The sequence below is a fragment of the Mustela erminea genome, chromosome 7 (assembly GCF_009829155.1).
Source record: "Mustela erminea isolate mMusErm1 chromosome 7, mMusErm1.Pri, whole genome shotgun sequence".
Lineage (NCBI taxonomy): Eukaryota > Metazoa > Chordata > Mammalia > Carnivora > Mustelidae > Mustela > Mustela erminea.
The window spans coordinates 31,895,067-31,967,155 of NC_045620.1; positions in this window are offsets into that span (position 1 = coordinate 31,895,067).

A 72,089-nucleotide genomic window follows, 5' to 3' on the forward strand; every position below is an offset into this window, starting at 1 on the left:
GGCCATGCTCCGAGCTCACCGAGCCTGCGACAGGTTCAAGGTAACACTGAGCTGTGAGCTTACTGTCGGCTCTGTCTCTGTAGCCGGCTTTCTCGTTCCAATACCCGCATGCTCTGCGACACTCAGACACCCCTGAACCTTCTGTCACCCTGCGGGACCTGAGGCCACGGCATGGGCTTCGCCCCGTTTTAGCCTCTGGAGCGATGTCCCTCAGTGGAACAGACTTTTAAAAGTCCCGACTTTGTGCTCCGTTGCTCTGCCGCTTGCCGGGAACTGGCCCCTCCCCCCAGGGTCTATCTTCCCATTGCTTTGGATTCACTTCTCCACCAGTCCTACCTTACAGAAAGTGGTTGTTTTTCTGTTTCTAGAATTGCTGTTCTTCTTCTCTTCAATCTGCCGATGGATTTGCAGGTGTTTGCAATCTTTAGATAAGCTATCTAGCTGATCTCCTGCTACCTGAAATAGTCTCCGCCTGCTACTTCTCCGCCATCTTGACTCCTCCCCCCTTTTCCTTATTTATTTTTTGAAAGATATTTTTGTGGGGCATGGAATCCTGGCTTGACAGGGTTTTTCTTTTAGAACTGTAAACGTGTTAAAGTGTTTCTTTCTTGCATGGTTTCGGATGAAAAATCTTATTCATCTGTAAGTAATGTGTCTTTTTTCCTGGATGCCTTCAAGATTTTCTATTTTTATTTGAGTTTTAAAAGATTGAATATGATTTTCCTAGCTGAGTGTGTGTGTGTGTGTCTGTCTGTTGGTATTAACTTGCTAAATCTTCTTTGAGCTTCGTGGATTTGTTTTCTGGTGTCTTATGTTAGTTTTGGACAATTCCCAGGTATTGCTTAGTCAAATATATATTAAAAAAAAAAACCTTAAAATTTACAGTGGGCTCAGAATGATATTGCTTCTAAGTTACTAGTGAAACAAAACTCAAATATTTTCTGGAAAAAAAAAGCCATTTTGCCAGGTGTACCAAGTAAATACTTCCCAATATGAAGTTCCAAGATTCATGAATTTTGCATCAAAAAGTCACCAAACACATGAAGGGAAAAGGCACCATGAGGGAGGTCAGAAGAGCAAATATAGAATCAGATGTGTAAATACTGGAAACATGGCAATAATCAGATACGGTATATAACACAAGTGCTTAATATGTTTGATAGGCTCTGAATGTCTATGTTCCCTTTCCATTCTCTGAAAATTCATATGTTGAGCCTAACCCATTAGGTGATGGTATTAGGAGGTGGGATCATTGGGAGGTGATTGTGAATGAGTACCTTTATAGAAGAGGCCCCAGAAAGCTGGCCCCACAAGCTTATGCTGTGTGAAGTTATAATGAAAAGACAGTGGTCCAAGCAGCAGGTCCTTACCAGACACTGAATCTACTAGTGCCATGATCTTGGACTTCCCAGTCTCCAAAATGTTGTTTTAAGCCATGAAGTTTAAGTGTTTTTGTTATAGCAGTCTGAAAAGATTAAAACAGTGTTTAAGTAAATAAGAGAGAGTGTTAAAAATATAAGTAAAAAATAAGGACAGGAACAAGACACTATCAAAATGACCAAGCAAATATTCCAACTAAACTCAACTGAAAAACATAATAATTAAAAATAGAAATGGAGTGGGTTGTTAAACAAGGCATACATTGTTGTAAACAAACAAACAAACAAGTCAATGATGTATAATGGAGAAATGAAATCACAAACAGAAAATATATATACATCACATATATATAAAATATAAACACATTTTATAGATGTAAAAGATTAGAAAAAAAGGAACAAAGGAAGAAAATACCTTACATATTTATAAATGGAGTTATGGAAGGAAAAAACACAAAGAATGAAGGAAAGGTAATATTTAAAGAAATAATGGGTAAGTGCTTTCCAGAATTGATGTAAAGCATGAATCTTCAATTTCAGGAAAACTCAGTCAGGATAAATAAAAGCAAGATATATTTAAACATGTTGTTGTAAAACTGTATGGCCAAAGGCAAAACTTTTATTTTAAAAGCAGCCAGAGAAAAAGAGAAATAGTGAAAATAAAATTGAAAACTGACTTCTTGACAGCAACAATAAAATAGAAGACAGTTGAACATTATCTTCAACTTTGTCAGAGAAAATAACTGTCGACTTAAAATTCATTGTCCTTTAAATTGGCCTCTCAAAGACAAAGGAAAAATAAACATAAAATATATTAACTTACTCTTGAGACTATATCAGAATAAAATGCTTCTGGATAGCGAAACAAACAAAACTAAAAGATAACCTACTGAATGGGAGAAGATATTTGCAAATGACATATCTAATAAAATGTTAGTATTGAAAATATATAAAGAACTTACACAACTCAACACCAAAAAACCAAATAATCCAATTAAAAATGGACAGAAGACATGAACAGGCATTTTTCCAGAGAAAACATACAGATAGCCAACAGATGAAAAGATGTTCAACATCATTCATCATCAGTGAAATACAAATCAAAATCACAATGAGATATCACCTTATTCCTGTCAAAATGCTAAAATAAAAAACACAAGAAACAAGAAGTATTGGTGAGGATATGTAAAAAAGGGAAACTTTATGCGCTGTTGGTGGGACTGCAAACTGGTGCAGCCACTGTGGAAAACAGTATGGAGGCTCCTCAAAAAATTTAAAATAGAAGTACCATGTGAAATTTCACTACTGGGTAATTTCACTACTGGGTATTTACTCAAAGAATATGAAAACACTAATTTGAAAAGATATATACACCCCTATGTTTCTTGAAGCATTGTTTATAATAATCAAATTATGGAAGTAACCCAAGTGTCCATTGATAGATAAAGAAGATCACACACACACACACACACACACACACCTGTACTGAAACATTACTCAGCCATAAAAAGAATGAGATCTTGCCATTTGCAACAACATGGATGGAGCTAGAGGGTATAATGCTAAGTAAATCAGTCAGAGAAAGACAAATACCCTATGATTTCACTCATATGTGGAATTTAAGAAACAAAACAAAGACAAAAACAAACCAAGAAACAGATTCTTAACTATAGAGAACATACAGCTGATTATCAGAGGGAGGGTGGCTGGGAGGAATAGATGAAATAGGTGAAGGAGATTAAGAGCATACTTACCATCATGAGTACTGAGTAATGTACTGAATCGTTGAATCACTATATTGTACATCTAAAATTAATATGATGCTGTATGAAATAGACTGGAATTTTAAAAATATTTGTTAATTTATAGATTCTCATTTAAAGAATTTCTAAGGTATGTTTTTCAGGAAAAAGAAAATAATCTTAAACAGAAGCTCTTGAAATGCAAGGAATTATAAGCCAAAAATATGGTATCTGTTTTTGTCTAAATAAGTATTTACTATAAAAAACAAAAGTAATATCTAATTTATAGGTTAGAAAAATAAGACAATGGTAAAATATTGAATAAGAAACATAATCAACAGAGGAATGTTCAGTTCTAGGGTATTGTTTTTTATATTGATTTAATTTTACATTGTGTTGCATAAAATTCCCTTACTCAGGATTTTTTGGGGAACAACTAAAAAAGAAAAAACAGTAAAAGACAAAAAATACAATGGGGAAAATTAATAGTAAAAAAGGTAACAAGACAGAGAGGTATAAAAACAAAAAGCACAAAATAAGATAGTAGTAACAAATCCCAAGTAGATCAGTAACCATTTCAAAAATAATAGACTGTATAAAAAAACAGAATCCAGGAATATATTGCTTACCTATGACATAATTAAATTGTAAGGTCCTTTGGATAGGAAAAAATCTACTAGGCAAATGGTAAGTAAATGCAAAATCTGCTTTTTTGCAGATTTTGCAGATTTGCTAGGCAAATGCAAAATCTGGGTAAGCATAGTTACAGAAGAAAAATAAATAAATAATATAAAGATTAGAAAGGTAGAACAAATCTATCATTAGCCATATATGAATATCTATTAAAAAATACAAAAGAAACAACTGGGAAATGGTTAGAATTGATAAGAGCTTAACAAAGAGGTTGGATATAAAATTAATATATAAAAGTAATTTGCATTTCTACATATTTGCAGAAAATAGAAAATGAAATTTAGAATGTGATTTCTTATCACAGTAATTCTATCTATCTTTTTATCTTTCTAATCTATCATCTACTTAACTTTATCATCTCTCTATAATATGAGGATTAATTCTAAATTTAATGTAACTTTTGAAGAAAAATTATAAAATTTTGTTGAGAGGCATTGAAAAGGATTGAAATAAGTAGAGCAATACCATATTCTTGGAAGGGGATACTAAATCTTTTTAAGATGTTCAGGTCTCCCCAGAATGATCTGCAGATCCTACATGCTTCCAGTGAAGGCACAGAATGGACCCTTACAAGCTGTTTCTAAATTTTATATGGGAGAGCAAATGATCAAGAATAGCTGAGAGACTCCTGAAGAAGTAAGGTATGTGGGGGTGTAGTGGTGGGGTGGGATGAAGATGGCCCTCTAATATATTAACACTTATGATAGAACTCCATAGAACGGACAGAAGGTAACAGGACAGAGAGGTATGGTACAAGGATATACTGGGAGAAAAAGTGAGGACAATGGTGAAAAATGTATATTGTGTCCTAAATATAAATGGCAATGGAGATCAGTGGGAAAAGGATGAATTATTCACTGAATAATGCTGGGGTTTTTGGTTAACCACAAAGAAAAAGAAAATGTAATTGTAGCCTTACCTCACACCGTTCACAACTTGCTTTATCTTAGAGCCCCAAATGCTTTTGAGGGACATTCTCCTGTCATAGTGACCACTGGAATGGTGGCAAACGTCATTCGTTTTATTCTATAGGACAGGAAGTTTCTCTAAACATTATAGTGGAAAAGGCCCAAATAAAGAAGCTTCTAGAAGTTACCAATGGGTAGCAAAGCTGATTCAGCTCTTCAGAAAATTAGCAGTTGGTTGTCACATAAAGAACATATACAAAGAAATACTGGATTCAATTCTCTGATGATTCTAAGTAACATTTTAGAGCCCTAACACTTATAAGTACATTTCCTTTCCTTTAAGGAAAAGTTCAGTGCTAATGTTGTTGCCGATTTGCCAAGTGAAATCTGGCAAGTGTTACTAGTACATATGTAAACTATAATTAAATTCTTAATGTAAAGCTATACAATTCACTGCTTTGAAAATAATACTCAGCTACAAAGCCACCCCACATTCTTTTACTAACAAGAGTTGACTGGAGTTGGAGGAATAGTATTTTCTGGCCTGGTTGATGAATTCAAGTGACAAGTTTTATGTTTTGTTAGAGGCTGACATTTTCTCAGAGGAGGTAAGAAATGGTAACCTAAGTTATGAGGCAGAATTCAGAAGCTCCTCTTTAATATAGAGCAAGCCATTTATGGTGTGGGGATGAGATAATCTCACAGAGATAGTGAAAACACTTAGAGAGAGGGAGGTCACATCTCTGACCTTGGTAGATACTGGATAAGCCCTGTCCTTCTGTGTTCCATCTAGCTGAGGTTAGGGGATTTCCATAAGTGATGTAGACGAGAGTTAAGTAATGGACAAGGGGATGCCTTGTTTTTTTTTTTTTTTTGAACTAACAAGTATTCATTCAAATAAAGTATATAATTCATATCATAAAAATTCTATATGGTTTTTCATATAAATCTAGTAGACATGATACACAAAATATATTCTCAGCCACATAAACATATGATGTCCTTCTGCATCACATCTAGGGACAGTCTGCAAAAGTATCATCTGGGGTGTTTGTTTATTCCATCTGATAATCAGAAAACCTTTTCTTACAGGTATGTTATAGAGGAATTCACCCATTCAAACTTCCAGAACTTGTTTGATCTCGTTTTTTATATTAGATCTTTCATTTGATGGTAACTCTAGTTTATTCTTGTGTACAGTGTGAGGTGAATATTTAATTGTTTTATCTTTTCTCAAGTGGCAAGCCAGTTATCTCAGAACCATTTATTAAATGTTCATCTTTTGTGGGGTGGGGGGGCGCCTGGGTAGCTCAGTGGGTTAAAGCCTCTGCCTTCGGCTCAGGTCATAATCTCAGGGCCCTGAGATCAAGGTCTGCATTGGGCTCTCTGTTCAGTGGGGAGCCTGCTCCCCCCCTTTCTCTGCCTGCCTCTCTGCCTACTTGTGATCTCTCTCTGTCAAATAAATAAATAAAATCTTAAGAAAAAAAGTTCATCTTTGCCCTTGTGATTTAAGATGCCACCTTTATGAAGTATTGAAGTTACACGGTTGTTTTTTATCTATTTCTGGACTGTCTATTCCATTCCATTGTTCTTTTTTATTGCCTATGATGCTCCTTTAAAACACACACACACACACACACACACACACACACACACACACACACACACTCATGCACACACACAGTGCCCCATTCAAGAATCTTGTGAGTAGGTCTCGAAATCTGAATTTGCGATAAGTTTGCCAGGTGATTTTCATGTGTACATGGTTGTTCCTTTCTGACTTCTCCAGGAATTTTAATAAACTTTCTTATCTTTCCAAGAAAGGAGGTTGTCAGCAAGTACAAAAGGACAGATTGTGGTCAACAACTATGGTATGGGGAGAATTGCTGTCCTCCCCCTCAGCAGTTTATTTTCAGGCTTCATTTAGACAAATGTGTATCATTTCCAACAAAATAGTCGGAGGTCTGGTACAAGATGGTAGACTATATGCAAATATTCCTCTCTTTCCCCAAACCTATTAAAACAGCAATGAGATATTAAAGGAATAAATTCATAAAGTTGCCGAAAGTAGATGGGGGGGGATATAGGAAAACATGAACAAAGTTTTGGGTTAATTTCTGGAATACAGAAGACCATCTCATATCAATTTTTCATCTATTGCTGCATAACAAATGATCCCAAGATTAGGTGGCTTCAAGCAATAATATATATCTATTCTCTCACATGTTTTTCATGGGCCAGGAATTTGAGAGCAGCTCAGCTAAGTGGCTCTGGCTCAGGGTCTCTCGTGAAGCTGTGGTCAAGATGTCAACTGGGAATTAACTGGGACCAGAAACCTGCCTCCAAGATAGCTCATTGATGTGACTGGCAAGCTATTGGCAGGCCTCAGTTCCTCTCCAGAAGCTCTGGCAAAGAACTGACTTACTTGACATTCCATTCTAGGAGTGATAACATTGATAAATAATGAAAATTGAGAGAGGAAGAGGGAAAGCAGTATAGTAGAAATAAAAATCTTATTAAAAATGGATATAAAAGATTAAAAGTCACTTATGGTTTGTCTCCCTCCCAATCCCATCTTGTTTCATTGATTCTTCTCCTACCCACTTAAGCCCCCATGTTGCATCAAGCAGAGAGAGTCAACTATCATATGGTTTCACTTATTTGTGGAGCATAACAAATAGCATGGAGGACATGGGGACTTAGAGTGGAGAAGGGAGTTGGGGGAAATTGGAAGGGGAGGTGAACCATGAGAGACTATGGACTCTGAAAAACAATCTGAGGGTTTTGAAGGGACGGGGGGTGGGAGGTTGGGGTACCAGGTGGTGGGTATTATAGAGGGCACGGATTGCATGGAGCACGGGGTGTGGTGCAAAAATAATGAATACTGTTATGCTGGAAATAAAAATAAATAAAAAATTAAAAAAAAAAGAATTAAATACATTAAAATAGAATTTTAAAAAAAATGGATATAAAAGATAATTGGAAGGTGAATGGATAAACAAAATGGTACATAACCATACAATGGGCTATTATTTACCAATGAAAAGGAATGGGCTGTTGACACATGCTACATTGAAGATGAACTTCAAAAACCTTATGTAGAATGAAAGAAACCAGACACAGTCATTCTATATGATTCCATTTACTTAAAATGACCAGAAAAGGCAAATTGATAGGGCCAACAAGTAGATTAGTGATTGTCTGAGGCTCGGGTGTATGGGGCAAGAGGTATTTTCTGTAAATGGGCACAGGGGGAGTTTACAGGGGAAATGAAATGTTCCCAAATTGACTTATGGTGAAGGTTGTACCTTCAATAAAGTTACTAAAAATCATTATATTGTACACTTGAAATGGGTGGATTTTATTTTATGATATATAAAATATACTTCAGTAGAGTTGAAAACAAATATATTTAGGGGCACCTGAGTGGCACAGTTGTTGGAATGTCTGACCCTTGGTTTCTGCTCAGTTCATGATCTCTGATCCTGAGATCGAGCCCTGCATCAGGCTCCATGCTCTGTGCAGACTCTGCTGGTCCCTCTTCCTCTGCTCCTCCACTCACCTGCTCGTTCTCTCAAATAAGTAAATAAATAATCTTTAAAAAGAAAATTAAAAAAACCCCAAATATATGTAATATAAAAAATAACTGCAATATAATACTTTTATTATACTTGTCATATTAATAGAAATATAGGTAAAGTAAATACAAAATAGCTACTGCTCTAAGGAAAGAGAACTTGAGTGATGGTGTGATTTGTGGTGCTCTTTTTTTCCCCAATTTTTTTTTATTTGAGTGTAATTGACACACAATGTTACATTAGTTCCAGGTGTACAGCATGGTTATTTGACAAGTTTATACATTATGCTGTGTTCACCACAAATGTAGCTACCATCTGTCACCATACAACACTATTAAAATATTATTGACTATATTCCTTATGCTTTGCTGTTTATTTTCTTGGCTTAGTCATTTCATAGCTGGAAGCCTATATCTCTCACTCCCCTTCACCCGTTTGGCTCATTCCCCCCAACCCTAATCCCTTCTGGCAACCATCAGTTTGTTCTCTGTATTTTATGGGTGTGATTTTGCTTTTTGTTTATTTCTTTATTTGTGTTTTTTAAAGATTTATTTATGGCACTCTTAAAACAGACTTTTAAAACATACTACTTATTTTTTCTTGATTACAAATGTAATATATCTTTAGTGTGATAGTTTTAGAACATTAAGATATGTACAATGAAGGAGATAAAAACTACCACACTCTCCCTACCCAGGATAACCATTATTAACATTTAGTGTACACATTTCCAGATTTTTTCTATTTTAAAGCAGAATTTAAATGTGTAGAAAATTCTGTCTTCATGAAGCTATGAGGAAGATTTCATTTTATTTGGTGTCTTGAGGAAATCATTATGAATTATATAATCATATGTATCACAGTGTTAATAAAAATGATGGTTGAACTTCGAAAGAATGGGAAGTGTGAACTCAATAGAGTGTCATAGCAAATTTAATTGGCAACCATGAGTTAGATAATTTGATTTCCCTTCCAGATTATAGTGCTAGAATGTGCTTTAGAGTCTTTGATCCAATGCAGTCATTTTATAGGTAGGGAAACTGAGGCCCAGAAAGCTTGTGAGTTTCTAAAGCTCACACAACAATGACATCAAAGTGAGAATGCACATCTCACTCCTTGCTTATGTTCTTAAATTTGAATTTTAGCAGGTCGTTTTTTTTTTTAAAGATTTTTTCTTTATTTATCTGACAGAGATCACAAGTAGGCAGAGAGGCAGGCAGAGAGAGAGAGAGGAGGAAGCAGGCTCCCCGCAGAGCAGAGAGTCCGATGTGGGGCTCGATCCCAGGACCCTGGGATCATGACCTGAGCCGAAGGCAGAGGCTTAACCCACTGAGCCACCCAGATGCCGCTGAATTTTGGCAGGTCTTGAGCTTTAGGAGAGACATGAAGGCCACTCAGTGGAATTTCCTGCTGTTCTTACACAGGCTGCTCCATTATGTACCTCAAGTATTTGAGTTATTGTTCCTTATCTAAGGTAAAGTTAGACTTTCACAGAAAGAGGGTCACTTTAACTTATGGTGTCTTTTCCTGTTGCTGTAGGTTTTCTTTCTGGGGAAACCAAACTATCTTCCTTGCCTTTCTGTGTTGGCCTCCATTTAGAATCAATATAAGTATGATCAGATCAGTGAGAGCTGTTAATAAGCCTTTAGAGGTCATGGAAATGACATAATAACTTTTCTTCATGGGTGAGATACCCTGAGATTGCTATTTGAGAAAATAATGATACTTGTCATATATTTCCTCTAAATAAATCTGGCTTTAATACCCCAAATCCCTGTTTTCTTCACTTCTGTTTATTTTCAGTCACTCAAACTGACGCTCGCTGTCAATATCTCCTCACTGTAAGTGTAAGCAGAAGTATTTAAAGAAAGCGGTATTGTTTTATTTTGGGGTTAGCAATTTTCCAGGGCCCACTGGCAGAAGTGCTTAGCTCTAAAGAATCACATGTGTTTGCTTTGTTCTAAATATAGGCTAAACAGAATGCAGTAGTGCCTGAAGGCTTCAGACCAAAGCATTTGGAATATTAAAAAAAAAAAAAAAAATCCAAGGAAGTAATATCTCCTGCCCAGAACTAAACAAATAAACAGGTTTCTACTAAATGCAGGAAACAAACTGATGGATATCAGATTTTCTTCTTGAATCTTTTGGTAGTTTATAAAAAAAGTTTTTTTTTCTTTAAGACGTAAAACCAAAGTCAGGCTCCAATGGTACAGAAAGTCATTGCTATACTGGTAAATGGTAACCAGTGTGTGGTCTTGCCGGACCATGGGAAGGGCTGCAGGATAATGGATGTGACCGCTTTGGAAAAGCACATCATTAGAAATTTTTTTTCTCTGAACTTTGCCCTTTAGAATACTTTATGTATAGATCTGGCATAATGCCAAAGAGCTTTGAAGACAAGTCTTTTGCCTTTGGCTTATGTTGCCAGTGAGATAGGGAGGTACGTGTGTAACATGTGGTATTAATATTATTAAGTTTTGTTTTACATTGGTTCTCAAACTGGAAACTGTAGATACTTGTGGCTTATGGACAAATTTTCAGAGATAAGCTAGTTCTTGATTGTATTTTTTTTTCAAATTTTAAGAATGATATAAGAAAAATTAACACGAAGATATTAGGGATTCTTTTAGGTGCTAATCTTCTATGCTAGTTTGCTAGCATTGCTTGCCATTCAAAGTCCCATAGACTGGGTGGCTTAAGCAACAGAAAGTTATTGTTTCCTAGTTGTGGAGGCTAGAAGTCCAAGGTGAAGGTACGGGCAAGGTTGACACCCTCTGAAGGCTGAGAGAGAATCTGTTTCATGCCTCTTTCCAAGCTTCTGCTGGTTTTCTGGCAATCTTTTGTTTTGTTTTGTTTTTTGTTTTTTTGTTTTTTGTTTGTTTGTTTTGCTTACAGTGCCAGAGATCTCTGAACCATCCTCATATGGTGTTCTCTTTATCCACATGTCTCTGTCTTTTTTCAAATTTTTCCTTTTTGTAAGGACAACAGTCATATCAAATTAGAGTTCAACTTAATGACCTCATCTTAACTTGATGATCTGCAAAGACCCTCTTTCCAAATATGGTCACACTCCTGGCTACTGAGGATTAGGAATATATCTTTTTCGGGGACACAAGTCACAAGTCACAATTTTGAGAGACCAGCAGTTTAAGTTCATAATTGGTATAAAGGAAAATAGTACTATCATAACTGTCCGATCCTCAAGAGAAAAATACAGAGATGAGTTAATCTGTGTGTAATATATTGGGACCAAAAGAAGGACAGACATTATCACATCAAATCATCCTACAGGAAAGTTTTCACAGGAGTTATAATAAAGGACAGTAATGGGATATGGTAGAAGAAACATAATGAATCCTAAAACTATCTGTATCATAAAAGTCATGGGTGAAACCTTGTAAAGTAGCAATTTATATGCATTTCTACATAAAATATGACTTAATTCAGACTCACTGTTGAATACATATAACTAACAACTTATTTTCCCATAACTTTATAAGAGGAAAAAGCTCATTTTTTTAAAAAGGAAAAGTTAGATAAGAAAAAATATTCAAATTTATATTTGAATTGTCAAGACATTTCATTTCAATACATATCCAAATACATTTGATTGTTAATAATCATAGTAACAATAATTATAGTTATCATTTATTAAAGACTATCTTTGTATCAGACATTACATAAAATGCTAACCCTTCCCACTGTCCACTTAAGGTGTTATAATCCCCTGTTGGTAACTGAAAAATTTGCTGGAATTTGTAGTTTACTCATTTCTATCTAAACTCAAAGTTTGTATTCTTTTCACTACATTTTTGCATTTTTCTGATTTCCTTTAAAGCTTGTGTAAGTAAGACGAACATTTCTCAGGAAGCATATCCGAGTCTTAGTCTTTGGATGCCAGTGGCTCTTTTTCTCTTTAAATCATGTCATGTCTCCTACACATATAAAATCAAAAGACGATGAATCATATAAGGTGATCTCTGGGTCCATGAATCTAGTTGGAAATGTACGCCTGATGTCTGGCTCCTGGACCAAAATGGCCTACAGATCCTTATAGGGCACTGTTCCTTGAGGGTTGGCTCCATTGAGAAGCCTGAGGTAGCATTGGCTCACCCTAATGAGATTAAGTCATATAAGAGTTCATGAATTTAACAAAACCCTAGCAATGTTGATATTGGCATCTCTCACTCTAGAAAAGAGAGAGTCTCTCTTAGAGTCTTTCTTAGAGTCTCTGGTCTCTAACCCTGAAATTATTAGCTGGGAGTTCATTTTCCGATCTTTAGTGGAAAGTTGCATTTCCTTTTAAGGTTTGCAGGATTCTCCACTGTGACAGCATTGTTCCTTGGGCACATGAGTGAACTTCTGTAACGAAGGGTGGCCTTGAGACTTATTTTACTTAAATTGTCTCCTGGGAGACTTAAGAAGATGAAATCCGACAGAAAACCTGGTCATTTTAAAAGAAACTAATTTCTTTGAGGATTAGATACTTATTATTGTTTATTGAACCAATCAGTTCCTTCTCCCCTCGTTTCAAACTTGTGCCATAAAAGATTTCAAACTTTAAGGGAGGTTAGATACAAATCTGGAATGAAACTGTAGTTAAGTGGTATAGCCAGCTTGTTTCCATTTGGGGATAGTCCCTGATTGAAAAATGGGCTTTGCAGTGTCATTTCAAAGATTTCATTTCATTTTTTGCTTTGACGAGTAAGTGCAAAGATCAAGAAATTGCATGTGCAATACAATATTTCAATTGAATCACCTGGCAAATATACCAAAGCTGTTTCGCATTGCTGTTGGTGGTGTCTAGGAACAAGCATCTTGAAGGAAATAATTTATTGTAACTAAATAATTGTCTTATCCTATCAATGTTCCCAGGATAGAAAATCTAGGAAGAAAGTTTGATCACGTCAAAAATATGCTTGCCTCAAATAGGGGTTTCATACGGTATACATAAAGAATGGAAGGCAGCTTTGCTCACCACTATACCACCAACGCATACCTAAAGAATGGAATGTTGAGTTGTAATTCTACATTTTCTCCCTCCCTTCCCCCCTTGCACACTCCTGTATCCTCTCTCCTCTTTGCTCTCTCTCTTCTAGCTTGCTTGCTGTTTATTTTAGGATTGGATACAGGTACTTATTTTATTATAATTTGGTATTATCTTGGCTATTTTATTTATTTTATTAACATATAATGTATTATTTGCTTCAGGGGTACAGGTCGGTGAGTCATCAGGCTTACACATTTCACAGCATCACCATAGCACATACCCTCCCCAATGTCCATAACCCAGTCACCCTATCCCTATCTCCCTGGCCCCCAGCAACCCTCAGTTTGTTTCCTGAGATTAAGAGTCTCTTATGGTTTGTCTCCCTTCTGATCCCATCTTGTTTCATTTTTTTCCCTCCCTACCCCCCACAACCCTCGGCCATGCCCCTCAAATTCCTCATATCAGAGAGATCATATGATAATTGTCTTTCTCTGATTGACTTATTTTGCCTAGCATAATACCCTCTAGTTCCATCCACATCGTTGCAATTGGCAAGATTTTGCTTTTCTGGTGGCTGCATAGTGTTCCATTGTATATATACACCACATCTTCTTTATCCATTCATCGGTTGATGGACATCTAGTTTCTTTCCATAGTTTGGCTATTGTGGACATTGTTGCCATAAATATTTGGGTGCATGTGCCCCTTTGCATCACTACATTTGTATCTTCGGGGTAAATACCCAGTAGTGCAATTAGTGGGTTGTAGGATAGCTCTATTTTCAACTTTCTGAGGAACCTTCATACTGTTTTCCAGAGTGATTGCACCAGCTTGCATTCCCACCAACAGTGTAGGAGGGATCCCCTTTCTCTGCATCCTCGCCAACATCTGTCATTTCCTGAGTTGTTAATTTTAGTCTTGACTGTTTTTTTAAATGGAATATCTTGTTGAGTTTGAAGTTTCAAAGCCAGGGAAGCAATTGTTCCTTGGTCATTGAAGGTTCATTTTGCTGGCTATTGATATTGGACCAAATACACATTTGTCATACATGGTAGTAAATGCATTTCAACTCCTTATAAACCGTAATGGGAGTGTTGGCAACCCAAACAATGAAAGAGATTTGACTGAAGATCTAATATTCCTGATGTGGCTTAATGAATTTAAGTCAAGACAATGCAAGGTGTCATTATTCTAGGTATACTAACACAAAATGTGGATTTTGTAGAGGTAGTTGAAAAAAAATTTTGTGATATTGAATATGTGTGAGTGTGAGCGTGAGTGTGTGTGTGTGTGTGTGTGTGCGCACACATGTACATGCACTGTGATAAAGAGGAAGGGACAAGTAGTTATTGCTGATCTCAAGACAGATACAGACTCCCATCACTTTCCCTGTGTCCTTCTTGACCCACCGAGGGATGGATTCAACTATTGAGTTTTTGCTGTATGCAGCAAGGTGCTGAAGGTTTGAGCATGCACAGGAGGGGCTCCCTTTGGCTCTCTCTTCTGCCGTGGTTGTGGAGGTAAGATTTGCACAGGATGCTCATTTGCATTGAGGATATCTACAGTACTCTGAGCACTGAACATTTTTCTTGGGCTTTCTAATTCTTGTCACTAGCTGGTTAGATCTTCCCTACCTAGTCCCAAGTTATCATCAGAGTTGGGTGGTTGAGGGAATGTCCTTGCATCTTTGACAAAGGTCTTCACATTCCACAGGCTAGGAAACTTGAGTAGGCATAGCAGTGCAGAGGTTGAATTCAGAAGCCAAGGAAAGGAGAGCTCTCAGCTGAGTCTGGAAAAAATATGAAGACTAAACACCCAATAGACAACTTAGATCACACTCCCATAACGTGAGGGGAGGGGGACAGAATACAAAAGCCTGAGTGGATATTTACTCCAAAGGGACTGGTTTTTAAACTGGAAGTTACCAAGCTTGAAAATAATAAATTTTCCACCTTGACTAGTTTCCTAGGACTGCTAAAATAAAATACCCCAAACTGGGTGGCTTAAGACAACAGAATTTTTCTCTCACCGTTCTGGAGGCTGGAAGTCTGCAGTCAAGGTGTGAGCAGGGCCAGGATCTCCCTCTGAAGATCCAGGCAGGCATCCTTCCTTGCATTTTCCAAGCTTCTGGTGGTTACCAGCAATCTTTGGTATTCCTTGCCTAGTAGATGCCTCACTCCAATCTTGGTTTCCATAGTGGCCCTCTCTCTGTTTTTATTTCAGGTTTTTTGTTTTGTTTTGTTTTTTTGTTTTTTTCTGTTTTCCCTTCTTAAAGTATTCCAGCCATTGAATTGGGTTTCATCCTAATCCAGTACGAACTCAAATAAATTTTTTAACTGAGTCTTTTTTTATTGGAAATATCTGTAAGTTTCAGTATGGAAGGCAGTAGTACCGATTCATGAATTCCAAAAGAGGAGGCAGGTGACTTCTCTATGGGAGACCATATCTTCCAAATTATATTTGGCACATAAAAAGTAAATCATTTTGAAAGCATTTTTAGTTGTGTTTAACACGTACTTATTAAACATAATGAAAACACACACAACGGAAGAGTATAGGCATTAGGAGAAACAATGATTGTGTCTGCACTTGTTGCTTCATGTAAGGAGTTACCCGAAGGGATGTACCTTCAAGGTAATTTGTTTCTAGAACTTCTTTTTTTTTTTTTTTTTTTTTTTTTTTTAATATTTAATTTATTTATTTTTTTTTTATTTCCAGCATAACAGTATTCATTATTTTTGCACCACACCCCGTGCTCCATGCAATCCGTGCCCTCTATAATACCCACCACCTGGTACCCCAACCTCCCACCCCCCGTCCCTTCAAAACCCTCAGATTGTTTTTCAGAGTCCATAGTCTCTCATGGTTCACCTCCCCTTCCAATTTCCCCCAACTCCCTTCTCCACTCTAAGTCCCCATGTCCTCCATGCTATTTGTTATGCTCCACAAATAAGTGAAACCATATGATAATTGACTCTCTCTGCTTGACTTATTTCACTCAGCATAATCTCTTCCAGTCCCGTCCATGTTGCTACAAAAGTTGGTTATTCATCCTTTCTGATGGAGGCATAATACTCTATCCCCAGGGGTACAGGTCTGTGAATCACCAGGTTTACACACTTCATAGCACTCACCAAAGCACATACCCTCCCCAATGTCCATAATCCCACCCCCTTCTCCCAAACCCCCTCCCCCCAGCAACCCTCAGTTTGTTTTGTGAGATTAAAAGTTACAGACGTAGTCAAGTTAATTTGAGTTCAAGATCAGGGTCCTTGGATTTTGTGTTGTTGTTACTCTTTTCTGTTTGGTGATCTGATTCTAACTTATTTATCTGACTAAGTTGTCGAATGTAAGGAGGTGGCAAAAAAGAAACAAACATTTTAAATGGACTAAAAATATCATATAAAGTTCCCTTTAAAAGAGTGCATATGTATAAATGAAAGAAGTTGTTTCTAGAACTTCTTTCATTTATACATATGCACTCTTTTAAAGGGAACTTTATATGATATTTTTAGTCCATTTAAAATGTTTGTTTCTTTTTTGCCACCTCCTTACATTCGACAACTTAGTCAGATAAATAAGTTAGAATCAGATCACCAAACAGAAAAGAGTAACAACAACACAAAATCCAAGGACCCTGATCTTGAACTCAAATTAACTTGACTACGTCTGTAAATATCACATTTCCAAATAAGGTCACTTTATGAGGTATCATGTAGACATGAATTTTGGACCACTTATAACTGGTAATAAGGGTTCACGAGTGAGTAGAACAACTAGAGAACAACTAGAGAATGATAGCCGGCCTGAAAAGAGAATGATGGACTTGGAAGTCAGCATCGCTTGGATCTAAACATTTTCCTTTGGCCAAGTTAATGAACTTCTTTAAACCTCATTTTTCTCACCTGTAAAATGGGCCTTAAAAAAGCTGTCAGGACATGGGGAGATGGAGAGGAGAAGGGAGTTGAGGGAAATTGGAGAGGGAGAGGAACCATGAGAGACTATGGACTCTGAAAAACAATCTGAGGGTTTTGAAGAGGCAGGAGGGTGGGAAGTTGGGCCAGCCTGGTGGTAGGTGTTGTGGAGGGCATGTATTGCATGGAGCACTGGGTGTGGTACATATACAATGAATTCTAGTACACTGAAAAGTAATTTAAAAAATAAAAAGTTAAAAAAAAAAAAAGCTATCAAGGCAATTTTGAATAGTAAATGAGAGCTCTGTTCAGCAGCCACCCGGGGTTTGGTGCATGGTAGTTTGGTGATGGCTTTAAGTAAATATTTTCCCTATTTCCTTCCTTAATTCACACTCCTTAGAATATTCCATTATTCATCCTTTCCTCTTGAATTACATTGGCAGGTTTATGCAGTATTCTTCACTTGAACTTTTTTTTCCTGTGATAAATTAAAAATTAAGAAAATATTTAGGAAATAAGGTTGGTAATGGACATTTTAGGGCTTATAGTAAATGTCCTTTTCTAGTCTGTGATAAGACAGATGCTACAAATTGTGTACCAGTACTTGTTCTACTTTGCTTTCTGGAATTCTTCTGGATGACTTTAGGATACACAGAAAGTCTATAGGTTGAAAGAAGAGAGGCAGAAGAAGAAATAAATGAGAATTTTGAAACAATTAATTAGAACTTTAAGCAAAGATATTTTATCAAATACCAACAATTTTATCCACTTGCAAAATATTCCTGGGCACCTTATTGTACATCTAATGGTCTCTTTTCTAGTGTCTCTTCTCTGTTGGATTCTAGTCTTTGTCCTTTCAACAAATACTTACTAAGTGCCTATCATGGGTAGCCTCAGTGATTCAAAAATGCTTAAAACAGATTCAGATCTGCTAGTGTGCTGCCAATGGGCTTAAAGGCCTCTGTGGGAAACCTATGCTCAAAGCTCATGAACTCAGTTTGAGGAAGTCCAGCACATTTCCACTGTCTGCTACAAATTATGTAGATATTGTCATCTCAGAAAAGCCAAGGTCTCTGCTAACAGACTAACTTGAGAATTTCCACAGGGGCTTACTGGGCATTTTCTTCGTATCAATTTTTTTTTTTTTTTAAAGTAAGCTCCATGCCCAACGTGCGGCTTGAACTCAAGAGCCTGAGATCAAGAGTTGCATGTTCTACAGACTAAGCCAGGTAGATACTCTTTGTATCTTTCATAGAAACTTGGAACTCTGTCTTGCCTTAGTTATGAATTGTGAGTTCTGTGTCTCCTACTGCACAGAAAAAAATACTTAGTTTCTGTGGAGTGGGAAAAGATATCCCAAATTCAGTAAAGATGTTAGTGTCTAACATTGTGTATTTTGCAGCCTTCAAATAGTATAACCGTGCTAACCTTTCTTTCTGATCACAATCCTGTGTGAATCATACAAATGCTCATAAATGTGGAGACTGGTCTGAAAAAACTAAAGGACCCACTGCTTAGCTAATACATGGGCACAGACTGATGTTTTAAGTCTTTTGCTTCTAGTTTCAATGATCTTTCTTTCCACCAAAGTATTTTTCCCAGATTTTCATGTGGATGGCTTTTTTTTTTTTTGAAGACTTATTTATGTATTTGAGGGAGGCAGAGAAGGGGCAAAGGGAGGGAAACTTTAAGCAGACTTCCTGCTGGGGGATGTGGGGTTTGATCCCACTACCTGTGAGATCATGACCCGAGCCAAACCAAGACTGGTTGCTCAACTGACTGAACCACTCAGGTGCCCTCCCCAGTGTTATTTTAAATACAACAAATGCCTGTTTGGCAAATTCAAATGACTCAGAGAGTATAAATTAAAAAGACCTCTTCTCTGCTATAGTTCTACCATTCTTACAAAAACCCAGATAGCCAGTACTAAGAGTTAGGTATATATCCCTTTTTACATTTGTAGTATAAAACCCTTCACATTTTTAGAAATGTATGCACACAGAGGGTTTTTTTTATGAGCACATACTTTATTTCATATTATCTTTACCCATCAATTTGCCTTTTATATTTTATTTCAAATCAGTATATGCAGAACTATTTGTTTCTGTTAACAGACGAATTACTCCAATTAAAAACTATATATTTTACTATTATTTATTTTATACCTTTCTTGTTTTGACCATGACTGTGTGTGTGTATATGTGTTCATGCATGTGTACTTTTTCCTGTCATCCTTCTTGAGATGTGAGGAAAATTGCAGTGTATTTTTAGTCTTCTTTGTTGAAGCCAAAAGATCAAATCTACTCTTAAATGAAAATTTTAGGGGGCACCTGGGTGGCTAGGTTGGTTAAGCGTCTGCTTTTTGGCTCAGGTCGCAGTCTCAGGGTCCTGGGATCGAGTCCCATGTCGGGCTGCCTGCTCAGTGGGGAGTCTGCTTCTCTCTCTCTCTCAAATAAATAAATAAAATCTTAAAAAAGAGAAAAGAAAAGTTCAAATGCAAAACCTATAGGGATGCTAACATGAATTACTCTGGCTCAGCAGTATGTCCACAAGCTAACTTTATCTATAGGCCATCTTCTTAATTCTAAGTGTCCCGGTATAGAAGGATCATAGAAAGGGCTTTGGTTTTTGGTTATTTCAAAGGGTAATTGTTCTTTCAATGTAAGGAAACTGAATATTTATTTATTTATTTTTAAAGACTTTATTCATTAATGGACAGAAAAAGAGAGAGAGAAAGCACAAGCAAGGGGAGTCACAGGCAGAGGGAGAGGGAGAAGCATGTGGAGCTCCATCCCAGAACTGCTGGATCATGAGGGCCATCATTAAAATATCATGTCACCTTATGATAATACATTTCTCCTCACTTTGTAATATGCAGTTTCTTCTTCTGAGGTGAGGCTACCCATTTTCATTTTTATTGCTCACATCTATACTAAACAATTAAATTTTTAAATAACACTTAGTATTCTGGAGAAGGAGGGTGTTTGGCATTGTCCTCCATTGTTACTCATCCAAGAGGCTGGGGACTATAATGTCAACATGGCTGCATTGTATAGAGTGGATGGGAATGGGGATTTTAGAGACAAGAAAGATGTGGAGGAATGACCCTGCCTAAAAGGAAGAAGTCCGAACAGCCAAAGCATTGCATTTTGGATCAGGTTCTCTAGAGCTTGAGACGGGGATTCTTCTATAAGGGATTTATTGGGGGGGGGAGCTCAGAGGAGAAATCTGTAAAGAAGTGAAGAAAGTAGGACAGGGCAAGAGAGGGAACCAAAGAAAACTATGAGTTCAATTAAAGCCTCCTGTCAGCCTTAGCCTGTGGAGAGCTCTAGAACATGAATGGCACCTCATAGTTTTCCTACTTTGGAGCAAGGGGATTGGGCAATTGTATCCTGACTTCAGTCCATCATTGACTATAGGCTGCCGTAGGGAGTCGGGGGTCCTAACATCCCAGGCATCCCTAGGGATATCTCTTTCTTGGCTAAGGGCAGTTTAGTGGAGAAAGGACCATTGTGAATCATTACCAGCCAGCTCACAGCACTGGGGTAACAGAGTTCTGAGTGCAACACCAATGGCCTGTATCACCCATTGTGTCTGGGGTCTGGTGCTGGTATAGGTCAGTGGCTTCCAATGGATAAATGTATTCCAGCATGTCTGTAACATAGTACATATCCCTGATGGGGACAGGATCACAGAAATAAAAAGGTTAATGTTCAGCAATACTTAGGGACCTTGGTGAAACACTTGTGAGATCAGACAGAAAAGAGCAGTGTGAGTTCCTAGCACATGAGCTCAAAATGGAGGATGAATCTTTTTCAATGGACTCTGGAAAACAAGATGTGCTAACTTCTCATCAGAACGATATTACTGAGTGTCCAGGTAGGGGGAGCAGATTAAAGGAGGACATCACTAGGATAATATGTTCTGAATCACCCCCCCTTGCTTGGGGGGGGGGGTAGCTTGATTCTGAGCTCCATTGGAAAGGAATACTGAACTTACTTGCTACCTCCCGTCTTTGAGTTCATCTGAGAACTGAAGTTTGTGGTATAGAAATCAGCCCAACTAGCGAAGAGTGAAGGATGATATGGCAATAGGGAAATTAAGCAGGAGGCCACACACTACGGTTATGATTAGAAGGCAAAGTATTTTAGTTCATTGGCTATACGTTGGATAGATGCTTTCCTCAACTTCCTTTCTGGGATGATTTTCTACTTTTATTGATATATCCAGAGATGCTTTCTTTTGTGCCCAACACTAGGTCTATCTCTGTAGATTCACTAGTCTCTTCATGTGGCCCCAAGAATTAGAGTTTTTAGGAATGTTACTGGTGACTTGTGCAACAGTTTTCACTTTTCTTCCTTTCCAGTATGTCCATTATTTTAATATCTTATATCTCTATAAGTCCTTAATCTCTCTAGGGATTTTTTAAAAGAATTTAGAACAATCACTAATTTTCCAACAACTCCCACATCTGAATAAAAATTCTTCAGAGTACAAATATTTAAATAGACATACTTTGTGGAGAATGACACATATATGATAAGATGAAAGACATTAATTGATATTTGTAAAAAAGGAAAAATAATCAACAGCTGTGTGGACAAGGGTTAAGATTATACTCTTATTGTGAGGAATATTTTACATTAACCTTTAGTTTCTTACTCTGAAAGTGGCTCCCAGGAGGATTTGACAGTGTGGTTACTGTGCGATCTTATGTCAGTGATCTGGACTCAGATCCCAATTCCAGAATTCATTAACTGTATGACTTCTGTGTCTCAGTTTTCTGCATAAGGTGGTAACAGTAGTACCTCCCTTGTAGTGGTGATATGAACTTTAGTGGCTGTAGCTTGTAGGCATGAATGGCCTTAATCAAGGTAGACTACCTCAATTATTAAATCTGGCAATGATGTTTCTTTTCTTTTTTTTTTTAAGATTTTATTTATGTATTTGACAGACAGAGATCACAAGTAGGCAGAGAGAGAGGAGGAGGCAGGCTCCCCGCTGAGCAGAGAGCCCAATGTGGGGATCGATCCCAGGACCCTGGAATCATGACCTGAGCCGAAGACAGAGGATTTAACCCACTGAGCCACCTAGGTGCCCCTGGCAATGATGTTTCTTTATGACAACTACATCTCAAAATGTGGTTCACTGGTAGAACCCCTTGGTAGGGCACTGAGAGTGAATTTCTTGTTAGCAATTGTGGAGAAATTTTTGAGATTCGTAAGTATAATATTGCTAAGGCAAATGTTTGGGGAAAGAATTGTTTAAAATTCATGATAACAGCGCTGTCTCAAACACTGTTTTTAGGGTAAACAACATTCTTGTTGACCAACTACTCCATTCCGGATTCTTGTTCTAGTATGAAGTATCTTTGTCAAATGAAGATTTGATGAATGTGGGAACCCAGAAGCTTTGCTTCTGTGGGAAGAAATGAACTTTATTTTTGTCTTAGTTCATTTGGGGCTGCTAAAACAAATAACCAAAGACTGGGTGGCTTATAAACAAGAGAAATTTATTGCTTACAGTTCTGGAGGTTGGGAAGTCCAAGAGCAAGGCACCATCATGGTCAAGTTTTGGTCTCACCAAAACGTGAGGGCTTGGTTCATAGCTGATGCCTTTCAACTTCGCCCTAACATGGCAGAAGGGGCTAGAGATCTCTTTGGAGCCTTTTTTATAAGGCAGTAATTCTATACACCAAGGCTCTACCCTCCTGGCTTAAGCATTTCCCAAAGGCCCCCCATCGTAATGCCATGATCTTTAGGAACTGGAACTTCCACATATGAATTTTGGAGTGGGGGGAGACACATTCAGAACACAGCAATTCCTTATACAGTTTTCTCCTATCATTACAGGGAAAATTTCAAAGTTGAATGAATGAGCTTTTCTATCTGCATGCCCTCTATAGTATCCCCACCGTATTACTATATGATTTTGTCTTGACTGCCTTCAATAAAGAGCTTCACATAGTTTGGGGGTGATTTAATATTATATTATGAAAGTTTTTATTTTGAATGTAAGGTCTGTCTTACCATGTATCCTAAAATTATTTATTATTCTTTCCTATAAAACCAGTTGAAACCAGTTTAATCTTTCATTCCCATGACTATTCTTTAAGTATTTGAAGATAGTGTTGTCCTGTGGTCTCTTTTCATTTAACTAAAATTTCAAAGCTCCCCTTTCTGTTCTTAATGGCTCTTATGATGACTGATTATGGACATGCTTCCCCTCCTTTTTAAAGAGCCAAACTTTATAGCCTATACATGGACAGGATGGAATTGGGTAGGGGCCAAGAGGATGTGACAATCTCCTCTGTTTTTGGACATACCCTTTTTAATGCAATCCGTGATTCAAAAACTTTGGCAGTCATGCCATTGCTTGACTTATAGTGAGTTTACAGTCATCTATGATCTCTGAGTCATTTTCACTCATGCTACTATTAACACATATAATTTACATTTGCTTTTTTGGACTAGTTGCAGGATGAAACATTATTCAGATGATATTTCGTCTTCTTAGATTCGATCTGACATTCTGGTTTGTTGGTAGCATGTTTTTTTTTTTCTTGTAACCAATCTGTTTTACCACTTGTATTAGTTGGTATATGTCCTGCCAAAGCGAGCACTACCACTTGTATTAGTTGGAACAATGATATTTGTATCATGGATCAGTAGATAACTAGTCTTGGCTACAGAAGATTGGAGAATAATGTTATACCGCCAATCAGTTGATAAGTCATTTACTAGTTTGGAAACTGAGCCTCTGTGTAGATATACATAGTGTCCACATGTTATATTTGGTTTCAGTGTCTCCACTTAAGACCAATATGAAAGTCATAACAATATTTCAAAATATATATAAGAAAATATAGATAATTTCCCAAAGGTGTGCTTTACTTGGTATGTGAAGAGTTTGGTCAATAATGCATCCTATGAACCCAGCGATTGTTGAAATCTTCACAGAAGATTTTGGAATTTGAGCCAGACAATCTTGGAAGGTTTCCTAGAGTTTGGTGAGACAGAGGAAGGGGACCATGCATTTGAGAGGGTTATGAAGTCCACATTGATGAGGTGGGAATGGCAGGGTCACATTAGGTGATGGTTTAGAGATGAACTTCCAGGAAGTGTATAGGGGAGTGTCAATGATGAGATCACAAATGTAGATCAGTATACCTTGTGTAATGCTGATATTAGAGCCAGTGTCCTTAATTGGAGCAATTGTTCTTTGGCTAGATTTATCCTCCCATGCATACAAGTGAAGAGAGGCTGAAGGTTCCTATGTACTAGCTATCTCCAGACTTGTCTTCATCAGTTTCATTTACATTAAGTGTCCATCACAAATATGAATTTTGTAAGCAGTTGTACCTTCTAGCCTACTGTTTGGAAAATATCCAGTTTTGGGGGTGCTTGGGTGGCTCAGTCATTAAGTGTCTTTCTTTGGCTCAGGTCATGATCCTAGGGTCCTGCGATCGAGTCTCATGTGAGGCTCTCTGCTCAGCAGGGAGCCTGCTTCTCCCTTTCCCACTCTCCCTGCTTGTGTTTTCTCTGTAGCTGTCTCACTCTCTGTCAAATAAGTAAATAAAATCTTAAAAAAAAGAAAAAAGAAAATATCTGGTTTCTCTTTATAATCAGATGACCTTAAGTTTTCTTTTGGGAGGCATGTTCATTTCTCATCAAATACAGTTTCTTCTAACATGGCCCACCTGGTTATTGGCTTTTCTTTGGGGACACTTTGAAGTTCACTTCTTTTAATACCCTTTATGCATACATTTAAGCATATAGTTTATTTTGAGGAAGTATGCTGACATTCACTTTTCTTGTGCTGTCTTTTGTGGCCTGTGTGGCAAAAACATCTGCTATGACAATGAAAGGAATCATAAAGTAGTAATTCCTCATTAAGTCACTAGCATAATAATGCGATCCTCTTGGCATCTCTTGGCACCTCTCTCTGTGGATGATGGGGATGCCGGGGTCCTTCAGCTTCTCTGCGTATTGTTTCCTCACTCCTTCATAGCAGCGTCTCAGTAAAAGGCAATTTCTCCAGGACTTGCATTTTGCTAATGATTTTAATACGGGAAAGGGAGGAAAACAAAGGGCATCAATAATCACAAATATCTACATCTGGCAGAAGATTGAAAGGAAAACCGATCACAGCTGCCTTTGACAGTTAATGTTATTAAAATGTTCAACGTGGAATTTCTATTTTAAATAAGAAACACTTGAAAGGAATGGTCAGGATTAACAGAAGCTTAAATTGAAACCATGTTGGTTTGTAGGTAATAGAATGCTACAGTGAAACACTGCCTTTAATATAAAAGCATTCTTTACCCCCAAATTATCCATGTGGCCCTGTTAGTGCCACTGGAATTTGATTAGGTTTGGCTTTTTCAGGAAACCAGGAGGTAAGAAGAACCCATTTAATCTCCTGTTAAGTGGTTCATTCCCTGCCCAAGCCTTGGGTAACTCAGTTTATTAAAACGTTCTGGAGTTCAGGTCAGTAACTCAGTGCTACACAGTCCATATGCCAGCCTTTTGGCTGGTTCTACAGTCTACCATCTGATTGGCCCAAACCTGGGAGTAATCGAGCCAGTATACAATGGGGGACCTTGTTAAGAACCCAGGACATGGGTATCAATTCATTGTTTGGCCCAAGATTGTTAGCTGAAGCTCAGAATGCTCCCATCTGTCAGTCCCTCAGTCTGCATTTGTCCTGTCAACACACTGTAACTTAATCACTGAAACAGAGTTGCTGGTTCTAATTCTCTTAATGTACCTACGGGTCTCTATGCCACTCACAAATAAAAATACCATGTGTCATTTTGGTAGGAGACCTTAAATTGACTTATAGCTCTTCTGTTCTGTGCTCCATATGGGTCTTTGTCAGTCAACTCAGGGGAAAAATATAAATATAAGCATATATATACACATATGTAATATATATATATAAATATGTAAAATATATTTTATAAAAAGACATATAACAGATATATTTTATATAAGTATAAAAATATCCCACCCAGGATATTTCCAGGAAGTATTCTGCAACACATCAGGAATTTCAGAGAGCTCTTAGGGGAGATAGACATTCGAGAAGCAAAAATCTACTAAAGCATTCTTAAAAGAGAGCACCTTCTAAAATAAATCAGACCTCCTTGGTTAATGTTAATCTTGGCAGAAAAAAAAAACAAGTGAAGATCCCACAGAAACTGTTATTCCCAAAATGTTTCTTCTGTATGTAACTCGGTGTCTAGGATATATTGTCTTGCCTGTTTCTTCTGATATTCTGTTCACTGACATCACTATCCAGCAAGTGCCCCATATCCATTGTCAATGTTTATTCTGTTGATAAATGCTTGATGAAATAAATGAAATTGAGTTCAAGTCCTTCTTATCTATTACACCTAGGCTATTTCAGTAGACTCCTAATAGGCTTTTCCCTTTTAATAGCACACAGAATTCTGTCAGAGTAGTCTTCAAAATTTTTTTTTAAGATTTTTAATTATTTATTTGACAGAGAGAGATCACAAGTAGGCAGAGAGGCAGGGAGAGAGAGAGGGAGGGGGAAGTAGGTTCCCCGCTGAGCAGAGAGTCCGATGCGGGCCTTGATCCTAGGACCCTGAGATCATGACCTCAGGGTCATGATGCTTAACCCACTGAGCCACCCAGGTGCTCTCTTTGGTTGTTTTACTCATTATTTAAAAATTTTTAGTGCTACCAAAGTAGGATAATTTCAAAGCTCTTTAGTCTCAAGTCTATCCAAAATACTATCCTATTTGATATTCTAACATTCTATATCCTATATCCTTTATCCAAATATCCTATATCCAAAATACCAGCCAATCCTCTTGCCTTATTGCCCATGAAGTCCACAAATATTTCCCAGCTAAAGTTTCCCTTGGTCTTTCTGAGCATGAATTGTTTGGCAGTCATATATTCCTATCCTGTCACACCCAAAGCTCTCTGATCAGGAAAACCCTCCTGATTCTTCAAGAATTACCTGAAGCCCAATATTCTCCATGAAGCTTTCTTTGGTATGTCCAACAAGAACAGATAAGGAACTTCTCTTGCCAGGTGAGTGGTCAGCTTGCTAATAGCAACCCCAGGTGAGAGAGATCCCATGTCATGCAATTCTTGCCATTCCTTTTCTCTTATCTCTTAGTACATTGTTGGACTCAAATTTTTGGGTTGGAAGCTCACCTCTGATTTTTTTCTGAATTCACATTAATGACATCAGATCAAAAACAGAACTTGTCCTGTGATTGGTTTCTTGCTGACCTTTTTGTCCTGGATTTTTTTTCCCTCTGTACTTCCTTTGATCAAGCCAGCATGACATTATTCTGCCAAACATTTCTCTTTTCCAGGAAACAGAAGAGGGTCAAGTATATCTCTTTCCTGCTCACTAAGCACTTGTCTCTGTGGCAGGAACTGGTCCTAACAGGTGAGGATGAAAACCAAGCCCTGAGCAGTAAAACATACCCCTCTTGTCTATCCTGGTTGTGAATTCTCCCTTTGATTCAGTTTGATGGGGCATTTGACCCCAGTGGTTCTCAAAATGTAGTCTCCAGAAGAGCAACGTAAGCCTCACCTGGGACTTGTTAGCAATGCAAATTCCTACCACAGATCCACTGAATCAGAAATACTGGGTAGGGGGGCCCAGAAATCACATGTTAGCATGCCCTTGAAGTGATTTTAGTGCTCATTAAAGTTTGAGAATTATGAATTATATGAAGGATAGCAGCCTCCACATTAATTCCTAACTCAATTCTTGTTAATTAGAATAGCAGCTTCTGTATGTATGTGTGTGTGTGGGGGGGGGGGTGGGAAATCTCTGTATCATCCTCTAATTAATCTTAATTAAGATTTGCTAATCTTAATTATGAACCCAAAAGTGCTCTAAAAAAGAAAGTCTTAAAAATCATAGTCAAATTTAAAATTATGGAATTTTGTAAGATGATTCCGACACATATTCAGAGAGACAAAAAAGCCAAGAATATATAATACAGTCTTGAGGGAAAAAAGGTATCAAGGCTCAAAGTAAAGGAAATTAAATCAGTGTAATTTGGTGCAGGAATATACACATATACCTGGCATAACCAAATAGACCAAGAATAGAGAATCCTCCAACAGACCCACAGGTATATGGATATTTGAAATGTGGCAAAGATAGTCTTACATACCAGTGGTGAAATGATAGATTTTGCAATACATTGTGCTAGGAAAACTATATTGGCAAGAGAAAGAAAAATATTTCAACTTTGCACCATTCACAAAAATAAGTTCCAGTTGAGTGGGCTGAACATCCAAATATGAAAGGCAAGGCATTGATGTTTGGAGATAATAAATGGAGAATATCTGTATTACTACTAGTTAAGGAAGGGGTTTTTAAAATGAGATAAAATGATACTAGTTAATTAAGTAGGATTTTGTGTAATATGCAAATTTTAGCTGCTAAGAGATAAGTCTGTTTCTTTTCTTGAAACAATGAAGGGATGGTGTTTGGATCAGCAAGACAGCTTTCCATTACACACTTATACATGGAATAAATGGAGAGTTGTACTTCTTACTTCATCAAGTGGCTTTCCATGGATACTTAGGATATGGCTACCAGAAATAAAAAAATAAAACCACAGTAAAGTCCATATAGCAGGTTTCTATAGGTCAAGCCTGAGGGATGCACACATCACTCTCATTTACATCACTCTGGACAGAACTTAGTCACATGACTCACCTAATAGCAAGGGAGTCTGGGAAACTATAGCCCAGATTTGCTCCCAGGAAGAAGGAGAGAGAAGTAGACAGCCAGTGCATACTTACCATAGAACATATGATATGCCTATAGCAAAATGGCCAAAAAATAAAGAGAACAGAAGACTAGCCAGTATGTGGGGGAAGTTGTATATACGATATAAATAACATACCCAGAATATACTAGGGATATTGAGAAGTCAATTTATAAAAAAAGACAAATGATTAGGAAAGTGGGCACAAGACTTGATTAAGCAGTTCACAGAAGAGGAAATCCAAAAAGAAGCCTCATAATTAACCAGGGAAATAATGAAAATCATGAGTTATGACTAGATTACATATAATGCACAAACCTATATCAGATAATATGATGTGTGGTTAAAAAAAATGGGACAGGGGCACCTGGGTGGCTCAGTGGATTAAGCCGCTGCCTTCGGCTTAGGTCATGATCTCGGGGTCCTGGGATCGAGTTCCGCATCGAGCTCTCTGCTCAGCGGGGAGCCTGCTTCCCTCTATCTCCCTCTCTGCCTGCCTCTCTGTCTGCTTGTGATCTCTCTCTGTCAAATAGATGAATAGAATCTTAAAAAAAAAATAATGGGACAGTGGGAACTCTCCTACAGTACTGGCAGGAGTTGGAATTTTTATACCCACTTTGGAAAACAGTTTGGCATCATCTAATATAATCCAAAATGGGCATACTACTTAGCCATTCTATTGCTAGGCACAGCTTCTAGGGAAACTTTTGCGCATTTACCCCAGAAGGCAATTTGAATGTTCATAGGATCATTGTTCATATTGTACTGGCCACCAAACAACATCTTAGATGTCTGTTAACAGATAAATCAGCTTGGACTACTGATTGATGGGAGTACTGTAGAACATGAAAATGAATGAATTGTAGTTACAGCAGAATGGATAAGCCTTTCAGACATAATAATGAGTAAAGAGATAAGTCACAAGAATTACAGTAAAATTTAGCAAAATAAAGCCTAAAAAGTCTTTAAAGAAAAGAAGTTTGACTCAGGAATTTTGTACATATTTATATACATTTTGAGTATAAAAAGTGGAGAAATGGTTTTGAATATGCAAGGATTTATAATTTCTTATGTCATTACAAAGAACTTGGTCATTGAAAAGTTTGGAACACAGCTATCCATGATACATTGGACTAGGGGTACCATCAGGTGCCTAGTTCTTCCTTTCTTAATTTTGAGTTAACCTGTATGCAGAAATTTCAAAAAGTAAAAGTTCATGCCCTGTTGCTTAGCTTTTAGAGCCCAGTATCTCAGGTCAGGTTATTTATGTGCTTCCAACTGAGACAATGCAGTGTTGTAATGGCAGTTCCCTGAGAACGTGAATACGGAACAGGTATAAGATTTTCTAAATTTTGATGCTTAATTTCCTAATTTTTGTGCTCATAGTCTCTTTTACAAACTTTCTTCAAAAAGATGGGTAATTCTAGTAATTTCTGGTGGCTGGAGAGGTCTTCTGTGGCATTAAATGTCCAAACACTTGGGTCCTGACATACCAGAATTCCCATTTAAAGTTGAGAATGGCATTATTACCAAGTCCCTTGATCCTTTGTGTCCCAAGAAAACTTTTATGGTGGTCCTCATTGCTGTTCATGTGCTTTTTTCCTGCAGAATTAGAATGTGCCTGGATGTTTTTTAATCTGGATGGCTTCTGGTTTGTATACAGAGAACAGAAGTCAAGATGGACTGGTTTACTGTCAGGGATTTAAAGAATGGTGGCCCAAGAAAATCAGTATGAGCTGAATTTAATGGCAGAAATCCCCATCAGGAAACAAGCCTCTGTCAACACATCCAGAAGGCATGTGCAAATCTAGAATAAGTAGGTGAACCTCAGAGCAAAGTGGAAGCCAAAAAGCCGGGACCAGAGCTGGGAATAAAGTGAAGGAAGGCACAAGTGACACTATAAATAGAGTTTGTGCTTTGGAAAGCAGCTAGGTGGAATCAGAACCTTTGATATTATCATAAAGCTACAGGTCAGGGAAGGCTTTCAGTAAAGTGATCTTGGTGGCATAGAATTATTCTGATGAGAAGAGCAGAAAGCTATTGCAAAAATCTAGGCTAGTAATGATGGTGTCTTGAAATGGAGACCTGAGGGTCACAGTGGGGAGAAGTGGTTTGACTTCACCTGTAATCTGAAGGAACAGAAAGTAAGACTGACGGATGTGTATGAAGGAGGGAAATCAAAGAACTCTTCTTTCACTAAGATGGGACAGGCTGAGCGAAGAGTATATGAAGTGTGGGGAGAAGTTAGGAATTGATTTTGGATATAAATTTAAGATGTTTGAGAAACATCCTAAGGGAGATGCTTTTTTAAGCAGGGGGCTCAACAAACAGCAGCTGTGGTAGCTGTTACTTTTCATCATCTTGACATTCATTGACATAAATCCCTGTAAGCTGGAACCTGCTAACATCTGTCTCAGATGACAGAAGCTTTGCTCACCAAAAGCCACTCAACACTTACATTTCCCTTTCCATAAAGACACTCTAATATGCATTCTGTTTGGTTCCCCTTCCCTTCTGTTCCCCTTACTTGTCATCATGTGACATCTGAATTTAAAGAGCTGGATTGGGAAGCTCAAAGAACTTCTACCCGCGTTGCCAATTCCGTTCATCCACTAAACATGTGTTTACTAAGCACCTACTGTGAGTGTCAAAATCAAGCCTCCATTGTACATAGTAGTGACCTCAAGAATGTTTCCCTCTCCTTATTTCCTTACTCCTGTTTAGGGGATCTTTATCTCAGGCTCTGCTTTTGAAGGAACATAAACTATGTTCATGCAATGGCCGATGATGAAATAGAATGAACTACTAAAGTCATAATGGACTTCCTCTTCACTGGGACATGTGAGGACAGGGTAGAGTGTTGTCTGTGCAGCAGACTAGGAGGTCTGAGCAGGAAGAGGGGAGCTGTGGACAGGCGTGGACAGTACTGGGTATATTATTAGGCAGGTTCCCATTCAGGTCTTCTGCTGGCCCGACGCACTATTTTCTGATTTCAGAACAAAAAGGTGTGTTTGGGTGGTAGAATCCTTGCACTTTAGCAGATGTCAGATTGGGGCCCTGGAGTTCTGGGCCATCACCTCCCATTGCTGCCCCAGGGCCTTAATTAAGCCTCTGGGAGGCACGAGCTATGCACCTCGCACATGCACAAGCCACTTCCTGGGTCTGGCTTCAGGGGTTTGGTCTCCGAGGTCTTTGGCGCAGGCCTTTCACTCGTTCAAACGTGGTCAGGCCCTTGGAGAGCTGCTGGGGTACTGTGACTCTGAGTCGGAGGCAAGGGGTCCAGGAGAATCAGGGTTTGGTTGATGCGCAAGGGGTCCAGGAGAATCAGGGTTTGGTTGATGGGACGTAGAAGCCAGACTCCTAAAGGAGGAGTCTAGGACAAAGGGCCTCTGGCCCCCGGGGAGCACCCAGGACTCCCTGCCGGCCCCCACAGATCTTTTGAGATCCCGCGAGACCGGGCTTCCTCCGAGAAGAGTGGTCCCGGCAGCCGCGCCTGGGGCTGGATGCAGCCCTGCTCAGAGCCTCCCAGACCTTCAACCTGTCCCAGCCCATCTTCTCTCTGCTTCTCGGTAAGGACACACGCTTACATCCCCACACACCTGAAGCCACCTCACACAACCTGCAGGCTCCTGTTGGCGTTCCTCGGAAGCCCCACAGTCACAGGCCTCCCCTCCGCCCCACAGTCATGTGCCTCCCCTCCTGCCAACACCAGGCCCTAGCCCTGGGCTACCGGTCCCCCCGCTGGTGTTCAGGGAACATTTCCTGATAGGGTGGCTTGGGAGAAGGGGTCAGCTTCCCCATCACAGTGTGCTGGCATGACGTGGGTCGAGAGAGCCGCTCGCTGAGGCTGTTCTTTAGGGAAGGAAGGCTAGAGGAACAGGCAGCGATGGTCTCCTGGGACAATTTCACGACACCGCTCCACCACTGGAGGAACACCTGGTGAGAAGGATGTGGTGAGCACTTGGGGCTTTTTGTGAGTGTGTGTGTATCTTTTCGTGTGTTTATTTCTTTTTTTCTTTCTTTTTCTTTTCTTTTCTTTTTTTTTTTTTTTGTTAAATCACTCTCGCAGATGTGCACTAAATTGACTAAGCCCTGGCTCCAGGAGAACAGTCTTCAGACTGGATAGCCCAAGTGCCTTAGGCCTGTGTACTTGTTAGTATACCTTGGGTTCTGGGAGTAATGGCCAGGTTTTCGCTTGCACCTGCGTTGTGCTGAGAAGACCATTTCCTTCCATGGGAAAGGTGCCCAGGTCTAGTTGTAAGAATGTCTGCTGTGTTCTATAGTGTTTCGTGGTCCAGAGGGAGGGATCCTCAAGCCTTTGACTTTGGACGTTGTTGTGTGCCTGTGAATTGTGGGCACCCTGCAGATGGTGGACACCGAATTTCAAGGGGCCTTTCTCTTAAGTGTAAGGGTAGAGTTTCATCCATCTCCTGTTGGTTGGAGACCTGTGTGTGCCCAGATGATTGCAGAGCTAGTGCCCTTCTCCTTTTAATGATCAGAGGCACTGCTTCCCTTTTCCTACTTACTTTCCATCTCCAGCAGTGTTTCTTGAGATTACCTCCCAACTAATTTACTTGCGCTTGAATCCTTTCCTCATCTCTCTTTGCTTACGGAAATCCAGTCCCAGATAGTTATGAATAAATGCCCAAGTGTTTATAGTCAAATAGTATTTATTGCCTGGAAGTCACAGTTACCGCCTTGATTGACAGTGTCAGTATTTTCCTTACATGAAACATTCCATAAGTATACTTTTCATTTAATGTCATCCTTTTCAGAGAAAAGATACAGTAACATATGTTGTATATGTTGTTTAATGATCACAGTAAAGGATCACTACATTATCTGTTAATTTGAACATTTGAGTAAATTGCTGCATTTTTTTCTTTTAGAAGATATTTTTTTATTTTTTTTATTTTTATTTATTTATTTATTATTTTTTTTTAAAGATTTTATTTATTTATTTGAGAGAGAAACAGTGAGAGAGAGCATGAGCGAGGAGAAGGTCAGAGAGCGAAGCAGACTCCCCACGGAGCTGGGAGCCTGATGTGGGACTCGATCCCGGGACTCCGGGATCATGACCTGAGCCGAAGGCAGTCGTCCAACCAACTGAGCCACCCAGGCGTCCCTAGAAGATATTTTTTTAATGTAGTCCTAAGCTCTTGCTGACCAGGAGGGATGATGGAGAATGTCTCTGGTTGACGGGCCACCACAAAAGGGAAATAGAATACATCCTTACAGGCAGAATGTTTCAGAACCTTCTGTAAACAAAGAACAAGGTCCTAAGCAAGGTCCTAAGACAGGAAGTACTATGAGAAGGAACTTGTTTATCGTGATTCCGACCACATTGGAATTTATATTTATCAAAGTGAAACCATGGGTTAAGTCAACATAGTTGGATGAAGCCCCCAGAGTATGAGGAATTAGATTCCCAACCAGGAGTATATGAACCAGAGGAATCTGAATACATTTCGATGCTTCTGGAAGTTACTAAATGTTTCTCAGAAGACTGTGTTTCACTTTGTTCTTCTTTTTGAAATTCAGAATATTTTCTCTTGGGGAATGTCATGTGTCAGAAAAAGTTTCTAGGAACAATGATTTAAACTTCAGAGCCAGTTTTCTGTAAAAGCACCCCGTGTTTTATCTTTAGCATGACCGACATCTCGGTATAAATGATCCCATTATTTTGTCTGCTCTTGTTAATAGGGCACTGGGCTTTTGAGCCAGGCTCTATGTCCTTGATGACATAAAAACCTAACATCCACAATGGCCAGTGGTCCAGAGGGGAGACTGTAGACAATAAAAGTGTATATGTTTTTGGTGTCTTGTGAGAGTATGGGAGCAGTGAAAATAAGGTTTCTGACATTTTAGGAGAAATTAAGATTCTGGATTTTCATGTGAAATTTCCCCATATTTAATGTGCCTAACTTATTGCAATATTTTAAAAGCCCTTTATGGGGAGGGTGGCAGAAATTTTCATCCTGGAGCTGGATTAAACATTTGGGTCACTATTTTCCAAACTCTATTTTAGAGACTCAAATCTACTTTGATATTCTAATAAAAGAAAGGAATCCTTTGTAATGAAAGCACCATCAGAGATCCTCTGCTGACTCCATATGCCATAGCCTTGCTATATAAAGGGTGATCTCCGGCCAGCTGTATCAGCATTGCCTTGGGAGCTCCTTAGAGACACAGATTCCCAGGCCCCACCCAGATCCACCGAATCAGAACTTGCTTTATAAAAAGATCCCCCTCGTGATTCATATGCACATTAAAGTTTGAGAAGCGTTGCCTGAGTTTGCCTCTTGAGGAAAAAAAAAAAAAAACTGGATTCTAAATGCAGCAGCTATGACTTAAGTCTACTTATATGGAGAGGAAAAAGAACATTCCAGAAGTCATAGACACCTGCAATAGTAACAGCTAGAAAAAATTTTTAAAAGTGGTCTGTTGATGAAGAAGTACATATTTTCTGTTTTAGTTGAGGAATGCAGTTGTTTAAGGCAGACCTTTTCACTGTTTTCAACCGAAGTCCATGTATTTCTCTGTAGTGGTAGATTTTTTTAAATGGGGTTATTTAGTCAATAATATAAAAAATCTATTATGTACCTTTCACTGTTCTGAGAACTATATCCAGGGCTGGGTAAAGCACAGTTTCTGCCCTCAAAGCACTTACAGTCTCAAAGACAAAATATGGCAAGTGTGGCCATAGAGGCATAAATGGAGTGGAAATTCAGCATGAAGAGGCAGAGTTGGCCAGATGCCCAATAATTCATTTGTGGCACGATCATTCAACATAATACTGTATTCACATTTTTGAGTGCTTATTTGCTTAACATCTGTCTTCACTTCTGCATTGAAAGTGTCATGCTTGCAGGGAAGAATATTTCTCAAATGATATGTTTCTTGCTTCCACATTTACATAAACTCTCTGCTTGAGGAAGGAGAATATAAAAAAAATACTATAGGAGACAACATACTTGAGTCATTTCCCATAACTTTTTGAATCTTTCTCTAGAGAGAATATACATGAAGTAAAACTAACTGTATTTTTAAAACTGTTCTATTGGAATAAAATACACAGTACAGTTCTCTCATTTAAAGTATACAATTTAATGACTTTTAGCATATTTAGAGTTGTACATCTATTATTATAGTCAATTAAAAATTTTTCATCACCTCAGAAAGAAACCCTGTACCTCTTAGCTTTCACACACTGCCCCCACCTCACAACTTCCTTTCCCCTTAACCCCAGCCAAGCAGTATATGTTCTTTGTGACTGTTTTTTTTTTTTTTAACTTAGCACAATGTTTTAAAATTTCACTGAATTTTATTTTCATTCTGTATTTCCTTGAGCTAAAGAGAAGAAATAGGTTAAGGAAAATGTTAAATGCTAGTAGAATTATAAATGACCTCCAAAGCTGAAGCTACATCAAACTTTTGTTTCTAAACTTAGAAACACATATCTTCTGTTTCTCCTTCATTTGTCTTAAACCCAGTTTTTATTGGATGTTTGGTGAGGCCTTATGTGAGAAGTGGCTCATTCTAGGAAAAATTATGCAATGAATGAAGTTTGCTTTCCATGTTTCTTTCTACTTTTTATATATTTTCCTCTTAGATGTCTGATATTCTTGTTGTAAGTCTTTATTTACCATAAAGTATTGCATTCTGATAATGAAAGGCAAAATATTTTAACCTTGTCAAATAATGTTTTCACTTCCATAAAATCCTTCAATTTTCCCATTGAAGGGAGAACCTAATGACATATAATTTAGGAAGATGAGGAAAGGGGCAACTACTTTTGGTTAAGGTCAATTTCATAGACATTTGTTGAGCGCTTATCAAATGCCAAGTTCTGGGCAAATGCTGTTTCAGAGAGGTTAATAACTTGCCCACAGACAGCCATTAGGTGGTGATAGCAAAATTTGAATGCAGTTTTTTCATGATTTTGAGAACCTCAGTGCTTAATTATTGTGGTATCCTGGTACTCCCTAATGTTCCTTAGTCACCTGGAGTCCACAGCCTACAACCCATTCCATCTCTTTTCTCAAACAGACACCGGATATACCATTTGGCATTCTGTATTTCGGCTCTTTAGTTATCAATTCTGTCAGTTGCAGTTCTTACTCGTTATTTAAAAATATGAAAGTTGATTTTCTGTTGTACAATTTTACTAAATTTATTATTCTAATAGATTTTAGGTGATAGTGGTGTTAGGCTTTTCTATATACTAGATCATGTCATCTGCCAACAATCAGAATTTCTTCCTTTCTGCTTTTTATATTTTATTCTCACCCAGTTGCTGTGGCTGGGACTTCTAGTACTGTGTTGAATAGAAGTGGTGAGAGTGGACACACTTGTTTTGTTTTGGATCATTAAGGAAAAACTTTCAGATTTTCACCAGTGAGTATCACGTTAGCTGTGGGCTTGTCACAGATAGCCTTTATTATGTTGAGCTATATTCCTTCCACAACTAACTTGTTGATTTTTTTTTTTTTTTTTACCTGTAAGGATGTTGGATTTTGTCAGATGCATTTTCTGTATCTGTTGACATGATCCTGTGATTTCTATACGTCATTCTGTTAATGTAGTGTATCAAATTATTATTATTATTGCATAGTGAACCATCCTTGCATCCTAGGAATAAATCCCCTTTGCTCATGGTGTATGGTCATCTCGATGTTGAATTCAGTTTGCTAGTATTCTGTTGAGGATCTTTGCATCTATGTTCAGCAGAGGTATTGGCTTGTAGTTTTCTTGTTGTGTCTTTTTCTAGCTTTGGAGAAGGAAGGAGTAATTTGGTATTCTTTAAATATTTGGTAGAATTCACAGTTGAAACCATCTAATAAACAAATGCAGTAAAGTTGCGGGATACAAAATCAACATACACAATCAGTTGCATTTCAATATAGTAACAATAAATTATCCAAAATAAATTAAGAAAACAATCCAATTTCCAATAACAAAAGATACTTAGGAATACATTTAACCAAGGCAATAAAAGATCTGTACACTGAATACTATAGAACATTGATGAAAGAAATTGAAGCCACAAATAAATCAAAAGATAGTCTGTGTTCTTTGGCTGGAAAAACTAATATTGTTGAAATGTCTATACTGCTCAAAGCAATGTACAGATTCAGTGCAATCCCTTTCAAAATTCCAGTGGCATTTTTCATGAAAAAGAATTCTAAAATTCATGTGGAACTAGATAGCCAGGACAATCCTGAGCAAGAAGAACAAAGCCAAAGGTATAATACCACTTGATTTCAGAATATACTACAAAGCTACAGTAATTGAAACAGTATGGTACTGGCATAAAAAGAGACCATACAGACTAATAAAACAGAATAGAGAATCCAGAAATAAATCCACACATTAACATTCAACTGACTTCTCACAGAGGTGGTCAGAACACACAAAGGGGAAATTATATTCTCTTTAATAAATGGTGTTGGGAAAACTGGACATCCACATGCAGAAGAAATTGGGTTCCTACTTCACAGCATATGCAAAATTAACTCAAAATGTACAAAAGGGTTAAAACCAGAAACTGTAAAACTACTAAAAAGAAACAAGGGAAAAGCTCCATGACATTTGTCTAGGCAATGATTTCTTGAATATGACCCTGAAAAGTACAGGAAGCAGAAGCAAAAATAGACAAATGGGATTGCATCAAACTAAAAAGCTTCAGCACAGCAAAGAAAACAATCAGCAGAGTGAAGAGACACCCACAGAATGGGAGAAAATATTTGCAAACTAAATTTTGGCTTTCTCATAATAGCCAAAATATGTAAGGAACTCATCAATAGCAGTAAAACAAATAACCCAATTAAAAAACTGGCCATGGACCTGAATAGAATAGATATTTCTCAAAAGACATACACATGGCCATTAGGTATATGAAAACATGCTCAACATCACTAATCTTTAGGGAAGTGCTGTTTATTGGAGTGTAATTTAGGCGAACTACTCTGCCAAAGAATGGCAAGATTGAAACAAGTCTTTTAGCAATGCTGCTAGACTGAAGGGGCTGGAAAGGGTTCAGATGCATACAAAGAGGGGAACTGAAGGCTTGTGATATAAAAATACTTATGATGCCCAACAAGGAGCATCAGTCAATTTACCCATAGTCATGGGAACTGAAACACCATGTTTGGCATTTTGCAATGCAGGATCCATGTAACGGATTTAATCTGTCAGTATCAGATTAAATTTAATCAGTCAGTATCCACCATGTACCTAATATCTATATTCATTGAGACAGTCAGACAGAATGGGCATATTTAAATTGCTATGAGTATGAAACATCAGTCTTCTAAAAATTATGTGAAATACATTTTTAGGAGCAAAAATAAAAGGAAATAAAGTGAAATATTGTTAAGTGGTTAAAATTAAATTTCAAGGCCTGAATGATCATTAGTCTCAGTAGGTTTCTTGCATTTTTAGAATCAGAACACAGTTCTCAAGAGAAATTTTATAAGGAAGACTAACATTTTAAAAGCGAGATGATTAAAGCAGCTTCTGCTGAGGTGGGAATGATAACCTTCATAACCTTCTATCGTGTTCTCCCTTTCTTCTTCACTTTCTTTTCCCATGCACCCTCTCCCTTTCCTTGTTTCTGTCCAGCCCTGATGGACTTCATATGAGCTTCTGTAGTGACTTGCAGAGCAATTTGAGAATGTTTATTTTAGCTCAATCCTTTCATTGAACAAGTTAGCACTCATCATTTCTTTCTTTACAGATTATCTTCAAACTTACTATGATTCTTTAGAAAATTGGCTGATGTTCTAGGCCATTGGCAATGACCTGCATCCCATAGTTTACTTGAGCTAAAGTTAATGACCCCCTACCTGTATGTGTATCTATATTGCTACATCTATTCCATAGTTTACAGTTTTCTGGGTCATAGCAGAAGACACAGCTGGATACCTCCTTTTGATAGAAAGGAGAGGTTCAAATTCATGTTTTCATTCAATTATTCAACACACACTTATTAAGTATCTACTGTGGAAAAAAACAAACCAAACATTTAAAATACCATGTAACTGAATGGAGAATAAAGTTTGGCCTCTTCTTTCAAGGAACTTAAAAGAAAATGGACAAGATAGCCTTGTAAAAAACTCCCTGGAATGCAAGGCAGAGTGCAGTACTGTAGCTCTCTCAGAAAGATGGAAACTATTTAGTGTTGCTGAAAATAGAAGGGGCAATCTGGAAGAAGATTGAACCAGGAATTGGGGGACCATTGGGAGAGGATTAGATGTAGGTGATGGAGCCATTAGGTATAGCCAGCAGAACCTCCAGAGAATGGGAAATAACTGATTATTCTGTTGTTAATGTCAGTGAAATGTCAAGAGATACAGGGTATATCTCATCGAGAGATGAGTTGACAAAGAAGTCATTATATGGTGCTCCAGGTACTCAAAGTATCAGCTCACATCAAGAGAGGTAGCAGTACTTCTCTGAGAGCTTCCTACAGAAATAATTTTGGCTTTAGGTCTCTGTTATGAGCAAAACAGGGAAATCGAACATAGACTTCAAAGCAGGGGCCTAAGATGATGGTTTGACTATAGGAACCGGACAGAAGATCTAATTGTTAAACTTGAAGCAGCAAATTTTATCTGGAATTTGATTCCAGGAGTTTATAGAGCACCTTAAATTCCCATAAAGGGCATGACTAGCTTCAGCCTGGTCGGCCTCAGGTAGGAGGAGAGAGTGCTGGAAAGGTGGGGCTTGGTAGAGTTTTTATAATGAGCCTCTTTACTTATTTCTAGTTCCCTATTAGCTCCTATTTTATTCACTGTCTGGCAAGTAGGTTGTACTTTTGGATTAAGTTCTACTTTTGAATCTTATCTGAATTTTCTTTGCTCAGGTTTCCAAATTGCTCTGGGTGACATCTGCTTGTCACCAGTAAAACCAAAAGGATGGCAGGGTAGATTGCCTTGCACAGGGCAGACAGGTAATTACAGCTTTAATTTTGTTTTGTTTTTGGAAGGATCCAGGTGTCCAACCTCTTTATCTCACAAAAGAACCTTAATATATGTAGGAGTGTTGGCAGACAAGATGGCCCAGTGGGCAGTGTGCCCATCAGATGTGTTAGCCTTCTGTTATTGGAATAGTACTTCTCATGGAAGCATCACACATCAAGAATTCTTTGCTGATCCAAGGACCCAACAGCTTCCAAGCTAGGAGCACAGAGACCTGGAGACTTCTAAGCAAGCCAAGAGATACATTTCACCCTTGAAATTCAGATCTCAACAAAGAGTGCTTGACCATGTGCATATCGATTATCCCCCTGAAAAGCCCTTCTTGTTGTGAAATCAAATAGTCTGGAGCTGGACCTATTGGCTAATTGATGGGTGTGTCTCTGACTAAAGAATTGACTACTTTAGAAATTGTGCACATATAGAATATAAACTGAATTTTCTAGAATCTGGGATTGTCTTCCATTTCAGATTCTTCTCTTTTGCTGCACATATGCCCAGAGTGAAGTCAGAGGCATTAAAAGCAAGGTTTAATAAAAATTGCAGTAGGCTAAGTGTTGAGTATAGGCTAAGCAGCAGCCACAGGAGACTGTATGGGGGAGGTTTCACCAGCACCTGGATGTACTAGTGGGCCCAAGAAAATTGATGATCAGTGAGAATCAGGTACATCTGGCAAGAAGAAAAGTTTGAGGCCTCAGAAGGCAGATAGAAGATAAAGTTCAGAATAAGGAAATGTGATAGAACTACACTACTTTGCATAGGGACTGGATGGAGTGTGTGGATAGAACTATATCCCTAGGAGTATTGGAGAACGGTAAAAGACAGTCAGTCAACTAGGAGACTCAGATATGGGGTCTAGAGAAAGCTCTGTTTACTAGGGAATATAATGAGAAGTGGTTGAACAGAGAAGAATAAAGCTCCTTGACCAGAACTGATTGCAGTTAGGGACCCTAGAATCTCAGTATAATTCCATCCTTTAGATCCCAGAGCAGTGGCCTTTCAGCTATCTTCTGAGTAACCAGGTGTATGACAGATATGTGCTAGGGCATGGGATGGGGTGGGAGGGATTTGGTTTGTTTGTTTTTGTTTTCTATAGACAAGAAGGAACAGCTAGAACAGACTTCTTGAACTTGGAGGATGCACCTAGATCCAATCATGGATGCCTGTAGAACAGTCCTGATTCTTGGGTTCTAGTCAGTTGTCTATTTTCAGGGCTTTGGAAACAGAATGGGTCAGATCTGTTTTCCTGAGAAGTTGTAGGGTTATGGGGATTGGCACAGGATTACAACACTCTGGAGACTGAGGAAAACCCAGAGAAATTGGAGACAAAGCAAGGCTCAGTCTCCATGTTTTTATGGAAGCAGATTTCTGAAGGCTTCCTTGATTCTACAGTATCTGGCTGTTAGATATCTAGCACACATTTTTGCATTTGTTGGTATCTTGCTACATTAGTGAATATGTTTACCTAACATCTCCTCAGCCAGAGGACGGAGTCTTCTTTGACAGTGAGGACAGGGAACAGATACAATTATGTGTATAGATTGTTCTAGAAGCTGAAACTAGATTATATCTAAAGCTCTGTTGTATTCTTCTGGCAAGATACCAGTGTACTCAGGCATTCTGCTCCACTTCATTCAATTTGATTCCAGTCCTCTCTGATCCATGTCATTCCAGTTTACTTAGTTTCCGTTCAGAGCTACCACTGTGCTAGTGGAGTGGTCCAAAGATGAGTAGACAAGCTGTTGACTCACAGGGAGTTCCATACAGTATGTTTAATGGTGGGCTAATCTTGTGCCTTGCCCTTTAAGAAAAGTTCTATGGTTTTCTCTCATGGAGAGGCATATTACCATCTGAAAATGTGTTGAAAGTTTACAGTAAATAAAAGTAGCTTAATTTTGTTTAGCCTGAGTTTCCCCAAAGATTTTTGGTTATAGAAAAGTTGTTTAACTAGTTATTAATAGCCCATTGAATTATTTTAAGGGAACCATAGGATTATCACACAGGGTGCCTGGTTAGATAATTTAGGGCTGGCCCCAACATTGAAGTGTTCAGCTTGCCCCAAAAGGGCAAGCACTTTTCATACAAGCTGGTATCTTTGGAGGTGCCCAAAACCAAATTCAATAGAAACACCAGAAAATGTCAAACAGAATCTGTTCTATAGTGGGATGTGATATTGTTTGTGGTGTTTTTCATGTTTCTAAGTACACTGTAACTTTGTGTCCATAATTCTATTTTTACTTCACTGAGTTTTTTAAAAATCCATTTATTTCCCAATAACAGAAGAGAAATTATTTTAAAGATTTATTTATTGAGAGAGAGAGCGAGCGAGCGAGCGAGCGCTAATGGGGAGAGGGGCAGAATCTTCAAACATTTCAAACATTCCCTGTGATTCGTGGAGCTCAACACATGGTTTAATCCTATGACCCATGAGATCACGACCTGAGCCAAAACCAAGAGTTGGACATCTAACCGAGTCACCCAGGCGCCCCCAGAAAAAATTTTTTTAAAACTTCATGTGTGATCTTTTCTCTTATAAACAAAATATACTTTACATTATTATTTATCTCATGTTTCTCCTTCCCTCCCTCTCTTTCTTTCTTTATCTTTTCCTTTTTTTGTAAATGTTTGTTCTTTGGAAAAGAGCATCTAATGATGTTTTATTTAAGCTATTATTATATATGGGCATTTATGCACCACAGGATTCTTATACCCCAAAGAATAATTTTTCCCAATTTTTTAAACAAAGTTTTAAAGATTTCTCTTCCAGTGACTTAGGTAGGGTGGGTGGTGTTATATCCATTTTAGGTATAAAGAATCTGAGGGATAGAGGCAAAGATTTATCTGAATAGTTTATATGGGAATCAAGATCGCAATGCAGTTAATTGGTCTTGTTTTCCGTCGTTCTCTGCTATACATGAAAGTTGGGATGCATGGAGAATTTCCCATGGAGAGTTTTCAAAATCTGAAAATCACAGGGTCAGCTCTACACCCCGAGATTCTCCAGTGTGAGCCTCGAATGAAACCTGGGTAACTGAGATTTTCTTTTGTGTGCTCAGCGTTGAGAAACTCCTCCCCAAATCCTATCCCATTGACTTGGCTTCATTATCACAGCTGGGTAGCACATTGTCAAATTCACCTTCTTGAGAGCCCAGCACCAGCTTGGTCACACAGATAAGAATGATCCCAGAAGATAAAGTTTAAAATTGGTCTTTTGAGAAGCAGATGTTAACTGTCACCTGCCAAGGAAACAGGAGGACCCTGACACTCTTTGATATATTTGGAGGTGACAAAAAAATGACACTTTAAGTCGGTAGCTCTTCTAGGAAATATATCTGAATACCAGCAAGAGATAGAGGCCTTCAGCCTGTTCCAGATTGAGGTTATGAGTACCTACTGTCACTCCTTATGTAGTAATTTAATGAGCCTTGTTACAAAGTAAACATTGATGCCTTGCTCTATTGAACCCTAGCTCTATTTCTTTATTCCACAATTTGGAAATAAAGAAAGTAGTCAAAGTCTGGTTAACACATATAGTTACTTGAGTGCTATGTGTATACCACCTATTATTTTTTTTGAGAGTATTCTGTTCATTTTATGAGAAAGGTGGTATCAAGCTTCCATCTTTCACATGGCTATTTTCGTTGGGCAGGGATTGCAGTCCTTTTATTTGATTCTCAGTACAGTAGGGAAGCAAGTGTTCCTACACTGGCTATCACCATCTATTTCTTTCTTCTTTGTTATAACTAGGTATTTAATTTTAAAATTTTCCCAGTTTTATTGAGATATAATTTATATATAACATTGTATAAGTTTAAATTATACAACACTTCATACACTAAGACAGTTACCATGATAAAATTAGTTAACAGCAGTCATCTCACACAGTTACAATTTTTATTTCTTGTGATGAGAACTTTTAAGATTTCTTTTGGCAACTTTCAAATATATAATATAGTATTATTAACTACAGTCATCATGTTGTATATTACACATCCAGGACTTATAGGCAAGGAATGCACTAGAACCCTAATCTCCTTCACACAAAATATGAAGGAATTAATTGTAAGGAAGTTGAGAAATTATCCTCTCAGGAAAGAGAGGCACCTTCAGGATTTTGCTGTGTCCTACCTGGAGGAGAACCAACAGTTAGTGTGTGATCCTGCAGTGACTGGGCCAGGGGCTGTGCTCAGAGCTGAAGTGGCTGTCTTAGTTGGACTTTTCCAAAAGACTTTTCCAAAAAGTCCAAATTCTTGAACACAAGAATTTGGGTCCAAATATTTATTTAGGAGGTAATGCTAGGAAGGATGGTGTGGAAGCTGGGGAGTAAGACAAGGAATCTAGTAAAGGGTGTGTTCATGAATGGTTGATTAGGCTGGGCAATGGAGTTCAGTCTTGTTGGGGACCCTCTCAGTTGCACAACCAAGGGGCAAAGAAGTTAATTTGTCACTTCCAAGGTCTTGCACCAGCAGGCCAAGAGGTGCTTGTGCTATCACCTGTAGGAAAACTGTGGGGGCTTCAGGTGTCTTCCAGGTGGGCAGAAGGCATCTGCTGAGGATATCATTGGAAGTCCTCAGGGCATAGAATCCTAGATGTACTTCTGATGTGCCAGGCAGACTGCTTATTGACTGCTCACTGCAGATCTGAGGATGGTGGGATGTGCAGCTTGACCAAATATTTGTTCAGTACTGACTTTCATTATTAAGAGATGATTTTGGCATTAAAAAATTTTTTATATGTTCAGTTTTAAAAAACTGAGCTTATTTAATACTTTCAAATTGATTTTTCATGTTTGGGAAGCTATAGTGCGTGGTGTGTACTCACACATTTGACAGTATGGATAAGTCTTAGTGACTGAAGGAGGACTAGTTGTACATGTCAGTGCATATATGATATAAAACACTACGCTTATTTGTGAACATGCAAACTAAAGAGGGAATGGCAAAATATTTTGATTAGAAAATTGCCCTTTTATCCAACATGATATGTGTAATAAATATTTCTTTGAAATGGATCCGAGGTCAGGAGTGGCTAGATGGAAACCATGTGCTTTTCTTGGGTCTTTTTAAAAACTCTGAGTGGTCTGCCTCTTAAAATTAGGAACAGAAAGGTTGACCACACCAAAGGCCTCCTTGCATTGTGGAAATTCGAGGCCCTTGGTACTGGTCACAAGGAGTGAGAGCCGGTGTAGACAGCCATGTTACAGTGAACTTCTCTCTCCCATGTGATCCGAAGGAAGGACAGACAATGCAGCAGATCTTAATGTTGAAGGTGACAGCCCTGTTCATGAGTGGACACCTTAGAAAGCCATTTGTGTCAAAACTGGGGATTAAAAAAAATATATATATAGATGAAGTGTCAGAATGAATCAGCCATCAAATCCACTTTTTCAAATGACCCATAGACCAAAAAAAAAAAAAAATGGACTCATCATTTTCACCATTTGTCATCAAAGTCTTTCTGTTTGATAGGTTAACAGACAGCCTAATGACTTTTAAACTTTGTTGGTGTAAGGCTAGGCATGGTTTTCTTGCCACTTGGTTGCAATCTCTGTGGACTTAGGGGAGATTAAGGCTTGAGGAAATACATAATTCCAGTAGCCAGCATTGCCTGAGTATATTAAAATGTGCGTGGCATCTTTATCATTTTAAGCTTTTCTATTTTTCTGTCCCTGTGTTCCTCCCCATATATATAAAATAAGCATATATACATTTCTATTTCTCTGTCCCTGTGTTCCTTTCCATACATATAAAGTAAGCATACATACAGAAAGTAGACATTTTAAGTATATACACACTGTATCACTCAAGGTCCAGTTGGCAAAGCAGAAACCATGCCAGGAATTTTCAGAGAAGTTTTCATGTATGGAATTTATTAAACAGATATTGAAAGACTAGAATTTGCTAAAGAAGGAACTGATATTGTAAGCAGTTACCACCTCTTAGGCTATAGGAACAAAGAGAAGAAGCTGGGGTTCTGAGAAGCTCGAGGAGAGACCCTGCAAAGCTGAATCTAAGGGAATGCAGTGAGCTCGCAGTTCTTGGAGTGTGAGCTAAAGATTAATACCATGTGTAACCACGGAATTGGAGGCTGGACTCAAAAGCCAGTAACAGGTGAAGAAGCAAGCCTGGAAGTATTCTCATTGGAACACCAGGCCAACAACAGAAAGAGGCAAGACTTTCTTCCCCTTCCCATCTTGCAGTCTCTCTGTAGTGCCATGTAACTTTCCAGTCTAGCAGAGAGCAGAACTGACCTATAGTTTGCATAGTTCAGCCCTAGCTTCCAAATCAGTTTCGAGAAGGTGGGCTTGGAGATGAAACACAGTGGCTTAATGATACTTGTGTATGTATTGATTGAGCCCTATGGAATTGCTGATGAACAACTAAAATACATTTTTTAAAGATCATTTGAGAGAGAGAGAGAGAGTGCGTTGGGGTTGGGGGGCACCAGGAGAGGGAGGGAGAATCTCAAGCTGACTCTGCGCTGAACTTGGGACCCCACACGGGGCTGGATCCCATGACGCTGAGATCACAACCAAAGCTGAAACTAAGAATTGGTTGCTTAACTGACTGTGCCATCTAGGTCCCCTAAAATATTAATATTAATATATATTAATATATTAATAATATCAACATATAATATTATTATATATTAATATTAATATATATATTTATATTAATATAAAATATTTTTAATCTTCAAAGATGGCAGTTTCATGTGTTTCATACTAACACAGACATGTAAATGTTATATTGTATATAATTAAAATATGTTGCGTGTTTATATTTCTACACCTTACAAATGTATATATACATACACGTAAACATATTTAAGGTAGAAGGAGTCATCTCTATACTTAATTATGTCAGAGGAAGCTGGTGTCATTCTCTGAATGAGATAGTATATATAGATGTTTATAAATGTATATATATGTATATTTATATATAAATCTCAACCTATCAATTAGGCACATTTATCCTGGCCTTTATGATAATTACACAGACATGTTTTTTGTGCAATGCCTTTACCATTGCAGTATTTTCCCATCATGGATATGTCCTTTGGTTCAACATCCTGCTGCCTTGGTTATGACCTTATGAGTCTTCAAGGATCCCCAGTGAACATGTTCCAGAAATGAAGGCTTGACTTAAAAATCTCCTCCATATGTAGATCAGGAGAGGAAACACAGACCTTTTAAGGAGCTGCTTTAAGGATTTGAAGCCCTTCCAGTTGCTGCTGCTATGGGGCTGTCATGATGTTTTAGTGTAGAGTGGCTGTCTCTTAGAAAGGCAGTTGTTTATCTATGTTTGGTTACCTGTGTGCATTTTTGGGCTGGGCCCTCCTCGTCTAAAAGGAGAAAGGTATGTTTGAGTTTCTTTATGGCGAGTGATTCAGAGGCCGTTGAGTAAGTTACCAGTAAAGGCACATGGTATGCTTTTAACAGGCCGTGTGAAGACTCCTGAAGCACCTGTCAATGGCTATTGTGCTTCTCCTGAGGACCATTGTGTGAATTCCTGTTTTGTTTATTTGTTTTCCCTCACTCTACCTACTAGAGGGATAAGAGAAGTGAGTGAGCAGGGCAGAGAGAGGCAGCTCTGAGCTGAAAAGACCGCTGAAGTGTTTGTGTCGCTCCCATGTGCAGCTCGTTTCAGGGAATCCCACAGACAGCTTGCCCAAAGTGGGCATTTTCTTTTGTATAACCCACTGTCCTTTCCGTGGCTCTGGAGCCTTAAGTCCCCTCTTTCCTCTGACAAACCAATGCCACAATTTCAAAGTGATTCAGCTGGTGTCACAGCAGTGCCTTCTAATTCTCTCTCTTTCACAATAGCAGGGAGCAGAGGAAACTGACAAATGGGCTATTTTTGAACCAGAGTTGGCCCAACTGTCAGGAGTAATAGCAGCGGAGTAATGTTTGTGGGATAGCCTGCTCATGAAAGATGACTTTATAATTGCCTTCCAGATCCCCAGGATAAGACTGTATGTTGAAATCGGCATAACCCTCTTAGGCTTTCAGACTGTGACCTTCAGAGGCCCAGCAGACGTGCTGGCAGCTCATGCACTTGGCTGTTCCTATGACCAGCATCTCTGCTGTTTACTCAGATGTGTTCTGGGCATTTTGTTTACCCCTCAGCATGTCTGTCTGTGCCCTCTAAGAGATCAAATGGCACCTATGAACACATGGTGGCCTCTTTCCAGAGGGACTTGCTATTGCCTTTACTGCTTATAAAATCCATTTGTGTTTGATCCTCTTGGCACTCTCCTTTCTTTCTTCCCATCTGTCAGTGGGCTTTTGTGCCCCGTGGGTCAGCATATCAGCACTTCGCTCTTCCTCCTCTGAAGACAGCTCCTGTTTCTGATGTCCTTCACTGGGGAAGGCTGTTGGAATAATTTGCACTGGAGAAGTAGGAGAGCCAAAGTAAAAAATAAAAAAAAAAAAAAATAAATAACAGCAGAAAGCCTCCCCCACCTCAGCCCCCCCGGCCAAACCACTGCCTTCAGTTCAGTACCATTTACTTGAAACCCTGATAAGGCTCCTGCTGAAATGGGGTTCTTTCCTGGACCCTAGGTTCACATTCCTATCTTGAGAGCACTCGCTATGGAATTGGCCTTGCTTGGTATAAAGCCAAGATGGATTCTAGAAACTCATTCTTGGTTGCAAAGATGGAATATTCTAAACAAAATGACGGTGCCCTGTCTCATTTGCTCCTTCTGTTAAACATGTGAGTTTTGTGGGTTTTTTGTAACCCTGGGGCAAAGTACACTGAAGAAAATAGGTTCTTACCTTTTCCTGATAATTCTCAAACCCTTTCACTATCCCTGTGCAATTAACTAACTTGCTTGTTCTCAATCAGATAGTTACTAAAGGGGATCTGGGGTGAGGTGTGCATTGACTACACAGCACGCAGGATGGGGGGTGATTTATATGAGTGGCCTTCTGATGACAAGAGGAGCATGTTCCTGTTTCTGCACCGGAACATTCTTTAGCCCAGTGTTAGAAGTAATGGGATGAAATTTAAATGTCTTGTAGTTTTCAAACTTCCATCTTAACTTTGGGACTGTTAAAATCAATGACATTAGGACTGGGACTTAGTAGTTCAGCACCAGTGAAATGTGAGAATGAGTTAGAGAGTCTCAGTGCAGTGTGTGAGCCTTCTGCATCAGAATTCACCTGGAATGTTTCACAGATACACAATTTCCAAGGCCCACCTGGGACTGCTTATTCAAAAATACTGAGGCCTTTGACGTCTATACTTTTGTGTGTGTGCATGTGTGTGTGTGTGTTTCTTAAGATTTTATTCATTTGAGAGAGATACAGAGACAGAGATGGGGGATGGGGGAAAGAGAGAGCACCCACAAGCAGGGGGAAAAGCAGAGGGAGAGGGAGAAGCAGACTCCCTGCTGAGCTGGGAGCCTGACATGGGGCTCAGTCCCAGGACCCGGAGATCATGACCTGAGCCAAAGGCAGAGGCTTAACCATCTGGCCACCCAGGCGCTCCTTGTCTATACCTTTCATAAGCATTTCCAGTTATTCTAATTCACACCAAAGTTTGAAAATCACTTTTCTGCAGGGCCAGATGGTAATTCTAAGTGGGACCAGCAAAAATAAAAAATTTCCCTCTGCTTCGAATGTATTGTTTTGTCTATGCAAGGAAGTATAACCATGTTTATTTATGAAGATAATTTATTTGGAGAAATATAATGAAAAGATTTAGTTTTGGAAGGTTTTTCTATCCCCAAACTAGTTTGACAAGACCCCTTGACCACATATTCTCATTTTATATGTTGTTTACTATTTCCATGCAATTCTGCTCATTTAGTATTTTAAGCACAACAATAGGAGTAAAAATAATAATCTCTTCTTTATTATCCACAGGTCTGTGTCTGTGGAAATAGTAAAATAACTAAACGTTAATCAGAAAACCCTTATTTTAACCCTAGCTACTAAGCATTTCTCCAAAGCATTAATTTAGGAAGCCTTAATGAGAATCTTGTGGTCCCTCTAGATCATGTTTTGGAGAATAATTTCTCATACACTGGAATGGTAGCTGAAGAAAATGTGTAGCCTATAAATTTTTTTCTCCCCATTTAGATGAAAGTACAATATGAAAATCAATTTGATAAAGACTTAACTAAAAAGCCTGGTTAATTGAGGCTTTTACCATACATGGTTGTGAATCAGAGCTAAACTATAAATGTCTGGAGAAAGGAGACAGCTACTTTTTCTCACAGGTGTATTATTCTGCTACTCGGGCTGTTCTTGAATCTCATGTTGTTGCTGAAACACCACAGAAAGTAAAACAGGCTCTCAGAACAGAGTTATTTCCATACCCTCCTACACAGTATTCCCTTTGGAGCAAGCAATTTGTCTGCGCTCAACTTTTCCCTGTTGGTTCTTTGAATCAGACAGGCTTTCCCCAAACCCCTAGAGCTATTAATCCTGTTAATCTTTGCCCTTCACAAGTGAATCTTTTGTGCTGCTTGTTACTGGGCCTGGGTTGCTCTCTTTTTCACCCTTTCATTCTTTTTTTTTTTTTTTTGGTATATGAACAATAATAGCAGACAGCTTGGGATAAAAGGGGGAGTGAAGAATGATGACCTCTGATTGGTCAGTCATGATGACACAGTTTATGGGTTTGGAGGATTCCGTTGTCAAGAGACACAGGGCAGGATCACCTCGTAAGGAAATAATGTGATCACATGGCGAAGAGCTAAGGATGAGAGAAACCACAAGGTTTCTGCTGCTGAACAATGACCAAGTTCACTGGTGTTTTCAGGTGCATGGGAGAGAATAGGCCCTCATTGTTAAGGCAGCATCAGCACCTGTCTTTGTTTCTGTTTCCCTTGCTGCAGCATTAACACTATCTTGTCAATCTGGAGACAGGTTGGCATAGGACATAACCACTGATAGATATTTAGCCAGTGCACCAAACGACTTGTCCTTGTTGATACATATCTTTGTACACTCCTGAATGAGGTATATAAGTTAACTGAAACATTTATCAGACACCATGTTTCATAATGTCCAGTTTAACTATTCATTACCTAGTTATATTTGTCTTAAGTTCATGCTGTACTGAGAACTAAGGCCTTGACATCTAAAACTTGGTAAGTTATGAACACTGGTGTTTAAATTATTTATTTGACCCCCCCCCATTCCAGGTGAGATTTTCTTTATCTTTTTTTTAGGTTGACATACATAGTGCATCTGTATAGTCTATACTGGTGAATTTTTATAATATATACAGTCATGTAAACACCATCTAGAGAGTAAGATGTAGAATATATTCAGGTGGTGGGTATAATAGAGGGCACGGATTGCATGGAGCACGGGGTGTGGTGCAAAAATAATGAATACTGTTATGCTGGAAATAAAAAAAAATAATAAAAAAATAAATTAAATATTAAAATAAATAAATAAATAAATAAATATCTGTTCAAAAAAAAAAAAAAAAAAAAAAAAAAAAAGATGTAGAATATTTCTAACAGCCCCAAAGGATTCCATCTACCCTTTCCCAGCCAATACTCATTTCTACTCCAAGAAACATTATTCTAACTTCTGTTCCCAAGAAACATTATTCTAATTTCTATTCCCATAGATAAATTTTGCCTATTCTCAAACTTCACATAGGTGGAATAATACAGAATTTATTCTTCTGGGTCTGGTTTCTTCTGCTTATAATTACATCTAAGAGATTCTTGCTTGCTGTTGCATTCTTTTTCATAGTTTAATGTTTATTTTGTGAATATACTGCAATTTATCCATTGTGTTGCTGCTGGATACTGGGTTGTTTTCAGTTTGGATCTTCAGGGAGAATTTTTATGCAGGTCTTTTGGTTTATATACAGTCATCTCTGTTGATAATATATCTCTGTTGAGATACTGAGCAGATACCCAGAATATAAGAAGTGTTGAGTTGTAGGGTGGACACTCATGTTTAGCATGAGGAGATATTGCCTAATAGTTTAATATTCTTTTAAGTTATTAATGTAAATTCAATCTTGACGTAAGAAAAAAATGGGTTTAAAATATTTAGTCACAATACTAGACTAGATGAAAATTTCACTCTGGGTTACTATTTATTCCCAATCTTAAACGTATGGTTGGCAAATTAGAAAATGACTGCATGCCATTTTTTATATATGGTTGTCCATCTGATATAAAGAAAAATAAATATAAAGGAGATAAAAATTATTTATGAATCAGAATCAGCTGCACTTAATTGACTTTATTATCTCCATGCATTTTAAGCCTTGGGCATAGGCATGAATTACCATTACTCTCAGAAACTGCAGGTTGAAAACCTATCAGAATCCTGCAACTCTGCTGAAAGGTGAAGAGAATGAGGGTGGGACATTTATTTGGGATAAGTGAGACTGAAAACAGAAGCCTTTTTCCAGCTTGGAAATAAGTGTCTTGCTTCTGTTAAACTCACAGACCCTGCCCCCAAATGAGAAGAGTACAAAACTAGATGTTGGGGGGAAAAAAAAAAAAAAAGGAAGGGGAAAGGTGCTGTTTTATTTTTGGAGAAGAAATTTCATGTCTCTTGTCCCAGGGAAGAAATCTTGACTTCTCTTGGAAATGTAACATTAAGTTTCATCAGAGGTAGCTTTTAAAAATCCAGGAAGCCAATAGACTTAGTATCTATTGACTTGATGTGAAAACCTTGACTGTATATCTCTCTTTGTGTTAGAGATCATAGTAGATACAGGAGTGAAGACAGCCTCTGCCTGGAGGAGTTGCCAGTTTAGCCCAGAGGAGAAAAGAAGCTCATGAAATCATTGTGGAGTGAGTCTTAACTCTGCAGGGTTGATGACAAGAGAAACAAGTATGCAGAGAAAGGGGCGATTGATGTAGGTTGGAGTAATCATATAAGGCTTGTAAGAAGTTGGGTTTAAGGCCAGTGTTGAAGAATACAGGGGAATCTAGGTAAGGGGAAAGAAGAGAAGTCTATTTAGAAGAGGCCTATAGAGAAAGAGGGAATAGAATAATCTTTGAGTAAAAGCATAGGAGAGGAAATTCAAGAATTTCAGAGACAGGATAATTTTCCCATTTTAGGTTCTTTTTAAAGTGGTGTAACTTTAGGACGGTGAGTATATTGCAGTGACTCACAGTTTAATTATTGTGCGTAACCTGGGAAATGAGGATTCACAGACCATATGCTAGGACTATGTTGTATTTGTCACCTATTGCTTTGTAACAAACCAGCCAAAAACCCAATGACACACAATGAGCATTTATTCACACACTCAGATTTATTCAGGCTTGGCTCAGATATGCTCCACGTATGTTCATTCTGAGACCCAGACCAACAAGAAGATACTGGGGGCATATTCCCATGACAGAGGTTGGAAACTCTCGTAAGGGATTCCTCTTGTGGCATATGCTGAAAACTTCAACCCACATTCCAATGGTCAAAAAAGAAAGAAAGAAAGAAAGAAAGAAAGAAAGAAAATCGCATGGCCAAACCCAGTATCAATGATACAGGAAAATAAAATCTGCTTTTAGTGGGGAGACTTGCCAGCTCACATGGGAGAAGATGTGGATACAGAAAGGGGTGAAGAATTAGAAATAATTCAAAGACCACAGATGTGAACATATTATCATATATAATCCTCAGAAAAACCTCATGGAGTTGACTGTTACTACTCTAACTTACAGGTAATGAAATGGAGGCTTAGATAGGCCAGGAGACTTACTCAAGGTAATCTTGTTAGCAAGTGACTAAGATATAGTTCCAAATGTGTTTGAAGTTTAATATAACCTCAATAACACACAATATTATGTCCCTAGAAGAGGCTCTGAACAGTTCTGTATTGCATTTCACTTGAGCCATACTCTCCAGATCTCCTTTATCTACTTGTACCTCAAACCTCCATTCTTCACGGTGGCTGTTTTCAACCTCTCTTTTCAGATCCCTGTATATATATACAAAACTTTTGATCTCAGAAAGAACTTTGGCCAGATCTGGGCTTCAGTCTCTTCTACGTCTTTCCTTCTCTATTATGGAAATTCAGAATAACAATAACAGAATAACAGAAATTCCCGTTATTGTAGCACATTTAAAGTAATTGAAAATAGCTTAAGTGTAATTAATCATTGCTTTATAATGAGATGTTAAGCCTGTCGTTAAGAAGATATGTTTCATTGTTCCTACAGTAACTTGCTTCTCACCAAGAACACCTGTTCTATGTTTTTCCATACTTTTTAGAATAGTAAGAAAAGTTGAACTCAGTCACTTTGCTAAGTGCTGATAGCTTGACCCTCACCCTGCTCACCTGAGAACCCCATTTCATCCTGTTCCTTTGCCTTTGCCTCCCCTATCCCTCACTTCTAGTGATTAGTCATCTCTACAACTTGAATCTCTGGATCCTGAATTTTCCCAAATATTAAAACCTCCTTTGCCAACAAACAGGGCCAAAGCCGAGAGAATTCACCACTACTCCAAGTCTACATATTCTCAATTCCAGAGGCTATTAATTCACTGACCCAAGAAGAGTTGGGATGTCTCAAAAGGCATTGTGTTTGTTCGGTATTTTATGGTGATGCTTAACATTGTTCAATCACGTAGATTGCTTGGGCCTCAGAGTTCAAGGGATGATTATGTACTAGTTTAGAAACTGCCTGATGATATTTCCTGACACACAGCTCATTGAGGAGGGCATCAAAGCAGATAATGCTCAGCAGTGCCTTGCCCTTTGGATGGATGGGTCAGCCTAGAAAATGGCACTTTAAAGAGTGTTTGAAGGACCACTTGGCCTTTCTCTGCCCTCTGGGAGGTGCTCCTGGATATGGGCAGAGGCGCCTGACCTTCTCAAGGGCCCATTGTCCTCTTCTATCCCCTGCTGTCTTCCTTCACCATTATTTTCTGTTTCAGTTTTAGTAGACCTTAGTATTTGTCTATTACTTTTTATATTAGTGGGTCATGAAATAATGGAATATCTGGTCCAGCAACCATTAATATAGTAAGCGACATTGAAAAATGTGGAACTAATAAAATATTTTGGAACTTAACCAAGGGGAAGAATGAATGGGAGTTATGATATATAAATTTGATCTAAATTATAATTTTTGTTTATAATTAAATTTTTTATAACATTTAAAAATTTGTCAATTTTAATTAAAAAACCTTTTAACTGAAGTCTGATTTAATAGTAGTTTTTATGTTAAATATATCTTGTTATTAGATACTTTTCTAATTTCTTAAATGTGGTGCACCTTCATTTAATATGTAGTTTTCTGTGTTGGTTATTTCCTTTTATTTTTTTTAATGTTTTAATGAAGCAGCAGTATATCTGTAGCCATAGCCATAGTTATGTCTGTGTCTGTATTTGCATTAGATTACTTTTTAAAAAATGGAAATACTTGTTTATTTATTAGCCCTATAATACAAGCTCCTCTTTTGAATAATTTTTTAGGTAAATTTGCTTTCATCTATCTTGGAGAATTCTTTAGCAGTCAGCCACAAGATGAGCTAGTCTTGGCTTTTGGAAATGCTTAAGTGTCGTTTCAGCTGACTGGAGACAGCAAGAGTACTCTACACAGTTTCCCCAAAGCCTAATCTCACAGGAATGACAACTTTGCATTTGTTTCAAAATGAAGAAAGGTAACTTTTCCCTACATTAAGTTTTCAGAAATGTGGCTGCTTTTTTGTTAGCCTTGTCACTCAAAATTACAAAAGAAAAACTTCTTCAGGGATCTTTGATATTTGCATAAGAAGGAAATTCTTTCTTCAGGTTGCTTAAATTCTGCAAATTTTAGGAGTCCTTCACAGTGGAAGTAAACAGGCAACCATTTAGAACATCTATAAAATGATTATCTACATTGCACAGTATGTATGTGTGTGTGTGTGTGTGTGTGTGTGTGTGTGTGTGTGTATATATATGGCTAATCATATTGTGATATGATATATTAGCCATATGGCTAATATGATATATTAGCCATATATATATGGCTAATCATATTGTGTACCTAGAAGTAATGTAATGTTATATATCAATTTCATCTCAAAAAATATTTTTTAAAACCAAAAAATTAAAGATATCCAGTTTTCTTTGACTCACACTTAATTCACTATGCTTCAAATATTCATGGTAATATAATATCTATATGTGTTTCAGTCTTTGTTTTAAAATTCCATACCTATTACTCATAGAAAATTGAGTATCAGTTTTGTTAGTGAACTTTCCTCAGCTCTCATTGCCAGGAAGAATCACTACTCTGAAAACAGAAGATTCTCTACCATTGTTTTAAGAAAGCTCCTTTGACTTCAGAATTTTGGTTGCATTTGAAAATCGTGACCTGTTTATAGCCCAGGCTTTTTAAATAAGTTCTGGTCTTCTTTTGGGACCAGCCTGTCCTGCTTCAGCTATGACAAGGTAGAAAGGCAGATCAGGGGGTGAAAAAGGAAGATGGTGGCTCTTGTTTTAGCTGATGACTTTTTTTTTTTTTAACATCTTTATTTTGTTTTATTTTTTTCAGTGTTCCAAGTTTCATTGTTAATGCACCACACCCAGTGCTCCATGCAATATTTGCCCTACTTAATACCCACCACCAGGCTCACCCAACCCCCCATCCCCGACCCCTCCTGAGTTTGTTTCTCAGAGTCCACAGTCTCTCATGCTTTGTCACCCCCTCTAATTTACCCCATTTCACTTTTCCTTTCCATCTCCCAATGTCCTCTGTGTTATTCCTTATACTCCACAAGTAAGTGAAACCATATGATAATTGACTCTCTCTGCTTGACTTACTTCACTCAGCATAATCTCCTTCATTCCCATCCATATTGATACAAAAGTTGGGTGTTCATACTTTCTGATGGTTGTGTAATATTCCATTGTGTAAATGGACCTTATCTTCTTTATCCATTCGACTGTTAAGGGCATCTTGCCTCTTCCACAGTTTGGCGATTGTGACCATTGCTGCTATAAATATTGGGGTACATATGGCCCTTCTTTTCACTACATTTGTATCAGGCTTTCTATGCTTCCCTGGTGGTGGCCGGAATCAGGCCATTCCTAGGAATCTGTATATGGGACTTAGGACAATCACACACTCCCCACTGCTCTCCACTGCCTTCTGGATTAGGAAAAACTTCAGCACAAGTATCAGAACTGCCCTACTCTGAAGTGAAACCTGAAGGCAACTCTAAGAGTCAAATTTGAAATGCCATCTCCTACTTTTATGAATTTCCTGACACTTTCCTCCTTCAGGAGTCTCCTGCTCTAATCTTTAGTTCATTCATCAAGATTACTGAACTTTTTCAGCCACCAAGGAAATGCAAGTGAAAACTAAAATGACCAAAATATAAAACAATGACAACATCAAGTGACATTATTGATATGAAGCTGCTGGAACTCTAGTACATTTCTGCTACAAATGCCTTGTTTTGTTGGTTACTTTTCATTTGTGCATGTGTATGTACTTTTTGATTTAGCTTGATTCAGAATAAAATAATCCCAATTTTTATTATTATATCCCTTCCCATCTACTTCCAATTACACTTATGGTTTAGTAAGTAACCTCCCCCCCCCCACACAATCTATGCACTACTAAATAGTAAAAGTAGAACAAGTTAATTTCTCTTGTGTTTCTAATACATGAAAGCCTCTCTATTTGAGCATAGGCTTCTAGAAACTTAATTTTCAAATGCAGTAGAGAGTTTTGTTGGGATTTGTGATACCCCTTTTTGTTAAAGCAATTTTGTCAGTTTCATTTTCCCTAAGCTGTTTCCAGATATATCTTTTTAGAAACTTGAGAGTGATCTCTTAGCTTTTTTCCCTCATTTGTCAGGAGACATGGTCCTTAGGCCTCCTGGGGGCTGTGGAGAAATATGCAAAGATACGGAAGAGCTGAATGTTTTCAGCTGGATGATACGGACATATATGGGTACTATCTACACAGGCTTGTCACCATGAGATTGGGGATCCTCTATATGATAACATAGAAAAAGTTCCTGAGGTCATCACTAGTACTCTTTATAAATGTTCCTTGCTTTCTTTCTAGGTCTTAATGTCAGGCATAGTCCTATGATTTGTTTTAGCCAATGATGAGAGCAGAAGTGATTACATATTACCTCTTAGGGAAAGCCTTAAGAGTCAGTACATAGTTCACCAAACTCTCTCTTCCCATTTGCTGTGGTGACCAGTAATATTCAAATAGAGGTTCTTTTGTCAGCCTGGTTCCCAGCATGAGGACAGTGCTGAACATACCCCCCCAGCTGACCCATGATGCCCATGTAGCATGAACAATAAATTAAGCCTTTGATGTTTTAGGCCACTGGGTTTTCTTTGTTTTTGTTACTGCAGCATAACCTAGCTCATCCTGAACTTTTCAGATGGGTCCAATAATTAGTCCCTGAAAGACCAATTTTATTAACATAATCCAGACAACAGGCTTCATACATCAGAGAGCACAGTCATTCCCAGGAGACAAAAAGTCCTGGAAAGACACCTGATGATTCAGAATCCTGAGGCACAGAGGGAAAAAACATCCTTCCTTGCCCTGACATTCTTTGCCAAACTCCTGAGCCCAAGCGAAGCACGGCTCAGTGATTCACAGTGCGAGTAAGGTCACAGAGAATCAATAAACCATTGCATTTCATATCAGCAGTCCAACAGTCTTTCCAGTTATCCATGGATAAAGGCTTTGAAAGGTTTAGTGGAGTTTTCTGGCAAATCATGGTTTATTCTAGTGTAGACTTGAGACTGTCTAATCTAGGTGCTTCTCACTGCCCTTGATAAGGATGAAACTGATGCATTAGGAAAGTAGTTGTTTAAGTGATACGAATAGATGCTCTTATTATATGTACTTGTGGCCCTGGTCAGTCCTCTCTGGGTCTTCTCCTCTGATTTGTTATTTTTACAATTAAGAATCTGAAGTTTAGAGAAGTTAAGTGACCAGGTCATAGCTACACAGCTAATGAATGTCAGGGTCTGATCTGGAATCCAGGCCCCATTAGAGGACCTTTGACACACACTAGACTATGTGTCTACTTGGAACCAGCACAGAAGGAGAGGGTGAGTCATTCTTGCTCTTGGTTTCTAAAGCACCTTCTGCAAGTGATCTCTGGCCATGAGGGCTGTTTATAGTAGGGCCTGGTTGGGACCCCTAACTAAGAGAAGCTAGATAGTCTGGGGATTGGGGAGAGAAGATAGAAAAGAGAAAGCCAATGACTTTATAACTGAGACTTTATCAGTTATAGAATAAAAGAGTTATCTCAGCCACTGCTGGTTATCACTGGGAATACCATGCTGGAATGAGAGCAAGGTGAGGTCAGCAGCCTCCCAACTGATTACAAGCATGAGGTCAGCTCTCAGGTCTCAAGAGAATTGCTGTAAATGATGAGTGGCTCACAGTCACTGACTTGGATAAAAAGAAAATTGGCTGGCTTCCCCTCTGCTTATCAGTGAGCTTGTGTATCAGAGGCTGGCTGAAAGGAGGGGGCAGGGAGTAGCCCAAGAGAGTTACAGATATCATCCCTGAAGGAGATGGCACCAGGTGATCCTGTGCCTCTCAGGGCCTCTGTTCCATACCTCCCAAATACTGGCCTCTCACCAGAAACCTAGTTTCTTTCTCCCCCTGTTTTTGCTCAGACAGTAGAATGATAAAGGTTGGAAGTCATCAGAGGTAGAATAGATGAAAGGTGTGGTGCATGTGATCATTTATCCCAGCCAAACAGTTTTGGCTGAAACTTACCTAACTTGGGCACAGATTGTATCTTTGTATATTTGTGCATGTCTGTGTATTTATCTTTTAGTTTACCTTAATTCAGAGTAAAGTAGTCCCAGTGTTTGCTTTGTCTTATTTATATTGCTTTTGTTCTCATTTACATCCAATTATGTCTGTGGTTCATCAAGTAAAAAGCAAAATGTACACTCTCTATTCAGTGATGAAAGCGAACCCAGTCGGTGCTTGGTATAGGCCTTGTCTGTGCTTATTACTGGATTGCATTTACTTGCTGAACTCAGATCCCTCCCACAAGACTCTAATGTTCGGAGATGCTTTATGGCGTTTGAACACCAGGGAAGTGCTGAAAGCATTAGATGAAAACAGAGAACTTCCCAAGCGGTGAGAGGCTGCCTGGTTTCCCACGTAGCCCCTCTGTCACACTTATCTCTGGAAGGCTTTGTAATAACATCTGTCACTTTAACCACAAACATCCTTTAGTCAAGAAGCCCAGTTTTTCCCAAGGAAGGTGTTTCTCTCGGGTGTGCCAACCTGGTCTGGTGACCTATTTCCCAACCTTGAATCTTCTAAACAAAGTTCACAACATCAGACTTGCTTACAAAGGGTTAGACTGAGACTAAAAGAGCAGAATCTCAGCATATAATAAAAGGAATTTTTATAGTTTTCACAGATAGTCCAACAGAGAAGGGAGGAAGGATTTATGAAACAAAATTAATTTAGAAAAGATAGGTTAATTCGAGGCGCCTGGAGCCCCAAGGGCAAATGACGGCCAATTCTCAGATGTGAGTAGTGCCTGTGCGTTTCTGAAAATACTGCTGGCTTATGCTAATGGTGAGATGTTTTCGATTCAGTGTCTCCCCCTCTCCCATCGTTATCCTTACTCTTTAATAAAATTCTACTGAATAAATGTACCTAACATAAATGCCATCTTGGGAAAACTGATTGAACAGGTTAATACTTGGATTAACATGGAATGGAGAGAAGTGCATGCCAGCCAGGGGCTGAGAGAGGAGAGAGTGCACGAACAGATCAGAGGAAGGGCACTGAAACTAAAGATGATTGCGAGAGAGATGACCCATATCACTTCCTCCCCATCCCAGGTCCCCGTAGAGGACTCCCCAAATATATGGTCAAGGAATTGGTGTTTGGGATATTTTTTTAAATGTGGGTTTGGATATCCTTTTTTTTTTTTAATTTTTTTTAATGATTTTTATTTATTTATTTGAAAGATCAGAAGTAGTCAGAGAGGCAGGCAGAGAGAGAGAGAGGAGGAAGCAGGCTCCCTGCTGAGCAGAGAGCCCGATGCGGGACTCGATCCCAGGACCCTGAGACCATGACCTGAGCTGAAGGCAAAGGCTTTAACCCACTGACCCACCCAGGCGCCCCTTGGATATCCTTTTTAAGTGTTGCACTACAGGGTGACTCCTGCTGTCTGTCAAAGTGAGAGAATATCCAGGAGGTGATGTCTGCTTTATTTTTGTGCTGATCCATCCCTTCCTTCATTTTTAAAGACACAGTAGAATGCACACATGGTGCACAACAGAAAATAAATCCCTTTGCTGTGCCTGCAAACAGAGGTCGTCCAATAGAACTATTTTTGGTAATTCAGTTACCCTGTATATTTCCAGCTCACTGGATGTTCTGCAAAACTTCAATTTAGGTTTGGATCTTGTAGGCTCTTGGCTTCTAACTCCTTTTTTTTTTTTTTTTGCATGTTGTTTGTTAGACAACTTGAGAACCAAATCTCAAAAAGTGAGGTTTATGAACAACCTGTTTCATCTTTGGAGTTTACGAACGAGTAATAAAAATGTCTGAGCTGGTTAGTCCCAGCTGAAGGACCCTGGCTTATGCTTCCAGTTGACTGAGACCCCACAAATCATTCACAGAAATTTAAATCATTTAGGGAGGTATTTGAGATATGTAGGTTTGGAGAACTGGAGGCCGAGGTCGTTAGTATAATCATTAAGGAAGTTGGCTTTGTAGTGAAGTAGATTTTGGTTCAAATCCTGGTTATTAATTGTGTTCATCATGCTGCTTCATTTCGTGAGTGTCGGTTTCTTCATCTGTAAAGGGGGCTAGGAATGCCAGGGTTGGTCTTCAGAATGTAATGAAATGTACTTGGTATAGTTCCTGGCTTATACGAAGTACTCAACATCAGTAGCTGTTATTTATTATTGATTAGTTGTTTTTATTACACTTCTTATTACCATGTCAGGTTGAGAAAATTTAGGCCAATGGTGCCTTGACCAAGGGCACATAGTTAATTAGCTAGAGCCAGATCTGGCATTTGATATCCCAGCTGTGAATCCAGCTTTCATTCAATTACTTTGTGAAATTTCTCACAGCTCTTGCCAAGCTGTGGTTTAGTTCTGCCATACACACTTGTATGCTTACCTGGGAGACAAGATAATGCAGACAGACGTGGCCAAATGGGTCTGTGGAGCAGTAGTTGAATGGGGACATGCTGTGTCGGTGAGCTCATCATGGAGGCTTTCTTTCTGCCTTTTCTCTTCTGCCCTTCCCGTCGAAACCAAACACTCTCACCTGGAAACTATGCATCGTCCTTGAACACCATGCTCCACCACCCTTCCAACCCTACCTATGGCTGGAACAGCTGTTTACCTTCCTCAGACCTCTATTTAGCATTTTTTTAATGAAGGAGAATAGTGTGATGTAGTGGAAAGAACAGTGAGATTAGAACTGAGAAACATAGTGTTTAGTTCTGGTATAGACACTCTTCACCATTACATTTTTCTAAAAAAGGGGGTTAGGTGAAGAAATCTTCCTTGAACCTCTGAATCTATGAAAAGGAGGAAATGAAAACATGCTGAATACATAATATAGATCTCTCCTAATTGCTGTAGTGAATTTTTTCAAACAAATGGAAACTTTTTACATTGGAAAAAAATTTAAATTCTATTAAATATCTGATTTTTGGCTAACCTTTAAAATAGAATAGGCATAAGTGTATCTTTTTTTGTTTTGGTGGATTTTATTTAGCAAGTTAATAATTTCCTGCAAAAAATGAAGACTATAACCCTTTAGGCTGGGTTTTCTCAACTTTGGCACTGTTGACATCTGGGAGCAGATAATTCTTTTTGTGGATGCTGTCTTATACATTGTAGGATATCTGGCAGCATTCCTTCCCTCTACCCACTAGACAATTGTAGTACATGTCCCTTATCCCTAGGTGTGACAACCAAAAATGTCTCCGGAAATTGCCAAATACCCCCTGAAAGGGAGGAGGAGGTAATACAGCCCTGGTTGAGAACTACTACTTGAGGCATATGTGTATGATAATTTGAAGGGAATGCTTTTCTCTGCTCTGAATCGTTGTATTTTTCAGTTGTATTAGTTGGGCTAGAATAGATGGGGTTGCAGTAACAATTCTACATGTCATCAGCTTAGTGGACGAATTTTTTTCTTTTTTTTTTTTCAAGGCAGCTGTCTTCCCTGTGGTGGTTGAATGGCTCAGTCTGCTTCCCTTTGGGTTTCATTATTACAACGTAGACCTCTATGATTGTGAAGACATAGTAAGAAAACACAGAATTCACAGCAGGTCTTATATACATTGACCCAGAAGAGCTGAAGCCCTCTTACATCCATAGTCCGTGATGACATCTAGTCACATGGCTCTTCTCAACTGCAGGGGGGCTGGAGAACATGAGGGAGCATGTGGAAGATTTGGTGAACATTACTATATCTATCACACCAAATTTTATGTCTTGGAGAGTTGGCTGCATATAGTGGAAGCCCAGAGGGAGGTTTCCATTTATCTGTCATCTTTCGCCTTGCAAGAGTCCACTAATAACTAAAACAGAAAATGTTCTCAAGTACTTCTAAGTGCATTTGTTTTTATTAAATAGGTACTAATACAAAGCATCTTGGTGATATTTTAGTTGCTTAACAGTTCTTAAAGTCCCACTGAACACCCCCACTCCCATTTTTTTTTTCAAATAAAATTCTCTAGAGAAGCCCAGAATTTAAAGCAATTAAATACTGAACTGGAATGGTCAAAGTAGAGATGGTTCTTTGCCCTACCAAGCCTCCAAAAATCACAATGCCCAGTGGGATCACAGAGCACATTTTGCAAACCTCTGACCTACAATATTTTAAACTATTTGTTCAGAATGAATATATGTTGTCCTATCTGGTTGTAATAGCTTTTTACAACTGCTGCTTGAAGAAAGGTAGTGGGAAGATGTACATATGCATCCCTCCCTATAGGCTAGGATAGGTCTAATTTCTCCCTGAGTCCCTATTAGCAAAATTGTTGGAATCTCAACTGCCTCTGGCAGTTACTAGTGACAGACAAGGTGAGGGAACAGGTTACCAGGGATCCAGACAGCACCCTGGTACTCTTGCTGACCTTCTTGCTTCATGTTCCAAACCTCACCCCATCCATTGCCACCTCCTCCTCTTACATGTCCTTACTGTTCTTGGAAACATCTCTGTCTCTTAAGATGAGCTGCCCAATTTGGCATTTCCTCTTCCCCACGCCTCAGCATACCAATGGACTCCCTGAGAGACTCAGATTATCCCTCTTCTTCTGGAGGGATCAAGGCATGTGCTTGAAGTCCATATGGAAGCTATTCCTTCCCAGATATCCAGGACAGATTTGCTTCTGCCTTCTTGACCTGGCTTCATTACCAATCCTTATTAACTCTTCCCCTTAACTGAATACTGGATATTCTAGGTTAACTCTGTCTTTATGATCCTTGTCCTTTTGAGGGAACATTAGTAACAATGTCATTTGGAATATCATTTAGTTTAAAAAATGCCAAGCCTCTTGTTTGCTGTTGAAACTAGGTGATTTCTTTAAACTAATATAAAGCAAGATGCTTTATTTAGAATTTAGAATTCAGAATTAGAGAAGAAAGAATTTGTGCATCTGGGGTGAGATAGCATAAATGTTTAAGAGTATACATTTCTGCTACTGCTTTGGTTTAATACACTGATCTTGTGTATAAGCTGCTTGAACTTGAACACATTACTCAAGTCCGCTGCCTCCATTTTCTTATCCATAAAACAAGAATAATAATAGTACCTTATTAGCTTATAATAATAAGTCTTAAAATGGTTACTGTTTGTGAAGTGCCTGCCTGGCTTAGTTGGTGGAGCATGTGACTCTTGATCTTGGGGTTTTGAGTTTGAGCCTCATGTTGGGCATGGAGCCCATTTAAAAAAAATGACTATTTGTGAAGTGTTTAAATAAAATCCCAGCATATAGTATATGCTGCATTTAAGAGTTGCTAAATAGGGATGCCTGGGTGGCTCAATTAGTTAATCATCTGCCTTCAGCTCAGTTCATGATCCCAGGGTCCTGGGACTGAGCCCTGCTTTGGTCTCCCTCCTCAGTAGGGAGACTGCTTCTCCCTCTTCCTCTCCCCTTGCTTCTTCTCTGTCTCACTCTCTCTCTGTCAAATAAATAAAATCTTAAAAAAAAAGAGTTGTTAAATAAATTGATACATATATTGCTATCCCCATTACAGCTCAGTCCTACTATACAAAATAAATCTGCTATACCCTGGAGAATCCTCAATAAAAGCAATGATTACGATTGTAGACAAATAACAGAAGCCAGTCAGAAAATCCTGATGTAACAGGTTAGCTCCTAAAGTAGCTACTAGATGGATTGCCAACTCTTAACATTTAAAAGTGAATTTGCCAGTTGGTGTTCTTTTGTGAGGAAGAGCTTTCCCTTATTCAGAATGAAAGGATTTGACAATCACAACTTTATGAGATTCATCAATGGATGACTTACAAAAAACGGTGAAAGTTTGGTGAGAAAGAGGAAGGACATTTACAAAGTCTCAAATTATTTCCCCAGAGTTTATGTATCAGTTATAAAAGGAAGCATGGTAACTTATCAGTGGGAAGCCTTAGTAAACACTATGGTAACTAAGTTATCAAAGTTGACATTAGCTGTGGAACAAACTAACATGAGCTATATCTTGATGGGATCTAATGAGAAGAACACATCATGTGTAGTGTTCCTGGCAAATTTTCATAAACTGATCTAATACTAGGAAATACCAGATCAACTCTAACTAAGAGACAAGCTATGAAATGACAGTCATCCATTCATCCGAGATGTTGCTGTCATGTAGACAAAGACTGAAGAACTTTATTCAGTGTCTTAAAGGAGATTAAAAGGAAGTGACAACTAAATGCCATGAGTGATCCTGAACTGATTCTATATGGGGGAGGGGGAGAGGGAGATTGCAGTAAAGGAAATTATTATGTTAGTAGGTGAAATCTGAATATGGATTGTGAAGTAGATGATATTATACCAGTGTTTAATTGTCCTGATTCTGATAATTACACAGTGGTTATGTAAGAACATAGCCCTGTTCTTAGGAACACTGAAGTGTTTATAGGTAAGGATCTGTGATGTCTGCAACTTACTGTCAGATGGTTCAGAAAAAAGAAAGAGACTTTGTGTTTGTGTGTGTGTGCGTGTGTGTGTGTGTGTGTGTGTGGACAGAATTATAAAACAATTGTTGCATAAATAGTAATAATGTATATTTCAGTAAAAGATATCTGAAACTTCTTGGTTACTGTTTTTGCAGTTTTTCCTGTACATTTGAAATTGTTTTAAATAAAAAAAGTTTGAAAAAAGAAAAACTGCATAGGAAGATATGTTACTGCTTCTTACCCCCAAAAAACAATGCATTTATTATCTGACTCTTAAGGTCATTATGAACCTGGAAATTTAGTAGATGCCCAAGAACTACTCCAAATAGTCAAAGACATTACTAAGGATAAATGGTTCTCTGCTTTGGGTTTAGAATCTAAAAAAAAGAAAATCTCTTAAGTAATCTCTTGTATACCAGTGCTATCTGATGAATACTTTTTTTTTTTTTTAAGACTTTATTTATTTGGGAGACAGAGAGAGCACAAACAGGGGAGAGGTAGAGGGAAGGGGAGAAGCAGACTCTTTGCTGAGCTGGGACCCCAGCATGGGTCTAAATCCCAGGACCTGGAGATCCTGACTTGAGCCAAAGGCAGATGCTAACCATTTGAGCCACCCAGGCACCGCTAATGAAAACTTCACAGATGCAGTTTTTTTCTTGTTGAGTTAAAAACATCTTCATGGGATTTTGCTCCATGCATGAGGCTGGTATGGGGTCCATCTGGTGATGACAATGGATGTGTGTCATACCAGAGAAAATCACCCCAGGAAGAGAGGAGTGGTTGGCATTAATTATAGCTAAGGTATCATAATGATGTACACAAGAACTTATTCTGAGTGCCCTCCCTCATTCAGAAGTTTATCGCCTGTGGACAGCTTATTTGCCTTGTGGACATGCCTCTTCCCTGACTGTGCACAAAGTCCAGCAAAGACACTGGGACATCCTCACAGACCATGCATTGACTCAGCAGATACCTTCAGCTGGTACTCAGGTTAAATAATTTTGAAAAGAGAAGACAAAAAGTTTTATTTTTTTAATAATGCCTCCACCTTCCGAGAATAGAGAGGAGAGAGGGTCTTTGTAGCTGAAGAGGCATTTGCTTCCTGACTTAGGAGTTAGTATATTCAGTATGAAGATATAGGCAATTTCTGTACAAATTGATTTGGGGGCTAGCAGGAGGAGGAAGTTCCTGGAGCAGAGAACTAGCAGCCAGGAAGGCAGGCAGATCTGTATCCTCAGGGTACTGAGTGCTCTGCACTTCTTAAGGGCGCTAGCTGGCTCTCCTATAGAGCCCTCGAGGGGCTGATTGGTATTTCTGTAGGGAAACTCTCTCCATATTAACACAAATCTCTTGCCACATCCAGAGGAAGAAAAAAATGAAAGTTTTTATCTGTGGATAGAAGGCACTGTCCTCCTAAAATAAATTACTCCTCCCCACGCAAGTTTTAAAGAATTTCGTTAAGATAGCAACTTCGTAAAGTTTTCAGCAAATACTCCCAAGCTTCTGGGGCCTTGCTGGATTTGGGGGGGTGACTGTTTTGGCCTGCTTCATCGATCTGGAATCCAAAAATTTACTTCTCGGAAAAATCACCCAGTTATCTTCATGTGCAATTATTCCCACTACCTTTGATTGGTTCATTCTCCACTTTATGATTGCCTTGACCTATTCAACATTTTAGTCAGTGTCTACACTTTGCTGTCTGATCCCCTTGGCTACTGATGCTATCCACTGAGAAATGCTTGGAAACGCATTCCATACCACCGCTGGCCTCCGGGTCAGAGGTACCAGGATTTGTTAGACACTTTGGTCCCCCATCTGAATACGTGTCCCCACACAGGCAGAATTATGAGGCATTAACTTCCCCTGATATCTATTAAACAAAAGTCTCACAGTGGTTGTCTTTGTCCCATCTGCAGTGTAGCTAGCATAACGTGAAGATTTCCCAAACCATCAGCATTTGAACTGAAGAATTCTGTCTAATCCCTTATTCCCGTGAAAAGGAAAGCGATTATTTTGGTCTTTTCCCGTAAAGTAATCATTTAATATGATACTTCACAGCCTTATCAGCACAGCTTAACATTAAGTACGTATGAATGAACTGCATTTGCATTGAGTATGGAGAAAGAGCTTTCATGCTAGTGCTGTGGCCTTGGCATGGCACCTCCCAATGGTTAATCATGCATTGACTAGTGTGCAGCTTGTCCCTCACCTGCTGAGGAACATAGCCGTAGATTAGTGTAGATATTCAGCCAGGCAACAATTTGCTATGGGCCTAAGAAAAGCTACATTGTCTGTACAGGAAATGACCCTCACTTAGAAGCATTTTATCACAAAGTGTGTATGGATGTTTGAAAAATTACTCATTAACGTACATCCTCAAACTGTTTCCTCTTTCTTTTCTCTTAAACACCTCTTCCCTGCCCCAAATCAGAAAGGGCCTTTTAGCTGGTGAATGCCTGCCACAGTCGGAAGCAATTTACCATCACTAGACAATGTCAGTGGACTGATAAGTAGGCTGTTATTAGTAGTGTGCTGATAGCACGCTCTAGCTCTGCCTTTTTGGGACTGTTGATAACTTTGGGTATGAGCAGGGAATGAGTCCTTTATGTTGTTGTTTGTTCTAATCCCACAAGGACTTTTTATTTTTTCTGGTGTTATTTGATCTGTAATTCTCATTACAGCTTCATTCATTCAATCAGTCACCTGAGGTATTGTAGAATGCTAGGCATGTACTAGGTACTTGCAATGATTTAAAGTTCACTGATTCGTGGAACTTGTAGAAAAACAGATCAGAGTGGTACATGCTATTGTCAAGAAGAGGAGGCTTACCAAAGCCCTGTTTGGATCCCTGTCGTATCTTCATCTCCCTGCTGCTACGTATACTTTAATTCCCACCAGTCAAGTGACACCCCACGTATCTTCCATCAATGACTTTCCACGTGGCCAAATTATCTTGTTGAGCATGACTTTCGAGGCTACTCTAAGCTCTCACCCCTGAATTATAGCCCTTGTTTGGTCATAATGTATTCTTATGGAAACTTGTCTTGGTGTTTTTGTTGGAATTTGAATTTTGTGCCATTATTTATCATTTTAAATTCTGTCTTCCCAGTTAGATTACAAGTTCCTTCAGGGCAAAGACTTACTCTGTGCCTCTCAGAATTTATCATGGAAGAAGCATGGTTCTGAATTTTAGGAATCTGAGTTCTAGTCTCAATTTGACAACTAACTGGCTTTGTGACTACTACAAGCCAGCAATTTAATGTCTTGAGTTTTAAAATTTTTAATATAAAAATGTGATGTTTGGATTTGGTCAATTTCACAGTCCCTTTAAATTCTAAAGTCCAGGGAGTTTACCACACAGCACTTAACTCAGTTTGTAGAACAGTGCCTTAAATGTAGCAGGCACTCAGTAAGCATCTGAAAAAAAATTGAAATATAGTTCATTATTGTCAAGGGCACTCAGATGTGGTTGACTTGGATAGACCATTATTTTTCAAAAGGAAGCCTAAAATGTTGGGAATGTATAGTTGACCCTTGAACAACACAAATTACAAATGGGTTTTTTCAATAAATACAGTATGGTACTGTAAATGCATTTTCCTTATGGTTTTGTTAATAACATTTTCTTTTCTCTAGCTTACTGTATTGAAGGAATACAGTAGATCATACCCATGACGTACAAAATATGTGTTAATTGACTGTTTCTGTTATACGTGAGGCTTATGGTCAACAGTGCACTATTGATAGTTAATTTTGAGGGAGTCAAGAGTTGTACATTTTTTGACTTTTGATTTTTGGACTGCATGGGGGGGTTGGTAACCCAAACACCTATGTTGTTCAAGGGTCAACTGTAGTTTATACTAAGGTATTTGCTGAAAGGAATCAATGGTTTTTCTTCCAGTGGTGAACTATGGAATCAAATCCCAGACCTGCTCCTAATTAGCTATGTGACGTTGAACAAATTATTTAATGTCTCTGACTCTTAGTTGATTTATCTTATTATTCATAAAATTATGAGTACTGTTTTCCTTATTGAACTGTTACAAAGACAAATCTTAGCTGCTACCTTGAACTGATGTAGAAATGGAAGTTAGATATATGCATCATGAAGTAGGTTTTAAATTTTTGAATTTTATCTCGAAGCTTGGGATAATTTAGCCAAGAGTCTTAAAGAAACTGTGGCAAAAGTTTTACAATAAGTCCTGAATTTTCCAGAAGAGGTATTTCAGGATTCTAGAACTTCATTAAAGCAACATGGCTGTCTTGACTTTTTTTTGGGTGGGCTTGTCACTCTTTAGTAGTCTCATAACTTTGTAGGGTGGATTGACAAATAGAAAAGCAGTAAAGTCTAATCAACCAGTATTATTCCTTAGCAGAAAACTTTCATGATGAGTTGGTGGGCAAAAGCATTGGAAATAATAGCTGTGTATCCCTTTACATAAGGATTGAAATATCTGGGAATGTAATATTACTGCATTTGTGCTCCTTTCCCCTACCAGCACAATTAGTGGATTGGAATCTGATTTCATTGCCTGGAATCCTCCTGAGATCTTTTACTTTCTACTCCTCTATGGTCCCAATTCCCAAGCAATCATAATCAGAAAGGCCAATTTACTTGAAATGAATATATAGCTTGTTTCAAAACTAAGTGTAATTGGTTATTGGATTGTCAGTCTCTTCCATTTGTGTGGCTGCAATTTTCACTATTAAAAGTCTACTATTAAAATAGCTTCTGTCCATTTATATTAGAATGCAAGGTTTGCATTTAATAGTCTTCAGGGGAAATGCCTGGCACTTACTGAATTACCCAGTAGGACCATTTGGGTACTTGGTGTCCTGGAGTCATCAAACTGCCTTCTTGGGAAACAGCCAATCATCCCCCAAATAATAGAGAAGCCAGATTCCAGGGCTAGTAGTAATAAATATTTAAAAGAATGAAACACATTATATTTAAGGGGAAAACTACCCTTCGGGCTTTTTCCCTGGAAACTTTGGAAGTAATGACCAAATTAAAGCAACAGTTTTACAAAC